The sequence below is a fragment of the Hyperolius riggenbachi genome, chromosome 2 (genome assembly GCF_040937935.1).
Source record: "Hyperolius riggenbachi isolate aHypRig1 chromosome 2, aHypRig1.pri, whole genome shotgun sequence".
NCBI lineage: Eukaryota > Metazoa > Chordata > Amphibia > Anura > Hyperoliidae > Hyperolius > Hyperolius riggenbachi.
In genome coordinates, this window is record NC_090647.1 from 113,870,576 (window position 1) to 113,942,664 (window position 72,089).

Below are 72,089 nucleotides of genomic sequence, written 5' to 3' on the forward strand. Positions count from 1 at the left end.
ATGGAGTGGCTTCATTCGGTCAGCGGGGTTGAAATAGCATTGTGATCGGTAATGCTGGGGCACCGGGGGTTGTTAAAGAACCGACAGGTCAGATCTATAACGACCCCCGATGCCCGAGCAATATCGATTTTTTTTTGCTGCTGTACACACATAACAATGGTCGGCTGAAATAGTCGTTATCGGGGTTCTAGAATCCTTGACAGAAAAGTAACTATTGAGCCAGCAGAGACTAAGGGCTCGTTCCCACTGTTGCGACGCGATTTCGGCCGCATTCCGACGCTTGTAAAAACGCATGCGGATGCGTTTCCACATGCGTTTTTACCCGCGATTTCGCCTGCGATTTCGCATGGCAGGGTGCCATGCGAAATTAACCATGACACTGCCAGGGCTAAATAAAATTGAAAAAGGTGCGAAATCGCACGCGAAATCGCGGGTAAAAACGCATGTAACAAACGCATGCGTTTTTACTATTAAATACATTAGCGGCGATTCGCACGGATTCCCGACGCAGGCGAAATCGTTGGCTCTTTTGTGCGTTTTTTTCACGCTGAAAAAAACGCACCTCAACAACGCTACAGTGGAAACAGGCCCATCCACTTGTATTACATGTGCGGATCTGCATGCGTTGGACGCATGCAGATTCGCGATAGTGGAAACGAGCCCTAAAGGTGCGAATATACACATACACACTCACACACACACGCACACTCCCTCACACACACACACACTCACTCACACATACTGTACACACTCACACACACTCACACACACACTCACTCATACACACATACACTCACACACACACTCACACACATGCACATTCACGCACAAACACACTCACAAAGTTACACTTGTCTGCAGAGATCAAGACTTGACCACAGTGACAAATTGGGTGCGAGTGCTTTGCACAGGTGTTGCATCCAGTTATGGAATGGGGTGAAAGGGCAACGGTGCAACACATGAGGGAGCGACTGATTCGACACTCTGGATTAGTGATCAGCTCATGAGTAATGAGCTATTTGAATCCGTGATTAAAATTAGGCTTGCATGTGTCCTATTGGACGTGTTGCAAGACTCACTACGCCCACGTCCAATAGGACGCGTGCAAGACATTTGAACGCATAGAGGACCGCAGACTTATGGGAAAGTAACCCCCTCTCTCCCGGGTGCACACCTGAGGCAATCAAGCCTCATTTTAATCACAGATTTGAATAGCTCACTACTCGTGAGCTCATCACTACTCTGCATCTCTCAGTACCGCATTACTCCTGCTGTAAACAAATACAAAGCACAGTGCAGAAAAGTTATTTTGTGGAATAAACACTTTTCATTGTGTGCTGTGCAAGAGTTTGGATCTTTTTTAAAGTGGACCTTAGCTCTTGCAAAGATCAGACTGAAAACTGTTCATTCCACCAGGGCTGTGGAGTTGGTACAAAAATCCACCGACTCCGACTCCTTTAATTTGCATATTACAATTTTGTTGATTGAAAGTATGTAACATGAAATGCATCTCTTAACTGCCAGCGCTTAGGGATTTTAAAATACAACTAAAGTGAGAGGGATATAGAGGCTGCCATATTTATTCCCTTTTAAACAATACCAGTTACCTGGCTAGCTGGCTGATCTTCTACTTCTAATACTTTTAGTCATAGACTAAAACTAGTCCTAGGTAAGAGTACTTGTAGAAGACAGGAACAAAGAACATCTATCAGGCCCTAGACAATGTGACTGTGGGTACATATAAGAGTGATGTGCAGGTACTCTGCAGGGGAATACAGAGATTCTTCCTCTATTACACATTCTTCATTTACAATTTGAACCAGGTTTATCGGTGATAGACAACACCTCTGTGTTCAATGTACACAACATTGTTAGTGGATTCCCTGTAGTTCTGTGTGGAGTGCATATATAGAGTATAGTACTGCTGTGTAACAAAGTAAACCTGAGACAGATGAAATTAAAGTTTTATACATACCTGGGGCTTCCTCTAGCCCCCTTCAGGCTAATCAGTCCCTCGCTGTCCTCCTCCGCCACCTGGATCTTCTAATATGAATCCAGGTACTTGAGCCAGTCGGGCGTAGTATGCATGCACACTCTCCGCCAATGGGAGTGTACTACACCTGCGCAGCACAATTGCGCAGGTCAGAATGTTCCTGGTTGTGGGAGTGGCACGTTGCCGGACTGCGCTGACTGGCTGAATTACCAGGACTCATAGCAGAATATCCAGGTGGCGAAGGAGGACAGCGACTGGATTAGCCTGAAGGGGGCTGGAGGAAGCCCCAGGTATGTATAAAACTTTTCTTTTCATCCGTCTCAGGTACCCTTTAGATTGTAGTCACCAAACCAAATTTTAACAACATATCAAATTATTTGATTTTATTTGAGAAATAGAACATTTTATCATATTTTCTATTTTAATCACAGTTTAAATTCATTAGGAGTCAGAGTCGGAGTATTTTCTCCCGACTCAGACTCCAGGTACCCAAAAATTGCCCCGACTCTGACTACACAGCCCTGCATTCCATGTAGAAATTTTCTATGTGAGCTTCCCTACCTGACATGGCAACTAACACTGTCAATACAACAATAACTCCAGATAACCAAGTCTGTTGCTCAAGGGTAATTCACCACGGTCTTTCAAACCTCTCATTAATGTGTTGACCACCTTTTGTAGCCAATTAAAAGCATGTCATACATGTCTACTCCTAAAAAGATGCATCTTTTTCCAAGCAGACTATTGTAACATCCTCCTCTATAACCTGACAGACACCATTTCGATCTATCCTGAACTTTGATGCTCAACTTATTTATCTTTCTTCTTGGTCCTCAGATCGATGCTGCTCCTTTCCTTCAATTCCTCCTCTGGTTGTCCATCAAATGAAGAATACAGTTTACCTAGAAAAGTTCTCCTCAATTTGGCTCCTCCTTACATCACTTCTTCTCTAGAACTTCTGTAAATCAGTTTGTTACTTGCCAACCTTTAAAATCTTCAAACGCAACCCAAAATCTCACCGCCTCAGACACAGGGCCGGTTTAAGCAACAATGGGGCCCCAGGGCAAAATAAACCTGGGGGGGCCCCCCCAACATATACCCCGGAACAAAAATCGGCATTAGGGGACCTTTTTTGCAGCTGGTATAGTCAGGGTGTGAAGTCCCAATCGGTCAGAGCTCCACATTCTGGCTATCCCAGCCTGCATGGGGTACAAGGGTTTACAAAGTTTCAGGAGGGGGGACCCGACATAATTTAAAAAAAAAAAAATTCCCACACTCTAAACATAAAAAAATTTGGGAAAATAGGAAAAAAATACCAGGGATCTTCATACAGCCATATGGCGGCTGTATAGCGATCCCTGGCCAAAGCGCTGCGGCTGCGTATAGACCCCCTGGAAACCCCATCAGGAAATTTATTACTCTTTCATTTGATGCATGTAAAATTACACTACCGTTAGGTTTGCTACTGAAAGTGACATTTACCGCATTTAAAACTATACTTTTTTCCTTCTAAATTTTAAAATTGATTTTCTCAAAAACTATAAGGTCTTTTTGAAAAATAGTTTTTTCCTCTTATTCCTAATGATCTCCTTAACATATCCTGCAAATTTAGGATTTCTAGCATTTAAGGTGGATTTGCTATTAACCATTAAAGTCGGCAGGTTTTTAAATGTGTTTTTTTTCCCTTTGAAACTTTAAAATCGTTTTTCTCAAAAACGATAAGGCCGATTTGCAATTTTTTTTCCTCTTGTAGCCACTGGGGGCCCCTACAAGCTCTGGGGCCCTGGGGCAGCTGCCTGCTTTGCCTTAATGGTAGCGCCGGCCCTGCTCAGACAGGCATATAACTGATCTAGAATTTTAGCTAGTTACTGATCCACTATTGTCTCCACCTAAGCTATGCAAAAACACCTAGTTCCATCTTCGTACACGTTATTGACTCTCCTTACCTCTCATGTCTTCCATGATCCCAAAAAGCCTTGTACACACACAAGAGAGTTTTTAGCTGATTGTGATCATTTTGGTTGTAAGTCTGATATCTATATGGGCTTCCCCAATCTTCTGGATTGGTTAAATCACATTACATACCTCCCAACTTTTTGAGATAAGAGGGTCATGCTGCCAAACTTCTAATCAAACCCCCACCACACCACTAGTCATGCATACCACAACCTATTTATAAGCTAAAGATGTAAATTCATCATTCACTCTTTCAATCAAAAATATATTTTTATTTAAAATAAGAAATATATTTAAAAAGATGGGAATAAAGTTAAGTGCCACCATATTCTGTGGCGCTGTACAAAGTAAGAAACAAACATGGGGTACACAATGGTATACACGCACCTGGTGCCACATGGGGTGATGACACACTGCACAGGCACCGGAGGGGGACATTTTACATTTGGGGTTTTGTTGCTTTCTTTGGTCATCACACTATTGAATGCCATTACCACTGTACATGCGACTGAGCACTTTTAACTGAACTTTCCAGCGTTTCCAATGTACGTATTTGACCGATTTTGGCCCAAAATTGGTCGAATCATTTAGCAGGGATGCTAGTAGCGTCACTGATTTTCATCTGATTCAATAAAATTATTGAATCAGATGGTCGATCAGTCTGCAAAATCCATAGATGTATGGACAGTGACATCTTTACTCATTTTCAACACCTGCACAAATCCAACGACCGGCAGCACACAATGACACGCCAATGTGCCAGTTTTTCTTAGAAACATAGTTGAATTGCTGTGTTTTCTTCACAAGTGCAGGGCAGCAGTTGTTCCCACATCCAGCACCTGGTATACCCAGAATAGCATTGCTGTTGTACTCTTTTTTTCTTTTGGAAATGTAACAGGCAACCAGCCATCAAAGTAAATAGATTGCTTGAAACTTACAGTACTGTATGTTTATTGTTTATTGATACAAAAATAGCTTCCCTTCAGTATAAGGGTACATGCACACTTGGTTCATTGCTGTGTCTTTGCATGTGAACTCACTTCCCATATCATTGCATGGGTATGTTCGCATCTCTGCATTGTAATGGACCGCGTTATCCACTTTCTGAGCACATTGCATAGTACTTCTTTGTGCTATTATTATTATTATTGATTTATAAAGCGCCAACATATTCCATGGCGCTGTACAAAGTAAGAAACGTACATGGGGTACATGATAAAACACATAACAGTGTACACCAATATACAAATTACATAATTAGTGTAAATACAAAACATGATACAGAATACAAAATACAGAATTGGTAATGACAGTGATAAAAGTAACATAATAAATAAAATGTATAATGATTTCCAAGACACAAAAGGGGGAGAGAGCCCTGCCCTTGCGAGCTTACAATCTAGTCAAACATTACATTTAGATAGGTGGATCTGGAAAAATAAGTAATTTATGAGAAGTTTTGTGATCAGACACTAATGCAGCCAAATAGATCAGCAGGGCTGCCAGGCAATTGACATGGATTAAAAGGAAATATGGCCCCCTCCATTTTTTTCTTCAGTTGTCCTTTAACTTATTAATTTATTGATTCCCCCCCCCCCCCACTACCATCTTTCGATAAAGTAGAATATGTGTGTTGTCTTAAAGAGGAACAACAGCTTGAAAATGAGAAATTGCAGTATGGATTATGCTGCAGGTTTTCTTTTTCCTTCACCAAATGCATAAAGCCATCCTATTAACATACATTGTAATGCAATTTTTGAAGAGGAAACGTGCGATTTTTGGTAGGGGTGCTCCGGAACCGTGATTCCCCTGGAAAAAAGAAAAACCCGAATGGCCTAAACAGAGGTCTTCACTACATACAATACAAAATACACACACACCAGAAGGGGTTTCCCAACTTACCTGAGAGACACAACGTTCCCTAGCTCTGCTGGTAAACTTCTGAGCTTATTGGAGGAAAGGTCCAAATAAACCAGATGATGGAGCTTGGCAATATCAGGTGGGATACGGGAGAGGTTGTTATCGCTGAGGTGCAGCACAGTCAGGTGAGTCAGTGTCCAGAGCAATGTACTTAGACTGCGAACTCGACCAGAAAGCTATGAAGAATAACATGCTCCCTATAAGCTTGCAGAGTGTGCAGTGGCATAGCAATAGGCGATGCAGAGGCTGTGGCCGCACCTGGGCCTTTGGACCTCAATCACAGTATTAGCTCTTCAATGGTGCCATGCTGGTAATGATCACTACTAAATATGCTTTGTATAGTGGTAATAATTTAAAACCTGTTCCCCTCCTCTGCTTACATCTCTCATACTGTGGATGTCCTTGTCAGGGTTTTTTGCGCAATATGAGCTGTTATGTATGAAATGCTGGGGGTGGGGGGAGCAATGTAAGACTTACACTGGGACCCAAAGCTCCTTAGCTACACCACTGAGAGTGTGCATTGCGTTATGCCAGCAATTGAGCGCAGGAGTTAGACAGTGTGCATTTAGCCTTAGTAAAGCTATGCACACAGCGCCCCGCCTCTCCTTCCCGTTGATGAAAAGGTGGATCCATTGAGTTGGACCACTAAAGACCAATGCCAATTGTTGTTGTAGGACATTCCTTTGATATTCTATAGCCTGATGCAGCCTATTTATTCTCCCCCTCACCTCTTCATAGAATGGTACAGTCTGCTTGGTTGGGAGTTTAATATCATTTCTGTACAGCAATCATCTGCAAACTATCGCCCAAAATGATCTCTAACCCTTTTATAAGCTGACAATAATTTATAGTGTGTGCATGGCTTTAGTTTATAATATCACTAAAAACCACGGGATAGCAATTAGAAGGGGAGAAGAGTGTAATGAAATACTGTATATAATGCACATTAAGCTAAAATAAAACATAACCTCTCTGTGGTGGATGGCTCATCCACAGGTAACAGGTGCTGCCTGACAGGTGTAGTGCTTGCTCCAGGGCAGGTATGTGATCCATGTGCTGACCACACCCATATTCACTCATACCTCCGGCTCCTTCCGCTCTCTGCCTCAGCTTATCATGGTTATTGCTCCTTACAAGTCCGTAGCCTAAAACAACACATTCTTCTTCACCTAATTATGCTGACAGCCGCATTAGTGTTGTAAAAGTAGATGCCACTTTGAAGATGATTAGTAGTAGGAGTAATAGCAGCATAATAGTAATATAAACGTCTGTCATGTCTGCTGCCTGAAGCGCACTTGCAGCTGAAGATTTTATAGAGAACTGAAATCACTCAACCTAGGCACACACTTCAGATGAGGGTAAACGTGTAGATCAATCTGCTGGTCTCTCTAATGCATAGTACAAACGATGACATTTTCAGTCAGACTGACAGTTGAGGTGACTATTTCTGACAAGTCTGATCTGACTCCCATTCGTTTTTCTGAATGATTTTCTGATCACTTCTATACAAAATAGATCAGAAAACCGGCCTGGAATCAGAACGGACATATCGGATATAATTGCTTTGATCGTCAGTCTGGCAGAAAATTGCATCATGTGTACTAAGCATAAAGGAGCTCATAAGGTGCCCATACACATCAATTTTTCCATCCGATTTCCAGCAGATTCGATCCCTTAAATCGAATCGGATTTAAATCAATTCCCGTAAAAAGCATCAATCGGACAGGATAGAAAATTTGGGTCGATTAGGGGCGGGGCAGTAGAACAATCGGTAGGCCATAGCGTTGCATTGAATCGAAGAGTGTAATACTGTGGTTTGATCGATTTTCAACTGATTCTCTGCTGGAATCTTTTAAAAATTGATGCATTGTGTGTGGTAGGAATTAATCCCTTTTGAAAGGAAACAATTGTTTTGGAACATTGGGGTGGAAATCTATAAGTATATATCCAGCTATTCACTTCGTGACTTTCCCAATTAGATCAGACATTAGCTACTATATAAAGATCAAATTTAATGAAAATCTACTCAAACTATGACATTTATGTGTCAATATTGTGATCAAAATATCAACTATATCTGAAAATAAGTCAATCATTTACCACACCTCCATAAGTGTATGGGTACAATCCCGGGCACAAATCTGCATGCATTATGTTAGTGACCTTTTCTTGGAAGAAATGATAGTGTGGGGAAATCCAAAAATGACTGACCATTAATCCCTAAGCAGTCTCAGGGACAAGATGTCAGGCTGGCCCTGATGATATCAGATTGCTTCCCAGTCTGACCTCAAGCACTTGAATCATGCAGTGATTACCTCCTGTCTACAAGTAGCTGTAAAGCCACATGCACAGAGTACATTTTCCTTGGCCAAAACAATAAGTTGCAATCATGTAAAAATCTAAAGTGTTTACATTTATTGCCCTACGACCCTGGACTCCTCTGTAGCCAGTGTGGGTACTACTATAGGGGCAAACTGGGAAATTGCCCAGCGTCCCAGCGTCGGCTGTATGAGCCCCCAAGTCTCCCCTGTTAATGATGCCCCCTCGCCTTGTTTCAGAGAACTGGCGGCAGCGCATTCTCACCTGCCCCCAGTATAGATAGTAGGATAGCAGCCCCCTGGTAACAGCGATATACATCACTGCTACAGGGAGCTGCTGTCTTGCTTCCTTCCTCTTCACAGCAGCAGCGGGTCAGAGGTCTATGTTGGAGGAGAGGGGGCCGCCCGGGACTATGATAGAGAAAATGGCCACCAGCTCAGAAGGTAACACAAGCAACGGCCCTGGGGAGAATGGAAAAATGCCATTCCTGGGTCAATGCTGCCTAATGAACCTGCTTCACCTGGCGTCATCTGATGCTGCTGATTTTGGGGTTGTGAGGTGAGGACGGAACTTAATACTGCTAATTTGAGGATGGAGGGTATGGGTATTTGGATGGCGCATAATGCTGATTTGAGGTGAAGGTTTTTTTTTTCCCGGCCGCACCTCACACTACTCAATAAAGGGGGGGGGGGGGGGGGGGGGAGCAGGCAGGTCAGGGGGACCCCGATAACTTTTTCCCAGGACCACAATGTATTTAGAGCCGGCCCTGCCTGTAGCAATAATCCAGGATAGATCACTCTTGCCTGATGCCCACTTTTAAAGCAGACCTAAACTCTTGCACAGGAGACAGGAAAGCACAGAGAAATCCACCCTGTGTATGTTTATGGTAAACAGCCTAATTTTCTCTTCTCATCTGAGTTCAGGTACGCTCTAACTGTCTTTAACCCCTTCCCGACCACCTAACGGCGATAGGCGTCGGGAAGGTGGCAGCCCCAGGACCGCCTAATGCCAATTGGTGTCAAGTCCTGGGGCGGGGTTTTACAGGGGATTGCGCGCCGATGCGCACGCATACCCGCTTGAGTGATGGAGCTCCGCTCCACTAACCGCCGTCAATTTACATTTTACAGCGCTGCAATCTACCGCAGCAGCGTTGTATTGGGGATAGGAAAAACAAGTATATGGAAGACGGTATCTCAGGTCTAGGAATGCCTGTACAATGGCCGGTGCCTAGTCTCAGCTGGACTGCCCGTACAGCTCGTATAGCATCAAAAGTAGGAAAGAGACGGCACACCACTGCCACAGAACCACCTGTGAAAAAACATGGGGTTATAACTAGTACGTATACCACTCCACAAACTATAGTTTGTGGAGTGGTATACGTACTAGTTATAACCCCATGTTTTTCACAGATGGTTCTGTGGCAGTCCTTGAAGGGAAGTGCCAGAAAGTACGGTCAGTTCATACCGAGTCTTTTTGGTAGCCAAATTGGAGTGCCATATGACCAGTTTGTTTACACTAGCGGGATAACAGCTCGTTGGAACTATGGACTAATGGGTTAATTGATTTGGGGGTGGAGCTGATAAGGGCGTGGTTGTTCACACCAGATTGTGTATATATATGTGGTTGTACACACTTCACTGTTGTTATACACCTGATGAAGGATCAATGATCCGTAACATGTAGTGTTTTGTTCGCCTAAGGCTCAACACACACCATACAATCTTGGTTGTTCAATCTTACCACTTTCATGTAGTATAAGAGCTTATCCAATCAATCATTCAAGGTATTTTCAATTTGATGGCCCTTATACTACGTAGATTTGGTAAATCTGTACAACCAAGATTGTATGGTGTGTGTTGAGCTTAATACACAGCAAGTTTTGCAGAGCCAGTGGTGTGCCGTCTCTTTCCTACTTTTGATTATATTGGGGATAGCCCTGTCACTTGGCTTTCCCCGGAGAGGCTCCAATCGCGATCCCCTCTCATAGGCTGATGCCTATGAGAGAGGATCGCCCTCACTGGCTGTTGGGCGGAAATAAAAATAAATAAATAAAAAATACACACATTTATAAAAAAAAAAAAAAGACTATTAAATTAATCACTTAATGACAAGCTGACTTATAAAAACGTCCTGCTAGAACCTCTTAATGGCTCCAGGACGTTTTTATAAGTCAGACAGTGCTGCTGCCGCTATGCGCGTGCACGTGCATGCGTGCACATGCGCGCTCCCGCACGTGCATTCCCGTGCACGTGAAAATAGTGAGGGAAAAAAAACCACCATAGAAAAAATACACCTTTATTTCCAAACACTATATTGTCACCATACTTTGTACTAGGGACATAATTAAAATCTTCTGACAACCAGAACAAATAGACAGATACAATGTGTGGGATTTATGCACAGTAGCAGTGTTTATATTAAAACTATAAGGTATGAAATTGGAGAAATATGGTATTTTTTCATTTTTTTCCTTGTTTTTCCCTTTAAAATGCATAGAAAATAAAGTAATTACTTAAAACAAATATTAACCCCAAAAAGCCAAATTGGTGGTGAAAAAAACCAAGATATAGATCATTTCATTGTGATTAGTAGGGATTAAGCTATTGGCAAATGAAAGGGATAAGCACTGAAAGGTGAAAATCGCTCTTGTCCGTTAGGGTAAAAAACGTTTTGGGGTGAAGTGGTTAATTAAAAAAAAATATATATATGGCTCTGCAGCAAGCCATTAAAGCTGCAGAGGACTAAATTGTAAAAAATAGCCTGGTCACTGGGGGGTATAAACCTGTGGTCCTCAAGAGGTTAAAGGAGGTTCCTGTTGTGTGGTGTAGCTTGTAAATCCTCCCCTCTCCATAACACATTTCTTATCCAGTAATAATGTTCATAATTGTATAGCAATTTTCTCCTATGGGACTGAAAGCGTTTGAAAGCTGCAGCCACAGGCATGCTCAGTAGGCCATCCTAGAGTGGGTACCTTGCCCAAAGATTCTTTAGGCTTGGTCCCACTTACAGGGAAAGCGTACTGATTTTCACAGCATAGCAGAACCGAGCAAACAGATCCATAGAGACCTATGGTGGAAACGCATCCGCTCTGAACCAAACGGACAGTCACAAATGGGAACCAACACTTAAGGGGCCCATACACTCAGCCGATTTTCTGGCCGACCGATCGATCCCGATCGATCGATCGATTGCAAATGGGTTGGCCAATCGACCGATCGATGGCCGATTTCGATCGATTTCGATCGATTTCCATCGAACTGGCAAGGTGGAAAATTTAGGTCGATCTGATGAGATTGCTTATCAGTTTGCCTTGGCCTTAATGGAAATCTGATGGCAAAAAAATGCCATCAAATCGAATTTCAATAGATTTCAAACTGAAATCTATTGGAATTCTATCCTGGTAAAAAATGTTCTAAAAACGCATCAGATAGATCATCAGATGCATTTCTTACCTATCTGCTGCCAATCTGACGAGTGCATGGGCACCTTTACTGAATAGGTAACTGGCTCCAGCATTCAAACCCTCATCTTCTACGGCAAAGGTGGTGTATTTAACCAGTGCACTGTCCAAGTAGGCAAACAGCCTGTCTGTACAGAGATCCTTGCAAAACTGCTGGCCAAAATTATCATTTATCAAAGATCCTTTCAGTCAACAAATATTATATGTGTGCGTAGTATAAACAAGCCCAATCCCACAATGATCCCATCAATCAAAATACCAATCAATTTGAGTCAGTCCATTGACTTGTCATACAGCACACACCAGAGCCGGATCATCCACAAGACAATTCTAGGCAGTTGCCTAGGGCGAGAGAGTCTAGGGGCCTGGTGGATGGCAGCCCCCACCAAATCTTACTAAAAAAGCCAGGTGACAATTAGCGGTGTGCAAAAACTGCTATCTTACCTAGGGCCCCATTTCATCTGAATTACTTTCTGGCACACACAGATATCAGCCAAAGCCTGCATAGTTTTGTACTTCTTCGCACTGTTTCAAGTCAAACATCCTGAGCTGTTATTTTATTATTTGTTGGGCTTCAGCAAAATAATTTGCTATGGCCATTATTCAACTCACTTTTTCTCCTAAGTTTTCTCCTAGTACTGAAGATACTTTTTCACCATCTGTTCAAAATAACTTTTTACAGCCCCCAGCACAGATCAAACACCAGGCAGAGCGACCAGATCGCCCCCCTTTTTTCCCCACTAGGGGGATGATGTGCTGGGGGGTCTGATCGCTCCTGCCTGCGTGTGGCTGGCGGGGGGGGGGGGCACCTCAAAGCCCCCTCCACCGCAGGATTCCCCCTCTCCCTCTCCTCCCTCCCTTCCCCGGAGATCGGAGGCTGCACAGGAACGGATCTGTCCTGTGCAGCCTCTAACAGGCTCCGGCCTGTCATGTGACAGCGATCCCCGGCCGCTGATTGGCCGGGGATCGCTGATCCAGTACAACGCTGCTACTGTTAGCAGCGTTGTACAAATGTAAACAAAGCGGATTATTTCCGCTTGTATTTACATTTAGCCTGTGAGCCGCGATCGGCAGCCCGCAGGCTATTCAGGGAGCCCCCCCCCCCCATAAATTGACAGGAAGCAGCCGCTCGCGCGAGCGGCTGTTTCCTGATTAATTAGCCTGCAGCCGGCGACGCAGATGTGCGTCGCTGGTCCTGCAGCTGCCACTTTGCCGACGCGCGTTATGAGTGCGCATTCGGCAAGTGGTTAATGCCCGTTATCGTCGAATACAGTAGAGCATACAAGCAGTGAAAAGCATGCTTCCAAGTTAGTACTGAGCATGTGCAAACAGCCCACCATAGCTAATAACGTGTCTAACGCACAGCATGCAGCACTTTCTAATAATGCTACACGTTACACACAAACGCAACGTGTGCACTGTGAATGTTGCACAGACTTAAGGTGGCCATACACTGGTCGATTTGCCATCAGATTCGACCAACAGATAGATCCCTCTCTGATCGAATCTGATCAGAGAGGGATTGTATGGCTGCCTTTACTGCAAACAGATTGTGAATCGATTTCAGCCTGAAACCGATCACAATCTGCTGAGCTGCCGCTGTCACCCCCCGGGCCCCCACATACATTACCTGAAGCCTGGTCCCGAGCATCTTCTCCGCATTGGCTCCCGGCGGGCATCTTCTCCGCATCAGCTTCCGCATCCCGGCTTCCGGCATAACTTTCTGTCACTGCAGTGACACAGGAAGTTATGCTGGATGCCGGGATGCAGAAGGTGATGCGGAGAAGATGCCCGCCGAGAGGTGATGCGGAGAAGATGCCGGGAGCCAGCTTCAGGTAATGTTTACCTGCGTCGGTTGTATGCCGCTAGCTATGTGCTCCTTACCCGCAGCGATTGACGGTAATTTCCCGCACGGCGCGATCGACGGGACCGATCTATTTCGGGCCGAAATAGATGGAAAATTAGCGTGTTGCGTGAATGATTTGACAGCAGATTCGATCCCAGTGATCGAATCTGCTGTCGATCGGCAGGTAATCGGCCTAGTGTATGGCCAGCTTTAGTGTTGCTGTGAGTTAGTCCACGTTAAACTATTTTCTAACGTGCGACTTTAACATTGCACTGTGAAAGAGGCCTATCCTTTGTAGACTCCTGTGTTGATACTTGTCATTTGTCGTCACTTCCCCCTGTTCCACAAGGTCATAAGGAAGATGTCATTCTGCCACTGCATTCCACAATTATTTGTTTATTTTAGTCCTTTGGGGAATCCTGATTCCTGAAACAGGGAGTAGGCAAATGAACTAAGCTAGATGAGGAAAGGAATTGTTGTGGAAGCAGCATACTAACAAGTGATTTGACTGCACCACCAAAGTCCTGAGTTCATATCCACCAAACTTTGCTCAGTAGTGTACCATCTAAGCAACATACTATCTGTGCTAGAGACTTGTCTCATCCAGCTGTTACCAAAGCAGACACGGGAATGTACAGATTCCCCTTCAATAAGTTCCTTCAGGAATATTGTAAGCTCTGCAGTGTGCCACCTCTAATAAGCATGAGCCCCACCAGTGGTATGTGTACCACAGTTTGGGAAACATTCCCTCAGGAACAGAGAGCCCGTTCTATCAGTTTTTGCTATTTGCTGGATCTTCAGGATGAAGATTTCAGGAGGCTTGAGTTAGGTACAGGTTAGGGTTAGGTTACACATGAAGCTGGGAGTGTTGCTTTAAAGGAATACTGTAGGGCAGGGGTCCCCAACCTTTTTAAGCCCGGGGCCCACTATCCCGACCAAACTTTTCTCTGGGGCCCCCCGGGGGAGGGGGGCGTGGTTAGTGGCGGCGGCAGCCCCCCCTCTTTTCCCTGATTTTGAGTGTAGTATATAGGTAAGTAGTTATCTAGGTAAGTAGGTATCTAGGTATAGTTGCCCCCAGTATAGGTAGCTAACACAGTTGCCCCTGTATAAGGACTATAGTTGCCTCAGTATAGTTAGTTAGGTAGTATAGTTACCCCAATATAGTTAGTATAGTTACCCCAGTATAGTTAGTACAGTTACCCCAGTATAGCAAGTACAGTTACCACACTATAGCAAGTACAGTTACCACAGTATAGCAAGTACAGTTACCACACTATAGCAAGTACAGTTACCACACTATAGCAAGTACAGTTACCACAGTATAGCAAGTACAGTTACCACAGTTACCACAGTATAGCAAGTACAGTTGCCACAGTATAGCAAGTACAGTTACAACAGTATAGCAAGTACAGTTAGCCCAGTATAGCAAGTACAGTTACCACAGTATAGCAAGTACAGTTACCACACTATAGCAAGTACAGTTACCACAGTATAGCTAGTACAGGTACCACAGTATAGCTAGTACAGTTACCACAGTATAGCAAGTACAGTTACCACAGTATAGCAAGTACAGTTAGCCCAGTAAAGCAAGTACAGTTACCACAGTATAGCAAGTACAGTTACCACAGTATAGCAAGTACAGTTAGCCCAGTATAGCAAGTACAGTTACCACAGTATAGCAAGTACAGTTACCACAGTATAGCAAGTACAGTTACCACAGTATAGCTAGTACAGGTACCACAGTATAGCTAGTACAGTTGCCACAGTATAGCAAGTACAGTTGCCACAGTATAGCAAGTACAGTTGCCACAGTATAGCAAGTACAGTTACCACAGTATAGCAAGTACAGTTACCACAGTATAGCAAGTACAGTTACCACAGTATAGCAAGTACAGTTAGCCCAGTATAGCAAGTACAGTTGCCACAGTATAGCAAGTACAGTTAGCCCAGTATAGCTAGTACAGTTGCCACAATATAGCAAGTACAGTTAGCCCAGTATAGCAAGTACAGTTAGCCCAGTATAGCAAGTACAGTTACCACAGTATAGCAAGTACAGTTAGCCCAGTATAGCTAGTACAGTTGCCACAGTATAGCAAGTACAGTTAGCCCAGTATAGCAAGTACAGTTACCACAGTATAGCAAGTACAGTTACCACACTATAGCAAGTACAGTTACCACAGTATAGCTAGTACAGGTACCACAGTATAGCTAGTACAGTTACCACAGTATAGCAAGTACAGTTGCCACAGTATAGCAAGTACAGTTACCACAGTATAGCAAGTACAGTTACCACAGTATAGCAAGTACAGTTACCACAGTATAGCAAGTACAGTTGCCACAGTATAGCAAGTACAGTTGCCCCAGTATAGCAAGTACAGTTACCACAGTATAGCAAGTACAGTTACCACAGTATAGCAAGTACAGTTAGCCCAGTATAGCTAGTACAGTTGCCACAGTATAGCAAGTACAGTTAGCCCAGTATAGCAAGTACAGTTACCACAGTATAGCAAGTACAGTTAGCCCAGTATAGCAAGTACAGTTACCACACTATAGCAAGTACAGTTACCACAGTATAGCTAGTACAGGTACCACAGTATAGCTAGTACAGTTAGCCCAGTATAGCAAGTACAGTTACCACACTATAGCAAGTACAGTTACCACAGTATAGCAAGTACAGTTACCACAGTATAGCAAGTACAGTTACCACAGTATAGCAAGTACAGTTGCCCCAGTATAGGGAGTATAGTTGCCACAGTATAGCAAGTACAGTTAGCCCAGTATAGCAAGTACAGTTACCACAGTATAGCAAGTACAGTTACCACAGTATAGCAAGTACAGTTGCCCCAGTATAGGGAGTATGGTTGCCACAGTATAGCAAGTACAGTTAGCCCAGTATAGCAAGTACAGTTACCACAGTATGGCAAGTACAGTTACCACAGTATAGCAAGTACAGTTGCCCCAGTATAGGGAGTATAGTTGCCACAGTATAGCAAGTACAGTTAGCCCAGTATAGCAAGTACAGTTAGCCCAGTATAGCAAGTACAGTTACCACAGTATAGCAAGTACAGTTGCCCCAGTATAGGGAGTATAGTTGCCACAGTATAGCAAGTAGAGGGAACGAAGAGGAGAGCCGCAGCTGAAAGAATATAAGGAAGGAAGCGGCCGCCCGCTCATAAGGTAACAGGAGCGGTAAGTAGGTATCTAGGTATAGTTGCCCCCAGTATAGGTAGCTAACACAGTTGCCCCTGTATAAGGACTATAGTTGCCTCAGTATAGTTAGTTAGGTAGTATAGTTACCCCAATATAGTTAGTATAGTTACCCCAGTATAGTTAGTACAGTTACCCCAGTATAGCAAGTACAGTTACCACACTATAGCAAGTACAGTTACCACACTATAGCAAGTACAGTTACCACAGTATAGCAAGTACAGTTACCACAGTTACCACAGTATAGCAAGTACAGTTGCCACAGTATAGCAAGTACAGTTACCACAGTATAGCAAGTACAGTTACCACACTATAGCAAGTACAGTTACCACACTATAGCAAGTACAGTTACCACAGTATAGCAAGTACAGTTACCACAGTTACCACAGTATAGCAAGTACAGTTGCCACAGTATAGCAAGTACAGTTACCACAGTATAGCAAGTACAGTTAGCCCAGTATAGCAAGTACAGTTACCACAGTATAGCAAGTACAGTTACCACACTATAGCAAGTACAGTTACCACAGTATGGCTAGTACAGGTACCACAGTATAGCTAGTACAGTTACCACAGTATAGCAAGTACAGTTGCCACAGTATAGCAAGTACAGTTGCCACAGTATAGCAAGTACAGTTACCACAGTATAGCAAGTACAGTTAGCCCAGTATAGCAAGTACAGTTACCACAGTATAGCAAGTACAGTTACCACAGTATAGCAAGTACAGTTAGCCCAGTATAGCAAGTACAGTTACCACAGTATAGCAAGTACAGTTACCACAGTATAGCAAGTACAGTTACCACAGTATAGCTAGTACAGGTACCACAGTATAGCTAGTACAGTTGCCACAGTATAGCAAGTACAGTTGCCACAGTATAGCAAGTACAGTTGCCACAGTATAGCAAGTACAGTTGCCACAGTATAGCAAGTACAGTTACCACAGTATAGCAAGTACAGTTACCACAGTATAGCAAGTACAGTTAGCCCAGTATAGCAAGTACAGTTGCCACAGTATAGCAAGTACAGTTAGCCCAGTATAGCTAGTACAGTTGCCACAGTATAGCAAGTACAGTTAGCCCAGTATAGCAAGTACAGTTAGCCCAGTATAGCAAGTACAGTTACCACAGTATAGCAAGTACAGTTAGCCCAGTATAGCTAGTACAGTTGCCACAGTATAGCAAGTACAGTTAGCCCAGTATAGCAAGTACAGTTACCACAGTATAGCAAGTACAGTTACCACACTATAGCAAGTACAGTTACCACAGTATAGCTAGTACAGGTACCACAGTATAGCTAGTACAGTTACCACAGTATAGCAAGTACAGTTGCCACAGTATAGCAAGTACAGTTACCACAGTATAGCAAGTACAGTTACCACAGTATAGCAAGTACAGTTACCACAGTATAGCAAGTACAGTTGCCACAGTATAGCAAGTACAGTTACCACAGTTTAGCAAGTACAGTTACCACAGTATAGCAAGTACAGTTAGCCCAGTATAGCTAGTACAGTTGCCACAGTATAGCAAGTACAGTTAGCCCAGTATAGCAAGTACAGTTACCACAGTATAGCAAGTACAGTTAGCCCAGTATAGCAAGTACAGTTACCACACTATAGCAAGTACAGTTACCACAGTATAGCAAGTACAGTTACCACAGTATAGCAAGTACAGTTACCACAGTATAGCAAGTACAGTTGCCCCAGTATAGGGAGTATAGTTGCCACAGTATAGCAAGTACAGTTAGCCCAGTATAGCAAGTACAGTTATCACAGTATAGCAAGTACAGTTACCACAGTATAGCAAGTACAGTTGCCCCAGTATAGGGAGTATGGTTGCCACAGTATAGCAAGTACAGTTAGCCCAGTATAGCAAGTATAGTTAGCCCAGTATAGCAAGTACAGTTACCACAGTATGGCAAGTACAGTTACCACAGTATAGCAAGTACAGTTGCCCCAGTATAGGGAGTATAGTTGCCACAGTATAGCAAGTACAGTTAGCCCAGTATAGCAAGTACAGTTAGCCCAGTATAGCAAGTACAGTTAGCCCAGTATAGCAAGTACAGTTACCACAGTATAGCAAGTACAGTTGCCCCAGTATAGGGAGTATAGTTGCCACAGTATAGCAAGTAGAGGGAACGAAGAGGAGAGCCGCAGCTGAAAGAATATAAGGAAGGAAGCGGCCGCCCGCTCATAAGGTAACAGGAGCGGCGGCCGCGGGGGGAGAGGGAGAAGCCGCGGCCCCCCAGAAATCTGCTCAAGGACCCCCAGGGGGCCACGGCCCCCAGGTTGGGGACCCATGCTGTAGGGGGTCGGAGGAAAATGAGTTGAAGTTACCCGGGGCTTCTAATGGTCCCCCGCAGACATCCTGTGCCTGCGCAGCCACTCACCGATGCTCCCGCCCCAACTCCGGTTCACTTCTGGAATTTCAGACTTTAAAGTCAGAAAACCATTGTGCCTGCACGGCCGTGTCCTCGCTCCCGCTGGTGTCACCAGGAGCGTACTGTGCAGGCCCTGTATGGTCTGTGCCCGCGCAGTACACTCCTGGTGACATCAGGGGGAGCGAGGACACGGCAATGCAGGCGCAGTGGTTTTCAGACTTTAAAGTCTGAAATTCCAGAAGTGAACCGGAGGCGGGGCCGGAGCATCAGTGAGTGGCTGCGCAGGCACAGCATGTCTGCGGGGGACCATTAGAAGCCCCGGGTAAGTTCAACTCATTTTCCACCGACCCCCTACAGTATTCCTTTACTGCTTTAATCTGAAGACATGAGGGGTATGGAGGCTGACGTATTTATTTCCTTTTAAACAATGTGGATGGCCTGGCTGTCCTGCTAAGCCTCTACCGCTTATACTTTTAGCCATAGACACTGAACAAGCATGCAGATCAGATGTTTGACTGAAGCCTGACTGGATTAGCTGCATGCTGGTTCCAAGTGTGTGATTCAGACACTACTGATGCATGAAAGATCAGCAGGATAGCCAGGCAACTGGTGTTTATAATGAAATAAATATAGCAGCCTCCATATTGCTCTTAGTTCAGGTGTCCTTTAAGCAAGGCGGAGTAGGGGAAGGACTGGCCCAAGTTCATATTTAGTCACCATTTGCAGGGGTGTTGGGGTGTTAGGCTAAGCATCAAGTGGACTCAAAATGGGGACAAAAGAACATAGAAACCATCAAACAGAAAGTTTCAGTTTGGGCACCAGGCAAGCTTAGGCACTGGGAAAGGGAAGGACTGTCTGGAAGCCACTAGATGGGAAATGGTCACTGCTTGCCAGCTGAAGTATCAGTTTTCACTGGAGTCCCAGTATGCCTTCAGTTTTCTGTTGATTCAAGTGTGCCTTTATACTATCTTTGTAAAGTGCCAAAGTATCTTCTTCACTTCTGCTTTGTAGCTGAGGAGCAAAATATGAAGAGGACGACATTATAAAGCCATGTCTCCCCTCCCCACACTATAAAGCTGAGTATACTATCCTAGTGGTTGTGGGTCAGCATAAGCTATGTGAGTATTCTGGACTTCCTCAGGCATGATGATAGGGAGACTCCCGGGTGCAGCGCCTGGCCAGACACAGACATATATATATATGGGGGGAGTAGGGTTGCCACCCAGCCGGTATTCGGGCGGCAGGGCCGTTTTTTTCATTAGAAAGCCGGTGCCGGAATATTTTTTTTACCGGCAGGGCATTTGCTCAGGATTTGCCGGTAAAAACAAGAGGAGAAACAGAGCATTGCTATATAAAACCTCCCCAAACTGCTGCCAGCCAATGAGAGTGCTTCCACTGGCTGGGCTGGCCCGCCCCTCTCCTGTGCCTACACTAGCTGTTCGTGGCCGAGGTGCAGAAGAGGAAGTGCAATGTATTCTACACGCAGCAAGCAGAGTGTCTGCCCCTCCTCCTCTGCAGTCAGTGCAGTCTTCTGAAACTTTGAAGTCTGCAGCGTCACACAGGTTCTCCATAATTACATTCTATGTTTCTCATGGTCGGCTCAGTTGTCAGTCTGTCACAGTTCTCTTTCAGTGAATTGTTACGAGTGAATAGAGTATATTCCGCTGTACCAGGAGTCCAGGAGAGGCTACCTGTCGTAAAAATTCCTGAGGGACCAGGAGGTGTTAATGACAGGCTGTTACAGCGTCAAACATTTGTGAAGAAGGCTATTACCTAAAGATATGCAGATTAACACTGCAATCAAATGGGGCTTTTGAGCTTGCAAGTTGTCTGAAAAGCAGGAGCCCTGCAGCTACTTCAACCAATTCTTTTTTTCTGAATGGTAGCTATAGACGATAACAGACATTCCCACCTGTAAGGTGCCATGTCCATTTCCATTGGGGCATGTCACCAGTGCTGCTGCGAAGCTGAATCACTATAGTTATATGGTTATAGGGATTCAGGTGTGTGCTTTGGAGAACTGCTGTCCAGATTGGCAAGCGATCTGGACAGCAAGCTATTGTTTGAATCGGCAGTAGTTTCCCATCTGCACATTCAGACTTAATGGAAACAGTCTTTTTGCTTTTACAGGATAAAGACTCATTCACATCATAGGCACTTTGGTGCACATTTTGGCAGCACATATTATGTGCAACACGCAAGAATGGCAGAAGTGCACAGACCGCACTTCTATGCTGCGCTGTACAGTACAGCAGTGTGATGCGCTGTCACACTGCTGCATGCATTTTTCAGGAATCACAGCGCTGATCCCATTCACTGTAATGAATGAGATCAGCAGCGCGCAGATGGCGTGCAATCATATGCATTGTGTCCCAATAGCACGGCCAGTCTGCATCAGTGATGTGACTGAGTCCTTAGGCTACGTTCCCACCTGCTGCCAGATCACAAGCAGTCAGAGGGAGAGGACAGTGTAATGTCCTCTCCAATGGTCCGCTGGGATCTGGCTTTAGCCCAGGGCAGATAAACTCCCCTACAGGCGCAGAATCCTCCAGGACACCGAAGTACGATGAGGGGTGCGGGCACACCCGAGATGCCCATGCACAGAAGCCCGTGACTGCCCAGCAGAACAGAGAGATATAGCGGCAGAACAGAGGGGCCGAGGAGGATGGCGAGGGAGGCCCCGGTGCTCATGGGGCTTGAGGAAGCCCCAGGTAAGTATAAATAGGGGCTAGTGAACCATCTCAGGTTCACTTTAAAGGACAACTGAAGTGAGAGGTCTATGGAGGTGGCCATATTTATTTCATTTTCAGCAATACCGGTTGCCTGGCAGCTCAGCTGATCCTCTGCCTCTAATACTTTTCGATAGAGAGGTTATTGGCATTATTAAGACACTACTGCAGCCAAGCAGACTAGCAGATCCTGCACACAAACTTAGATCCTGCACACAAAAGGCTTCTTAAAGTATCTGCATTAGCAGCATACAGAGCAAGCAGAGGCACACAACATGTTTTGGGCATAGCTCTTCCTCACCTGAGAAAACCTGTCGTGTGCCTCTGCTTGCTCTGTATGCTGCTAATACAGATATTTTAAGAAGCCTTTTGTGTGCAGGATCTAAGTTTGTTCTAGTACATGGTGTTGCAGGAGAGGTGTACCCGCAGGGGGCTTGCACCGGCTTCCAGTTCTAGAGTTAGAGACCAGGGATGCTCAAATCTGACCCAGGAGATAGCCGGATAGTTGCTATCCGGATATCTCCCAGGACGGCTGTGCGGGGGTGTTTGGGGGAGGGGGGGGTGGGCGGTTCAAGCGGTCAAGCTTACCTGTCTGACGTCTTCTAGGTATGTCCCTCAGCGCCTCCCACGATGCGCTCCACACTTCCTCCTTCAACCTGGAAGGAGGAAGTGTTTGTACTACTCACGTGACCGCTGCGTGGAGCGCATCGTGGGAGGCGCCGAGGGACCCACCCCGCACAGCCCTCCTGGGAGATATCCGGATAGCAACTATCCGGCTATCTCCCGAGTCGGATTTGAGCATCCCTGTTAGAGACCTGTAATGGTGGTGAAGTGTGGTTGTTCCAGTAAAGCGGACCAGCAGTGCTGCCGGGCAACTGGTATTGTTTAAAAGGTAATGAATATGGCAGCCTCCATATCCCTCTCACTTCAGTTGCCCTTTAAAGTTAATGTGTGGTATGTCCTGCTACAGCAGGGGCATAACTGTATAACCAAGGGCTCCTTATCAAACTAATCTTAAGGCCTGATGAAACTTGTCCAAGGAGGCTGCTAACAACCACCTCTGCTAAAAAGCGTGTGTACAGCACGGGCGCCACCAGGCACCAAGCAGCCGCTTGGGGCCTCATGTTTTTAGGGGCCTCGGAGGCTCCGTGACGTCATCAAGACGTCACACTGTTGTCTGCGCCGCGGCGTCTAATAGGCAGCCAGCGCAGCCCCGCTCCAGCCTGCAGAGCAGGGTTACGGGAAGATGGCGTCCAAAGTCCTGTACTGGAGACTATTTGTGTCTCCAGTACAGGGCTTCGGGTGCCATCTTCCCGTGGCCCTGCTATTCAGTTCAGTGCGGGAGACTGCAGGAGGATCGTCCGGGGAGCTGCACGCCAGAGGTCGGCAGTGTGAGGGGACTTCTGTCAGGTGAGTAAATTTTTTTTTTTTTTTGCTGAAATGTGGCCCAAATTGTGTTTGTTTTCTGCTAAAATGTGGCCCAAATTGTGTTTGTTTTCTGCTAAAATGTGGCCCAAATTGCGTTTGTTTTCTGCTAAAATGTGGCCAAAATTGCGTTTGTTTTCTGCTAAAATGTGCCCCATATTGCGTTTGTTTTCTGTTAAAATGTGGCCCAAATTGCGTTTATTTTCTGCTGAAATGTGGCCCAAATTGCATTTTTTTTTGCTGAAATGTGGCCCAAATTGTGTTTGTTTTTTGCTGAAATGTGGCCCAAATTGTGTTTGTTTTCTGCTGACATGTTGCCCACATTGGCCTGGTGCACACCAAAAAACGCTAGCAGATCCGCAAAATGCTAGCAGATTTTGAAACGCTTTTTCTTATTTTTCTGTAGCGTTTCAGCTAGCATTTTGCGGTTTTGTGAAGCGTTTTTGGTGTAGTAGATTTCATGTATTGTTACAGTAAAGCTGTTACTGAACAGCTACTGTAACAAAAAACGCCTGGCAAACCGCTCTGAAGTGCCGTTTTTCAGAGCGGTTTGCATTTTTCCTATACTTAACATTGAGGCAGAAACGCCTCCGCAATCCAAAATCTGCAGCAGCCCGGGAGAATGCATTGTTTCCTTCCTAGCAAGCAAGCAACGTGTCTGCACAGCCTTTGCCCTGCAATGTCGCCCGAGGAATTGGGTCCCAATAGCCGTTGAGTGACATTGAGTATATGAACGGGACCTTTAGAGCCTTCTTAGCATTTAAGACTCCATCTTGAATGTTTCTGAAAGTACCCCTGAGCCAGGGTAAAATCTATTGAAGGATGCCCATTGTGGGCTATATTACCTTCATAGAAGTGTCCTGGCACTGCTCGTTATCCTCAGGGTTACCCCTATTAATCCACCAACCCCCCACTACTCTAAACTGCCAGGCGTGGGTTTTGATCAGCACAGTAATAGACAATGCTTGTGAATGAGCACTTGCTTTCTCTGTGTTTGCACCATTTGGAACTTACACCAGCGCAGTTCTGATTCGCACTCCATCGTTAGGCGGAGCCTCCTGGATTTCATATTCAACTGAAGGATTCCGTCAAATATGAAGGGGTATGGGAGACCCCAAGGACAATGAGCAGTACCTCAGTTCAGGGGTACTTTAAATTAAGGAACGACCTTTTTAAGGTAAAATAATCTTCTAATTATGAAAAATATGTCACTGCTATAAAAGCCACTATAAACAGCACCCGACTGACTGCAATAAGTAAAAAAAAAAGTATTGTGATTATTCACTGCAGGACTGAGGCTGTACAAATGCATAACCAGCCTGTAGGCTCGAGATGCGTTTTGTTGCTATGCAGGAGGCCCAGATCCAAACTAAGAATGTCGGGACAAACCACTCCCACTTTTAGGCCACACCCCCAGACCACGCCTACAAGCCAGTATTTTTCCCCCCAAAAGGTGGCAACCCTAGGGGGGAGTCACCCGGCTGTGTGACTATGAGGCACAGCATGTCCCCCAGGCTCCCCCACAAGTCACACGGCTGCTGCTCGGACGTGACTATTCCGGACGGGGCAGATCATTCCCGGAGTGACCCTCTGCCTCCCCCACACCCATATTAACCCCCTGCGTGCCGGAGGGCTGTGGCAGCGGACTTGGTGCCCCCTCTAGTGTCGGCGAGGGGAGTTTGGAACTTGGAAGTAGTGCCCAGAGCTGGCAGGTGGCGCTAGTCCCCGCCCCCTCCTGCCACCCAGCCATTCAGGTGAGAGGTGGCCGCTGCCCCTCCTGCGCCGGGGCTCTCTATCACATATAAAGGCTGCGGGAGGGCGCAGTGACAGTCTGTCCCGCACTCTCCCTGTTCTGTATTACATCTCGCATTGCTCGCCTGCCCGCAGCCAACATGTCCGTCAGATCCTCCAAAGTCACTTACCGCACCTCCAGCAGCAGCAGCGCCGTGCCGCGCTCCGGGGGCTTCAGCAGCTTCTCGTACAGCGGCGGCCCGGTGGCCAGAGCCAGCCAAGCATCCTTCAGCCTGGGCTCCAGCTATGGAGGGGGGTCGCGCTTCGGCAGCGGCTACAGAACGGCGTACGGCGCTGGGCTGGGGGCAGGTGCGGGCTCTGCCGGGATCACCGCCGTCAGCGTCAACCAGAGCCTGCTGGCACCCCTCAACCTGGAGATCGACCCCAACATCCAGAAAGTCAGGACCCAGGAGAAGGAGCAGATCAAGACCCTCAACAACAAGTTCGCCACCTTCATTGACAAGGTAAGTGGCTGGCACCCCCTGGCACAGCTCCTTCTTACTGCTAGCTTGCCTGGCATCTGACTGCCAACTTTGTCATTTAAAGGGATATACTCTACTGGTGACTGTTTGCTACCCACCTGCCATCTTGTGTGTAATCACTTCTTGGGACACTTTGCTACTTTCACTATCGATTAATTAACTTTTATTCAATGAACTGTAGCTCATTCTGTGCCCAATGCAATATTTTCTTCATTTGCGATCATTAAATATGATTTTTACTATCTAAAGTAATCGAATCGGAAGGTAATTATTGATTTGTTGCTACTTTCTCTATCAATTAATTAACGTCTTTTCAATGAACTGTAAGGTGTCCATTCACGGTACAATATTTTCTTCAGATGCGATCAGTCAATACGATTTTTATGATATAACGTAATCGGAAGGTAATTATCGATTTGTTGCTACTTTCACTATCTATCAATTAACTTCTGTTCAGTGAACTGCAAGGTGCTCATTCGTTTCTTTAGATGTGATACTTCAATGCAATTTTTATCGATTTGAAAGTAATTGGGAGGAAAGTGTCGATTGTTTCCATAAACTAGTCGATTAAGGAACCTTCTCTTTTATGATATGATTGCAAAATACAACACTCCAATTGATAAAATGTTCTATTCCAATCAACCAAATAATCATTTTACATCCTATTTCTATACAATTCAATCCCTACAATTGAATGAATGCATCTGAACAAAATATTGTACTGTGAATGTACCACTGATATACAATCTTACCACTTCTATGTAATATGTATAAAGTATCCAATCAAAGTCTGGACACTTGGTATATCCTTCTGTTACATAGATTTGGTAAGATTGTACAATCAAGATTGGATCATCTGTGGGCACTTTCAGGAATGATGCCTGTCACATGATAGTTAGGCTAGCTGTCTTTGAATTTAGGTCCTTGGTATGCATGGCAGAGGATATGGGTAGACGTAATTAAGTTTAAATAGCACAGTTAAATCTAGCTTGCTAGGAGACATCTATAGACTCTAAAAGTCTCTGGAATTCAGAAGAAATTGTCAGCTGCCAGCCGATTCCTGATTGTACCTTTACTCCATTTATCTATGGTATTACTTGCTTTGTCTACAGCGGTAATAAAACTGAACATCAAGTTGTAGTAATGGCTGTAATACTACAGTTATATGACACTCACCTGAATTCATAATGCACCTTTTGTTGTAAGCTTCTATAAATGCTGCTGCCCCACCCCCACTAGCAGACACACCCACCCCTGTGACATGGTACCAGGCGCTGGCTTCCTGGTGGCCATTGACCTCCCAGTAATTTATCATGGACCTACTTCTGATCTCTGGATTTCCTAAGAGATCTGCTTGGTCATCCTTGCCCTTCTAGAACTTCCAAGCTCTGAAATAACTGCTAGATATGAAATGGGAACATAGTTTCATTCAGCTTCCATGACACACACAGTCATTCTTGTGCGAGTCTGATAGCCTACATATTTGGTTACTTGGTTGTTAAAATGGTTTATGGTTAGTCAGCTAGTGATCTATTCCTGTTCACAAAGTAACAGCTGCACAGCCAAGGATATGATATGTGTACAGAGCAAGGAGTACTTCTGCGCTGTAAGACGTCTTAAAGCACACCCAAGAACTAGTAGTGTAGTATATTAGGTATATATTTTATAGCATATGAAATTCAGTTTTACTTGAATTACATTATGATAAACTTATTTTAATTCCTGAGTAAGATAATGGACAGTAATGTTAAGGCAATTAATGTAACCATTTTCACGTCTTAGCAATAAAATGCCTTTCAAGCCTCCAGAAAGAAAACACTGATAATAATTGTGACAGTATCTACTTTTTATTACTTTTCGACCTGAAGAGTGCTGAAAAGTTATTTTAAACCGAAGATGAGAAATATCTCCTAAGAGAAACCGTTAATTGGATCGGGCCCATAGTTTTTAATGCAGTGCAGTGTGCAATTACATGTGCATAGAAGATAACCAGCTACATAGGGATGAATGAGATAAACGTACTACTTTTTGAAACATTTAGGTGTTTACTTAAATGTTTCAAAAAGTAGTACATTTATCTGATTCATCCCTATGTAGCTGGCTATCCTCTATGCACATGTAGTGTATGATGGTTTAGGTTGGTGCCCTACCTACATTGTGAATATGTGCTTTGATGCAAATTATGAGCATGAACTGTCATATTGTTACAAAGTAACAACCGACCATTGCATGTTGTGTGATATACAGTCTCTCGCCATGGAAACTTTCTCCATGGGTGTGCACAATTCCAGACGCCAGTCCTCCCACCTGCTATGTGCAGATAAGCAGACATTCCTTATGGACTGGGTTTCCGGGAGAGCAGGATTTGCTTATATGACTGTGGCTTTGTTGCCTTTTTATTGAAAGTCTCTGCATTGTTACCATAATTAACATTTCAGGTTGGTTACAGTTTAACCTCTAGCATTTGGCAACTGCCTAACCACCGTTTAATAGCAAAGCATCCAAGCAGGCCGCAGACCTGCACTGTACCCTGGAGGTGTGCATATATTGCATTTGGACACCTGCCAGTATTCCAAGACTTCTTTTGGGGTCCTACAGTAACAGATCAGCAGTGATGGGGAAGTCTAGAATAATAGCAAAAAGACACTAGAGTAATATCCAATGCTACAGCTACACTTAGCACTGATGACTGCATAGGCTGCCTGAAACAGCTGCTTGCAGGTGGAAGCTGTAGTTGTGCTGTAAACCAGCAATTCTATATGTAGGGCCTGCCTTACAAGGACATAAAGGAATTGTTTAGTCCACCTATGGAGTCCAAACACCTGTTATGAACTGTTTTTTTTTTCATTCGAGAAGGCTGAAACTTCTTGGGTTTTGACCACTGTCTCTGTCCACATTGAAATGACACTTCCTGTCCATTGGACTTTCATGGATTTCCATGACTATTAGAAGCTTTGGTTGTCTTGGGAACAGCAGTAACAATCTGATAGAGATTGTTGTCCCAGTTCCTCCAGGACAGGAAGTCAGGGGCACAGACAGAAATAAAAGCCTCCAGAGTTTACAAAATGTACATTCTTGCTGAAATCTGATCAGACTTGTGGGTGACCACCACTTCCTGTTAGTTATTGTTGAGTATTGGATGTTAGCAGTATCTGTGTGGCCAGTGTTGGGTATGTTCACATGGGAGGTAAGTGCAACGTTTTCAGTGAAAGCGTTGTTCGAAAGGGATCTATCACCACTTCATTCAAATGAATGGAAGCAGTTTTAAACAACGCTAAGGTTGTGGTAGATCCCCTTGTCTCGTCTTGGTAGCTATGTGTAGCATCGGGCGTTGGCTGCGATCACATGGTTCTATGTCCGTCCTAGGGGCTCAAAACATGACAATGGAACAACGGGAACCAAGGCCGAATGCTTTTCTGCCCCATAGCAGAAAAACATTTGGCATCGGCTAAACTAGCCCCCTCCAGCCACCGTTGTGAAGCTTTACAGGCAACAAAAACTTTCACTAGATTGACCCGATTGTCATCTGCCTGCCTCTTTGAGTTCCCTGGCAGAAGACCTCACACTGCACGTCAGCATGTACGTTATACCTGACTGCCATCTTTGGCAAACAGCGGTACTGGAGTAATTATTCAATAAAGTGCCTGCTGGCAATAGTCTCAGGAACGCACACATACATGGATGTAGAGCAGAAATTGCATCTTACAAATACTTCACACATTTTTCATCTACAGCAGCATAGAATGCGGAAAGTTGATTGGTCAAAATACTAATATAGTATAAATACTTCCAAATTCTGGGATATAAGTGCATTTAGGATTAAAGCTTGTACACACACTAGATGGTTCCTGGCCAAAGCAACCAGTCTGGGTCATGCCTGCTAAGAATCTACTAAATGTATAGCTTCTTCTATGCATCACCAAGTAATCTTGGGCAATAGCATTGTTTTTCACCTTACCCCTCCCTGCTTTGTTTTGTGCCGAACCGTCATGCCTCCTCCCACCTCCATAGCAACAGAAAAGCCTTGTAACATGTCTGTACAGCATTTGGCCCAAAATTGTCACCCAAGGGATCAATCAAAACTGAATGCCTGCAGGTGACATTCGTTGTGTGTATGCACCTGCTGTAGGATATGTTTTATTTTAGTTTTGGGATAGTATGAAGAGCTATGCTTGTGGCTTTTATTGCTCCGTGTCAACATTTTCTTCATATCCTGTACTGAGAGGAAATGGACAAATCTCTCCAATAGGAACAAGGACATTAGCCATCAATCATCTTTGTGTTAAGTGGAGAGAGTGAAAGCTTCCATCAAGGTTTTTATTGCTGTCTCTCATCTTGTGTCATTGGGACTATCAGGGATATAGGGGGTTTTCAGGGACAGAAAGTGATGTAAAAATTCTCCACTAATGATACATCAGTAAAAACCAACAAAAGATTCCAATCCACTTCCACGACATTCAGAACAAAAATAGAACTTTGTCTGAATTTTGGAGAGATAGGGTTTGATGTCGTCCTAAGGGAACCCGATTGATGTCGTCCGATGGGACCCGATCCCTCAAGACACATCGCTGGGCCAAGGCTGTACAGATGCAGAGTCAGCCTACTGGTCTATGACGCATTCTGTTGCAAAGCTAGGGGACGGAGGGATGACTGGCGAATTGGGTCAGACATGATGGCAGACAGGACTAGCGGCAAGAACAAAGCTATTGCTCTTCACTTGGCTCAGTTGATTTGCCTGGCCGATCACTGTTCAGGCAGGAATCTGGTCTGCTGTACACACGTCAGACTATCAATGGAGGCGGTTGTTGTTGACCGCCTTAGCCGACTTTTATCTGACGAGTGTACAGGCCTCGAGTCAAAATCTTTAATAAAGCCTCACCACACACACACATGCACACACCATGCCCAGTCAACAAACTTTTGATTAATTTTGAGCACTTTACCCATCCATCATATTAGTAGGACTCGTTGGAAAATTTAAACAGATGGGGGTGGAGCTTCAGAGGATCAATGCATGCATAACCGTTTCTTGTGCAGAACTAATCATTCCCCAATTGGTTCCTTAATGTGGACCTCCAGACTTATTCACTAAATCCTGCAGCCTTGCTTTAAAAAAAAAAGGTTCTAATTACCTGCAGTGTCTAGTCCCCCAAAGCCTCGCCTTCCTGCCTGGCCTGGCCTCCCCTCTCTCCCTGGTGAAAAAACTCCAGGCTATTTATTAGTAAATTAGCCTGGAGGTCCACTTTAATAGGCTGCTATTGCTCCTTTGACCCATGTATGGGTTTCTATGAGAAAAGGACAGAGTACCAGAGTACCTGACATAATCCTTAAACTAATACTTTGCTAGTGCCACATAATCCTTACATGACTACACCTGAGAATGGGTAGCCATGTTACTCCACCTGGGAATGGCTGGATATCTGGGCCAGCGTAAATACTCTCCTTTCCTGTGAGTTTCAGAAGGGATGGGCAGTCAGGGTGTGAATTTACCTGCAGACATTACCTTATAGGGCAATGCGAACTGTCTGTACTTTGCTCTAACCGGCTCATTATCCAATGCAAACAGAAGGAAGTCTGATGTCACAAAGTACACAAACGCACTCTGCAGGGAAATATCACCAGGAAGACTGAAACCGTGTGCTATTTCTGCCTCATATCTCCATATCAGAGTTCTGTAATCCACACGCTTTGTATTTTCTTCATGCCAGAAGTCCATAAGCCACTGCATACGTGCTATGTGTGGTCATTGCCCCAGTTCTGCAAGTCACGGCTTACATGTGCTATGTCTGCTTCATAGCAGAGCTGTACAAGTCGCAGCACACACGTGTTACTGCTTCATGGCCACGTTCCTTAAGGCCCGGTTCACATTAGCGGTCGCCGTCCGGAATCGCCGTGCCGGAGCCGGACCGCATGCAGAACGGACGGAACGGACGCACGGCATAGCAATGAAAGCCTATGCGTCCGTTCACATGCGTCCGTTTCGTCCGGACCGGATCCGGACTCCGGCATAAGACCCAACATGCGCTATTTTTTGGTCCGGCTCCTCCGGCAGCCGTATCAGGAGCGGAGCCGGACTGCACCATCCGGCCAATACAAACCAATGAGAACCGGAGAGCGCACAACACACTGGCTAAAAATCCGGATGTTCTACCCCACTTCCTATGCGTATTGTAGCGGCGATTTTGGATGCGGACACATGGGCAAGCATTTTGGAGTGGAGCAGCAGTGACTTTAAACGTGCTGGAGATGTTGGCAGTATGTCGGAGGTGGAGGTGAGTGCTAAACAGCGGAGGGCCTGATTCCACAGGTCCACCTTCTGCTGACCTCCCAGACCCCACCATTTTTATTCGGTTTCTACTATCTTTTGCCAAACGGATATGGATCGCATCCTGATGAACACCTGATGCAACCTGACCGGATCCGGATCGGATCCGGATCAGAACCGTACGGTTCCGATCTGGATCCGGTCCGGATCCGGTCAGGTCATCCGGTCCGTTTGGCAGGGAACCGCAAGTGTGAACCGGCCCTAAGGCACATCACACATGTTCTATATCTGCTTCATATTGGAATTCCATAACACACACGTGCTCTTTGTGCTTTACACCATAGGCCCATAAGCCAATGCACATATATGCAGTCTGGTTCATACTATACACCCATAACCAACACACACGGCAACTCTGCTTCACAATGTACTTTATAGCTACTCTACCCCTGCTCAGATGCTTGTTAACACAAGTAGCTAATCAGCCAATCACATGGCAGCAACTCGCTGCATTTGGGCATCTAGAGGAGAAGAGAAGTTGGCTGAAGTTCAAACAGAGCATCAGAATTGAGAAAAAAATGGGATTTAAGTGGCTTTGAACGTATCGTGGTTGTTGGTGCCAGGCTTAGAAGAGCTGGTCTGAGTAGTTCAGAAACTGTTGATCTCTTTGAATTTCTTGCACAACCATCTCTAGGGTTTACAATAGTCCTATAAAAGAAAGCTTCAGTGAATGGCAGTTGTGTGGACAAAAAAGCCTTGTTGATGTCAGAGGTCAAAGGAGAATGAACAGACTAGTTCCAGAAGAGCTAAAAGCAATAGTAGCTTAAATAACCACTCGTTACAACCAAGGTATGCAGAATACCATCTGTGAACATGCAACACTTTAGACCTTGAAGCAGATGGGCTACAGCAGCAGGAGACCACACCAGGTGTCACTCCTGCCAGCTAGGAACAGGAAAATAAGACTTCAGTTTGCATAGAGGCACATTAAAATTGGACAATATAAGATGTTGCCTGGTTTAAGTCAACATAGTCAGATATTAGGGTCAGCTATCAGTTCTATTTCTGCAGCATACTAAAGTTCTATAAGCTTCTGCACATGTGCTATCTCTGCTCCATAGCAGAGGTTCATAAGCCACTTGGCACATTTGCTAGCTCAACTTCACACTTGTGAAAAAGTTTTAGGGCTCAGACACACTACATGCGCTTTTCTGGGTGTTTTTTGGCCATCAGAGCTATCTGAGAGCTGTTTAAAAACTCTCCCATTGACTTACATTAAAATTGCTGTAAAATCGCGATTTTAATGTAAGTCAATAGGAGCGTTTTTTTAAAAAAGCTCTCTGAAAGCTCTGATGGCCAAAAAGCTTTCAGAAAAGCCCTTATAGTGTGTCTGAGCCCTTATAGGCCATAGAGGAACATGGACGTTACCTTGCACATCAGTCGTTCTGTCAGTTGTAACTGAAAGCAACTAACGCAGTGTAAACGGAGCCTTGGTCCTTTTACACTGCGTCCATTGTTTTCAGTTATAACTGAAAGGACAACTGATGTGTATGGCGACGTCCATGTTTCCATATGGCCTCTTTCACACTTTCTACTATGGAACATATTGATCAGTTAAAACGCTTCAGTTTCTTTGAGCATTTAGTATAAAAGAGGCCTCAGGTTACTTTCAAACTTTTGCGTTAAGTTGTTAACGCAATGCAATTACATTGTAATATTTTTTATTGCCCCGACTCCACAGCCCTGGTACTGTTCACATTAGCAGTGTGGTGCAACAGATCCGTTGGTAATAGCGTTATGTATGTAGTAAACCGTAGCAGTGAAGCATACTTTATGCTTCACTGTATGCATTGCAGACTTTACACCTCCATTGCACTCCTTTCTGTCTAGGGAATGCAATCCAGTGTGAAAGTAGCCTAAGGACTCTACAAAGCACTACAAGAGGTGTCGATGCTGTATAAATAAATTATTTGTGTGATAAGACAGAATCTAGGCATATTTACATTTGTTACATTACAGTTAGAGAGCAGGCTAAACAGGTTCAGGATGGAAAGTTTCAGGTGCACAAACAGGGAACCAGAAAAACCTGTAGTCCCTATAATGTAGTATGAAATAGAATATCATCTGTTGGTGGCATTTTGTAAACTTAGATGTTCCAGCAAAGTAAGCAGCGAGTAGCACCTAATTTCATGTACTTTCTGCATTCTATTTTTCGTAACAAACTCTCCATACGGTGCAAGGGAGGGAGATCGGAACTCAGGCTTTTGGCTTCCTACCATGGCGAAGAGTGCAGTGCAGATCGATTTTCAAATGGGGGGGGGTGTGGGGGTGTTGCAAAGCCAAGAACTGCACAGAGGCAATCATGAGCCTCATTGTAGGGTAATGAGAAGATCTGATTAATAACATGCTTATGTTCTGAGTTAGGGCCCGTTTCCGCTACTGCCGGATTCAGCACAAATCTGCAGCATTTCCCCATCTTTTCAATGGCTTTGCCGTATAAATCACACTGCTGTGCAAATGTGGACGACATGCTGCAGCACGCACCCAAATCCCTATAGCCGCGGTTTAGCGGTCCAGACTGCGTCTTCACAGCACAACAGGAATGGCGGCTGAATTGTAAACGGCCATGGACCCTAGTGGAAACCGGCCCTTAATGATCGTGTACTTGCAAAGTGGAGTTGCGCCATTCAAATGCATTTGCTGCCAATTTAGAAACCCGAAATTCCAAGATGCATGAAATTTGCATCAACTCGGAAAATAAGCATCTTGTTAAACGTCTAGCAGTGACCACCACATGCCAAGGCAAATTTACATATAGGCATACAAAGTGACCCTGTCATATTTTCCCTATGAATGCATGCCACGCCCCTGATATAGCAACTGTTTAGTGTGCATTTGTTTCATATTACTCCTTGAGAATGCAACTAATTATAATATTCCCAACCAGGATCTAATGGCAGCAGTACCCTTTACAGGAAACCCCAGAGTGAGACTACTTCCATCCACCATGCAGCCAACTAATTGTCCTCATAAAAGTAAATACAGATAGCGAAAGAGAAACAAGGAGATGGGAGGGTGGCATAATTAGGAAAAGGGGATTGCAGATTGAGGTAGGTGGAGCCAGCTACAAAAAAAACAACACACAAATACGGTACTTCAAGGAAACACGAGGTGAAAATAAACTGAGATTAACAATTGAATATATCCTCCTTCTCATAAAAATATTTTTTTTGTAGATATGCCACAATTTTATTTTATTTTTAATTCTACTTTTTAAGTTTTTACTGTTTTATTGTCTCTGCTCAATGACACATGCGGTAAAGTATACTAGAGCTAAAATCTATAAACTATAGACCATTTTATTTCTTTCCTGCTCTCAGAAGCCATTTTCTGCCAGGAAAGTGTTTTATGGCTGTAATTCCGTATCGGTGCTTATTATGCTACAGACAGAAATGGTCACTTGAATACCTGAATTTTAACTTTTTCAGGCAGAGAGGGTAAACGAGGAACACAGCATAGTTATCTCTGTGCTTGTCTGTTTATCTCATCACGTCACGTCAGCGTGTATCCTTTACAGAGCAGCAGACATGGCTGCAGTGTTAGTGGCATATGGCAGGAATAAATATGTTGTATATTTGTGGAGCGGTGGGCAGACACTGGACAAGTAATGCTACCTACCTCTAGGCAAGATTTTCCAACACTGGAGCACATAGGCAAATGCCTACTTTGCCAAATGGAATAATAGCTTTGGCTGCAGGTGACTCATGAGACACTGGCCAGGCAACACCCTATGGGGTATGTACTTTCTAAGTCAATGGTGTGAATGAGTAAATCCATTTCCTACATAATACAGATACAAGCAAACATTTTATGCTTTATTCTAATGCACAAGATTTTATGTTTATGTATTTGTGGCACAAAATACTACTTGCAGGAATCTAGCAGCTACATTTACTTACAGTAAGTGATTATGATCTTGTCTCTCCCTCTAGTTTTCCAGCAGAGTGTCCCTATAACAATGTGCCCTGTTTGGCAGCCTGTATTCAGATGCTAAATGTATACATTACTCCTGGTCCGTTACAGGTACGTTTCTTAGAACAACAGAACAAGATGCTGGAGACAAAATGGGGTCTCCTCCAGAACCAGAAGACAACCCGCAGCAACATTGACGGCATGTTTGAGGCCTACATCAACAACCTGCGCCGCCAGCTGGACACACTGGGTCAGGAGAAGATGCGCCTGGAGTCTGAGCTTGGAAACATGCAGGGTCTGGTGGAGGACTTCAAAAACAAGTGAGTCTCTGCTTGTTTTGTATGTAAACGAAACTGACACTTGTTGCCTCTGTAAAAGAAACCAGTGATACTGCTGAGGCTGCTGATAATAATGCAATGGATGGGGGATGGGCTGAAACTTCAGACCAAGTTATTTTGTTAGTTTCAGTCAGTTTGTGTGGAAAAAGTATCATTTCTAGTGGGATATTTCTGCTGTCTCTTTCCCCATAGAGACTATTTCCCTTCACTTCCTGTCCCTGGGACCTACACAACTCCGATGGGATTATAGGTAACGGAAGTGAAGGGATGACAGGGGTTCTAACTCTCTTTCTCTCTCTCTCTCTCTCTCTCTCTCTCTCTCTCTAACCCCCCCCCCCCCCCCCCCCCACACACACACACACACACACACTCAAAAACAAGTTTTATTTCTATATTTGCCCCATTCCATAAACCTGGTTTACCAACATTTGTGAGAAGTAAGGGTAATTCTTCCAGAAGTGGTTCCAGACAGCAATAAAATACTATGTAAACTTTTATAACGCAGTAGGAGAGAACATAAACGGAATATGAAAGCAAAACCCATGTCAGTCGATTCTGCCTGTAAAATGGGCAGGTCTTCAAATCTGTCCATAACTGGCTGGACAGGTCTCCTAATCCTTCCATAACTGGCTGGACAGGTCTCCTAATCCTTCAATAACTGGTTGGACAGGTCTCCTAATCCTTCCATAACTGCATGGACAGGTCTCCTAATCCTTCCATAACTGGATGGGCAGGTCTCCTAATCCTTCCATACTGGATGGACAGGTATCCTGATACGTCCATAAGTGGATGGGCAGGTCTCCTTATCTTTCCATAACTGGATGGGCAGGTCTCCTAATCCTTCCATTACTAGATGGGCAGGTCTCCTAATCCTCCCATAACTCGATGGACAGGTCTCCTAATCCTTCCATATCTGGATGGGCATGTGTACCAATCTTTCCATAAATGGATGGGCAGGTCTCCTAATTCTTCCATTACTGGATGGAAAGGTATCCTAATACTTCCATAAGTGGATGGGCAGGTCTCCTTATCTTTCCATAACTAGACATCTACCATTTATATATAAAATGTGGGATATAATTGACTTGTATATTGCTTTCAGTTATAGAACAACCTTCTCCTGTCTCCATACACAGAACACAGTTGAGCGCTCCTGTTTATTGCAGTGTTGGGTAAAGCATCAGTTAGATGGGCCTCTACGTACCCTCATGTTTCAGGAGTTTGAATCCCAAGAGGGTGCCCCAGTTTTGCTAAGGGGCCCTTTGTGGGTTGTTGTTGTGCCCCTGCTCAAACTGACAAGGTTTCAACCAGAAATGCTGTCACTGGTGGGCTCCTTTGCATGGGAAGGGCAATGTGCTGTCATTCTTTTGCTGTAATCATGCACATTTGACGCTCTTGGGTGGGTCATATAAAATGGCAATACAAATTTGTGGGAGAGCTAGCGGGCACTCGGGCAAAGCTGCTGTTGGCTGGCACTTACAGGAACCAAACACCCAGACAAACCATGTGCTCAAGACCCAAACAGTAGGAAAGTCCTTGAAATGGCAACAAAGAAATGGAATGGTCTGGCACTATGGTTTAATAGTAGGCAACAATAACAAACACAAGATCTTCATGTGGTGAAGAACATGACACAATAAAGCAATCACAGCGTAGATGTGTAAAATGTGTCATACCATGGTGGTTTGGTGGTGTCCGGGTGTGGTGGGGAGGCAGCAGGTGTGGGTGCCAGTAGGGTGCACGGCCTGACGACCGTTTCGTGTGGCAAACGCCAAACTTCTTCTGAGGCAAAGATGTGCAACAGGTGTGGAGGGCATAACGCGGTGTATAAGGGAGCGCGTGATGACGCGCTTCCGTGCTGCCGCTTAAGACCCACCCCTTCCGGAATTCCGTAATCACCCTGCTTCATACCAAAGAGAGGCTGGTGGAATGCATGGCCATTGTAGCGGTGACGCGTATACGCGTCATACAATAAGGACATGTGGAGTTCCTGTTGTGTACGGAGCAGCTAAACAAGCGCTCGCTGTACACCACACTGGTTGCCATAGCAACCTCAGTCCTCCCCTGTCCGGCATACGGGCAAAGGAGGGCAGAGACAGAGAGACAGGCAAACCTGTAGAGAAAAGCACGCAGGTGTATGGTGTGCTTGAAACAGGATATGAATGCAAACATTTTCGCATACATTAAAGCTTATTAGCTTTTTAAATAGCAGCCAGCTAACAAAGTTTGAGAGGAGCAGGGGGAGGAACAAAGAAGGTCAGAATGGGGTGGGAAAAGGGGAGAGGTCGTGTACCAAAAAGTGTGCGAACAGGTGGGGTGAAAGAGTGGAGAGGAAGAAAAAAGAGAGAAAAAGGAAAAAAGGGGGAAGGACCAAGGAAATTTGGTACACACATAGTGAGAGTGTAAAGTGTGGGAGCTTCAGGACTATCCCAAAAAGGAGAGACACATACTCATCCCCAGCATGGCATATCTCCTAAGGGCATGTAATGGACAAGGTTTATGTTTAAAAACTATACATTTATTATAAACATATTAAAAAATATATATAATGGAGATAAAAAATTGCCATGGTGGGGACGGGTGGGCAACAGAGGGCGGCACAGGGGTAAAAACAGGAGTACCAAGAGACAATGAATAATCAAGGATCAAGAAAACAAGCAAGATCAACATAGTCGTTCAGACCCAAAGGGCCCATGGCATCAGTGCGTAAAATCCAATACGCTTCTTTTCTAAGTAAAAGCTTCTTCTTATCCTCACCTCTATGGGGGGTTTTGCACAAATCTATGCAAGCAAAAGAGAGAAGGTTTGGATTATTATGATGAGAACTTGACATATGTTCAAGAATTCTGGGACAGCCTTTGTTCTTAGGGAGCAAACGGAAGTGCCATGCGTTCCACCAGCCTCTCTTTGGTATGAAGCAGGGTGATTACGGAATTCCGGAAGGGGTGGGTCTTAAGCGGCAACACGGAAGCGCGTCATCACGCGCTCCCTTATACACCGCCTTATGCCCTCCACACCTGTTGCACATCTTTGCCTCAGAAGAAGTTTGGCGTTTGCCACACGAAACGGTCGTCAGGCCGTGCACCCTACTGGCACCCACACCTGCTGCCTCCCCACCACACCCGGACACCACCAAACCACCATGGTATGACACATTTTACACATCTACGCTGTGATTGCTTTATTGTGTCATGTTCTTCACCACATGAAGATCTTGTGTTTGTTATTATTGCCTACTATTAAACCATAGTGCCAGACCATTCCATTTCTTTGTTGCCATATAAAATGGCAATGCAGGCCTCAAGTTTGAGTTATCGGGACTTGTCTAGATTGAAAGTATAAGGTGCTCTTACCTGTTGTGCACACAGCAGCCCCCACAGACATTAACTAGCAATATTGCAGAAACACTGCTAACATTTACATTTACTTTGGCTGAGCTTACTATGTAACAGAACAGAAGTTTTCTTTCTTAAAACAGAAGGTATTTGCAATTATTCAGGTTGGAGTGAGCAAATAATGTTTCCCACAATGCATCACTGCTGAATATGCAAATCATCCTTGGTTGTCCCTAATAGCTAACCACACCCCCAGAGCCGCTGGAATGCAATGATATGTCCGTTTGTTAAAATCACAGAGCATCCAGCAGTTCTGGAGGTGTGTTTAGCTATCAGGGACAACAGGGATGATTTGCATATTCAGCAGTGATGCATTGTGGGGCACCTCAGAGCTCACTCCAACTTGAATACTCGCAAATACCTTCTGTTTTTATGAAGGTCAAAAAGGCTTTTTGATCTCTTTCAGTCCCTTATGCTGGGCATAGACGGTACGTTTATGCGGCGGAATCGAGCCAGCAGCTCGATGCCGGTGCATCACCGCTTGTGCGATCGATTCCCGCTCGTCCCCGCGGGCACTTCCTTATCAGCGCTTCCTTTTTGCCCATTGTACGCCCGCAGGGATCAAGCCGGGAATCGATCCACGCGGTGATCGGACACGTCGGAAATTATCAATCGAGCCATCAGCGGCTCCATTGATAAGAAAAAACATACCGTCTATGCCCAGCATTACACACTCCTAGGAGTTGTGGTTCACCATGAGCTTGCTGGGTAATCTGTAATACTATGCAACAGGACGGTGAATAATTTTATAGCAACATACTGTTCATTCAAGTTCCTCCAGGGAACAGTTGCAGAATGTTTGTACTATAAGTCAAGCAATCAGGGCTCCTTCACACTAGGGGCGTTTTAAGCGCATGCGATTTTTAAAATCGCTCACAAAACGCTTGTGCAATGAATCTCTATGAGAAGGTTCATATCAGTGCGGTTCGTGTGCTGTGCGTTCAGCAAAGCTGTTCCTGTACCATTTGTGAGGCGATTTTGCCTCAATAGAAGGGATAGGAAAACGCAAAAGCTCAGAATATCGTTTTGTGCAGCGATTGCGCTCGCGTTTTTAAGAATAAATAAATTGTATTTATTCTATTCTGGTTCAAAGAGTTCACTTCCTGACTTATGTCAGGGTGTGAATTACAAAACCGCTCTGAAAAAGCTCTTAGAAAAGCGCTTTTACCAGAAACGCAGCGCGCAGTGGAGCACCGGGAGAGGGAAACGCATGCGTTTGTGTGTCCGATTTTAGGTGTGAATGAGGCCTCACTGTGTATTCCACCTCTGGGATCATCAGCAGCATGTTTTTTATAAGGAATGTTGCTGATTAGGAGCTGTGTGTGGGGGGTCTGCCGTCAGGACTCTGGGTAACAGTGGCTTGATTGGCGTTTTGCTTTGGGTCAGTGCAACCTGTCTTTTTAAGGATCTGATGCTACGTAACCTGATAGAATGAATCTCTGTTCTCCATCCCCGCATATGGAGACGTCGCCTTAATCTGCCTTCATATCATGTGTGCATATGAGAAAATATTGTGCCTGGATTTAAATTCCAAACAAGACGGATGGAGTTTCTGGAGAAGGCTTGATGAAATTAAGAAGTTTTATAACCATAAATGGGAAGCGGGAAGCTGGTGCAGAGGAAAGCACGTCTGGAGACCTCATATTAGAGAAATTCTGCCAACTTTTGTGCAATGGAACATTTTATTTTATCTTAAAGTGACAATCTCCTCTAAGCAGCACCCCCTCCCCCCTTTGCTTTCTTCCAGGTCTTATAAGTCTGTCATATATGTTTCACAAACAATAAGAATTCAGATTTTTTTTTTTAAATCATGTCACTGTCTCACTGTATAGCCTGAACCGCTCGCATTATTATTTTTCTGCAGATATGAAGATGAAATCAACAAACGTACTGAAATGGAGAACGAGTTCGTGCTTTTGAAGAAGGTAGGAGAAATCCTAATGTTTTTAATGCTTTTTTAATTCTTAAAGCGGACCTGAACTCAAAACTTCCTTTCTGCTGTCAAAAGATATACAACAGCATAATAACCTTAAAAGAAAAACATTTCACTAATTTTGTTACAGCAGATACAAACCCTGCAGTAAATCTGCAGTGTGTATAATTCCTGCTTTCATGGAAGCAGGCATAGGGTTAAAATCCTGTTTCCTGATTAGTCGCTGATGAGCAAGGGTGCTGCTATTGATTTTGTGGCCCTTCCCTCCTCAGTCAGAGGCCCGTTTTCCCATAATAATTGGTAGCCAAAGACGTCCCCCTGTATAGGTAGCTACCCCCGGTATAGGTAGCCAAATGTGTCCCTAGTATAGGGCATAGGTGTCAGTGGGGTTATATAGTTTCCTGCTGTCTCCCCATCCTCAAACCTCACAAGAAAGAATTGACCAATGACCTCACTTCCGCATTTGCAGTGAACTCCATGATCACTGCTCCACTGTCCCCTCTGTTCTCATTGTTATTGATCTGAGGTCTGTGTGTGAGTTATGATGTGGCAGCGACATCCAGTCAAGCATAGACAGGGTGACCCTGGCAGTATGGGAAATCCCTGCCGTGTGTGAGGCCCCAAGCAGCTGCTTGATTTGCCTGGGCCAAGCTGCACCCCTGCAGATGAGGCAGAATTAAAGAGGCTAAACTCTCAAAATTCATACAGGGTGCATTTCTCTTACGTTTTCCTTCTGTCCTGTGCAAGAGTTCAGGTCTACTTTAGGATATCTGAATACTGTTTTGTGTGCTGTGCCATAAATAACACTGGGAACTCTCCCCTGCAGGATGTGGATGAGGCTTACATGAACAAAGTACAGCTGGAGGCCAAACTGGAAAGCCTGACAGATGAAATTAACTTCCTGCGTCACCTGTATGAGGAGGTGAGTGAGACGTGGCTAATTACAGTCTATTATGTGTGATTATGAGCTTTACTTTTTCTCTATCTCGGTTACAAATCTGATCTAAAAACTTGGTGTACGGAAAGTCCTTTCCTTCTCCCAGTCCATAAAGCTAATAGGGTATAGTATAGTTAAGATAAAAACAGGTCTAAGTTATATTTTGTTGTCTAAAAATCACATTTACATGATCTCAGAAGAGTTCAGGAAAGGTTTGCGTGGGAGTATTCCCTCTCTCTCTGTCCCTGTACCACATGCTCAAAGGACTTGTGACTGATACAGAGAAAAGGCAGGGAAATTGTTTAGATCAACGGGTTGAATTGATAATTTCTGGCATGTCTGATCTGCTCCTGATCGGGAATGGGATTGTTTTTCAGTTCACTACTCCACAAAATCAATCCAGTTCTCGGTTGGGAGCAGATCTCATTTGGGCAACCTCCCTCTCAGTGGCCTCGCATTAGTTAATGGGACATCTTATCACAGGGGTGCCATGTTAGAGCCTCTAAAAAGGAAAGGAAACCGTCCCTAGTGGTTGCATGTCTATACTATACTTGACATAGGTGGAGTTAGTTTAGCAACTTGTGCTCAGTTTAGTTGGGCTTGGAATTCATTTTTAACCCCTTGTGGACCCGCAGAGAAGTCTGTGCCCTTCTACGGGCTGTGATTGGCTCACAGCAATCATGGGGTCAGGAGCCAATGAAATTGGCTCCTGACTGAGATACAGAAGCTCTGCTGTCAGTGTGAGCAGCATCGCGGACAGTGAGAGATCTCCTCAAGGTCCGGAAGAGGTTAAATAGTTGAAATTGACATAAGACATTAAAAATGGGCCTCTAGTGATGATTGTACCCTTCTTTTGTCATCTCACAGGGAGTTTCCCAGTACCCAAATTAGTGGCAGTCAGCTCAGCTTGCAGCTCATACATAGCAGTTGTGACTCCTCTCTCTCCTGCCGCAATCAATGCATATGCGCTGCTGATTACAATGACAGGTTAGGATCTGAGGGGTTGAGAGGCCTGCCAGAACTATGATCTGCAGTCCATCGTTTGTCTATTGATTGTATCATGTTGGTGATTAAGGAGGGGTGGTCTGAATTCAGTATCTTATGTAGTGGCAGGAAATGACTACCTTTTTTTTTGCTTAGGAATATTACTTCTCTAAGGAACAAAACCTGACCTTAAACTGACTGAAACTTAAATTGTCTGAAACCTTTATTTTTCTTTTTTACAGTATATTGATTCTTTAAGCAAACTTCAGCTCCAGATATAATGTGGTCTTTACCATGTCTGATGAAACCTTGTGTGATTGTGTTTTGGTCTGTGCAGGAACTTCGTGAGCTGCAATCCCAGATCTCAGACACCTCAGTTGTCCTGTCTATGGACAACAATCGCAGCCTTGACCTGGACGGCATCATTGCTGAAGTAAAGGCTCAGTATGAAGACATTGCTAACAAGAGCCGTGCTGAGGTGGAGAACATGTACCAGATAAAGGTGAGAATGAAAACAAAGCATAGAAAAACATTCCATTTCCTGTGACGCGATCAGCTGATGTCAATAGGCCCATCCATGGCAGCTTACCAGCTGGAAAACTCTACAGTACAGTGATAAACACAAAAATATGTCTGGGCTACAGTGAGGAAATGAACAACAACCTGAAAGGGAGTTCACTAAAATACTGGAATGTTTTGGTCTGTGATATGTTCTGTCCTGGACATGGTATATTACAATGTTGAAGCGGTAAAGAGAAAGTATTTCCTGCATAGTTTCACGTTTAAATTAACCAACTAAATGTTTTCTTCAGGAGCAGGGCCTGCTTCAATAACCTATATTTTGTAAATATTTCATACATCAGTGCTTTGTAATCTTACAGTTAATTACATGGTTCTGTGTGTACTCAGTTATATCATTGTTGTGTCTTACAGTACCAGGAACTTCAAGCATCAGCTGGGCGTCACGGTGATGACCTGAAGAACACCAAAACAGAGATCAGCGAACTCAATCGGTACATCACACGGCTGCAGTCTGAGATCGATGCCCTGAAAGCACAGGTAGGTCACAGTAATCATTCATAAAAGTTTAAAGAAGAAAATATCCAAGGGTTTAATGTGGTGATCATGTCTGTCATGTCTAGGAGAACTCATGGAGAAGCATGTGATCAGTTTGGTCAGGTGATAGATATGTAAATCTCCAATTTGCTAGTCATTATCATGTGCCAAAGCAGGATGTTATCCCAGCAAATCAGGGCTTTGGAATTCTGTCAGCTGATCAAACAAATCACATGCTGCTCCATGAGTTCTCCTAGACTTGACCATTTTTTTATTTATTTTTTTTTGTTCCTCAAAGCAACTCTTCTCTTTGGATTAGCATGCCAAGCTATCTGTTTCTCTGGTTACCTCTCAAACACTGGTTCGCATGACAGCCAGGGGCCCCAGTCTCTCTCACTGGCTGGGGGCCCCTAAACCACCATGCGATACCTAGAGGGAAATGCGGGCGAGCCCTGGAACTCTCACTACCAGGGACTTCACACCCATTGCTTCTAAACTGAATGCTAACTGCAACACACACAATTGCTCTCTGGTTATCTCTCCAACTAATTCCCAGGCACTAGTCGGATTTCCAACCAGAGTCACTTTTGCTGTTGATAATTATAAGGACATGACTTACTGACTTTCAAGAGAGCTGCTGTCTGTAAAGGTAGCCATACACTGGTCGATTTGCCATCAGATTCAACCAACAGATAGATCCCTCTCTGATCGAATCTGATCAGAGAGGGATCGTATGGCTGCCTTTACTGCAAACAGATTGTGAATCGATTTCAGCCTGAAACCAATCACAATCTGCTGAGCTGCCGCTGTCGCCCCCCGGGCCCCCGCATACAATTACCTGAAGCCTGGTCCCGGGCATCTTCTCCGCATTGGCTCCCGGGGGGCATCTTCTCCGCATCAGCTTCTGCATCCCGGCATCCAGCATAACTTTCTGTCTCTCCAGTGACAGCGGAAGTTCAAATAGAACGCCCTCTATTTGTACTTCCGCTGTCACTGCAGTGACACAGGAAGTTATGCTGGATGCCGGGATGCAGAAGCTGATGCGGAGTAGATGCCAGCCGGGAGGTGATGCGGAGAAGATGCCCGGGACCAGGCTTCAGGTAATGTATACCTGCGTCGGTCGTACGCCGCTAGCGATGCGCTCCTTACCCGCGGCGATTGACTGTAATTTTCCGCACGGCGCGATCGACGGGACCGATCTATTTCTGGCCGAAATAGATCGAAAATTAGCATGTTGCGTGAGCGATTTGACAGCAGATTCGATCCCAGTGATCGAATCTGCTGTCGATCGGCGGGTAATCGGCCTAGTGTATGGCCAGCTTAAGGTCTTAGCTGGTTGAGGCTTGATGGGAGGGGAAAGCAGTCAAGCCGGTTGTAAAATCTTTTCTCAATGTCATGTTTCCATACCTGATAAGCATCAGCTGTCTCCCACATCAGCAGTCTCCCACACAAAGAGAGAGCCCCCCCCCCTCCATAGAAACAGTATTGCAAAGGCTACATTCTAAAGTTTTGCCACTATCTAAAGTTCTCTATGGGTGGCCAGATTGTGCCTGCTTGTCTGACCAATCTAAGCTTGTGTGCAATTCTGTAATACTGATTAATGCAGTGTAAAAATAGCCAGCCTTCCGATTAGTATACTGTCTGCATAGAGTTTGCATATCCTGTTTTGTTTATGTGGATTTCTTCTGGGTGCTCAGTTTCCACATATATCCTAAAAAAATACTAGCAATTTCTTCACCTGCCCAACACAAAACACCAAAGGCATTGTATGTCTGTACACAGACTTCCTGTGTGTACAAGGACTTCCTGTGTGACTTTGTAATCTATTCTTGCAGCGTGCAAACCTTGAAGCACAGATCGCAGAGGCTGAGGAACGTGGAGAACTGGCACTGAAGGATGCCCGGTCTAAACTAAATGAGCTGGAGGGTGCTCTGCAGAAGGCCAAGCAGGACATGGCTCGCCAACTGAGAGAGTACCAGGAACTGATGAATGTCAAACTTGCCCTGGATATTGAAATCGCCACCTACAGGAAGCTGCTGGAAGGAGAGGAGAGCAGGTAAAAAAAAAAAACAGAACAGTATATATGGTGATACTTCATATTAAAACAAAACAAGATTTTCTCTAATAAATAAAACAGATCGGTGTCTTATAGTATTTTTTGTTTATTCTACAGACTGGAATCAGGCGTTCAGAACCTCAGTATCTCCACCAAGACTACTGGTTATTCAGGTAATTTTTTTAATAACAGGAACACAATAGATAGGTTCAGTTTTGTGGCTCATGACTCTGAGAAAAAACAAAGATGCTGGGTCTCCACCTGGATTTAAGGCCTGCTTGGCTGGCAGGCCTTAAAACCAGGTGGAGACCCAGCATCTTTGTTTTCTCTATGGAAGTTACCCTATGGTGGATAAGCTGGTTGACTCCTTGGTGTTTCAATTATTGGGTTGTAGTGTTGGGACCTCTATATTACTTCATTACTCTGAGATTCATCAAGAAAGACAAAAACTGCCAATATGAATCTGAAAGATGACCTATACAGCGGCATAAACACCTTTGTAGCACCTATGCAGCATCAAATGCTATTAATAATAGTTTCACAGATGTCAATGAAGTATTTTTCCGAGATGATAAGCAGGAGGATTAAGACCTTGGCCCATCATTGCTGCTACATCTTCATCATCTCCCCTGATGCCCTGTTGGGAATTTCAAGAGCTACTACATGGCTTATACTGTTATTTACACCTCCATGATGTTGAGGCAAAATACACATCAGTTATGTTTTCATTTAACAAATTCTTTATAAGTAACACCTTGGGGCTCTAATGGAACCAGAACTTAGCATGATATGGAGGCAGCAATTGCTAACTTTTGTATGAAAATGCTACTGGCCTGGGTATTACGATCCTTTGTTTCTTATATTTTGAGTCACTAACCCAGAACCAGTATGCAGCTCAGATGCCTCAACTAGCATGTCTGTTAAAGATGCCTGATTCTCATGATTTATAAACTAGTAAGGCTAGAAGACCAGAGTAGCAGCCAGGCCTGGTATTTCTCAAAGGAAATCCAGATCACAGACTGCATACTCTCAGGTTTCCTTTCAAAAAGATCCGATTCACAATCTGGTCCTGGTTTAGATATTTTGGCATTGGAACTATGTAACTGTATCATGCAAGAGTGAATGCTGCAGCTGTCCTCTTGCATGATTCAGTGATGGGTTCCTGAGTCTTCTGACACAGAAGGTCTGCCCTTCTACTTCCTGAATGTACGATGCTGAGGCCAGCTATTTTGGGACAAACATGCAGTAGTATCTTCGTAGTATCTTCTTATTTGGAATCTAGAGTCATTGCATTATCCAACATGATTTGTAGATGCACAATTTGCTGGCTGAATATGGAGCTGCATTCTTAACATTCCTTCATACCTTGTTACATGATTACCTAGACACGCAACTCCAACAGCCCTTACCGGAAATAACTATATAAAGATGGAGCAGGTGCAGCTGTCTTCAGAATGGTTCAATAGGTGGTAGCTGTCTTTACGCAGCTATTTAACTTTTGATCAATGTGAGCCCTTTTGGACATTCCAGCAACAGATCAGCCAATATACCCTATTGTGCCTCTTCTCCAATGATGAACACCATAGTCTGGGAAAAGCCCTTTCTGCAGGTCAGAAAAATAACCTCACTGTTCCATTATGTGGAGCCTGATTGGCTCACTGTGTAGCCCTGCCCCTCACAGACGCTGATAGCAAACTGTGCAATGATTCCATCAGCTGATATCTAGACAGTGAGTGACTGGCTAAATGTAAATATTCAAATCATTAGTTTCCAAGTACATGCTTGGAATAAATGGTGATATGGGCCTGAAACGGTGTATTTGTTTTTTTTTTTAGAAGTCCAGAGTTTCACTAAATGGAAATAAGAAATGATGTGTAGGAAAGTGGTTAAAGGACAACTGAAGCATGAAGAATATGGAAGCTGCCATATTTATTTCCCTTTAAGAAATACCAGTTGCCTGCCTACCCTGCTGATCCTCTGCCTCTAATACTTTTAGCCTGAACAAGCATGCAGGTGTTTCTGACATTATTGTCAGATCTGACAAGATTAGCTACATGCTTGTTTCTGGTGTTATTTAGATATTACTGCAGCCAAATAGAGCAGCAGTATTGCCAGGCAACTGGTATTGTTTAAAAGGAAAATAAATATGGCAGCTTCCATATTTTTCTCACTTCAGTTGTCCTTTAACTTTCATTGTTATGTTAGACAAAATCCTGAGTTTGCTGATTATATGATCTTCATAATTGTTTGTTTAGTTTTGGCTGGCAAAGGCTGGAGACTTAAGAGATTTTGTATCCTCCTTTTCTGCAGGAGTTAGCAGTGGCTACAGTGGTGGATTACAGAGCGCATACAGTGGTGGATTACAGAGCGCATACAGTGGTGGATTTGGAGGTGGATACGGAAGTGGATATGGAAGTGGAATCGGAGGAGGACTGGGTGGTGGCAGCTATGCTTATTCCAGCAACGTAAGCTCCTCCCCCCTGGAGACATCCAGAACCAAACGCAGCATTGTAGTGAAGACAGTGGAGACCAAAGATGGAAGAGTGCTGTCTGAGTCCTCAGATGTCTTCTCAAAACCATGAGTGCCTTTTTTTGCTGACACACCAAGCTGTCCCACAGCCAGGACTGATTACAGATGAGCCTTCTTAAAGGCAGAGATCAGGACTGTTGGGGTAGATGTCCTAAAATCTTCCTTAATTTCCCTTGGACATTTAAACCTGGATGAAGCTGCCCCAGCATGTACCATTAAACTGGTACCAGAGCTAGTGACATTAAATGGTGCTCTCCCAATTTAGAGATTATTATTGTTTACCGGTATGCAAAAGCGAGATGATAGGAGGAGCTAGAGAACTAAAAAAGGAGTGGCTTACACTGCAACCACACCCCCAGCATCCTGTACTGATTCTCTCCCAGCAGGCTCAACTTGAGGCAGGCTTGGCTTACAGTGGGCTCAGCTGTGCTGTCTTTTCTTCCTTCCTTTCTTTGCTTTCTGTGCCGTTCTCACCACAAAAAGCTTCAGAGCTAGGCAAGACCTCTCGCAATGTGCCTTATTGTCCGTCCTTGCTGGGTGGATACTGGAAGTGCTTATCTTGTCTTGGACCTTCCAATAAATCTTAATAAAATCTTATTTGTTTTTAAAAAAAATGTGTCAAATTTTTCACAGTACTTGGCTAGTTGATGGCCAAAAGAACCAAAAATCCTCCTAACAGAATGCATGGAAAAAGTATATCTCTGAAAGCAGACCTAAATTCATTTCATAGGTGTCCAAGGACAAAGTTATATCAGCTATTACAAATGCAACACTTTTAACCTGGCTGATCAAATCCGCTCTGGAAGATAACTTCTATATGCTTTTTCTGCCTCTGAAAACTTACACACAGGTTCACCCAGGCAGAGTCTGTCATTTATGACTCTTATATATGTCAGTCAGAGAAAGAGACAATCCCTCCATTATCGCCAAGCACGACTGGGTCGTACCTGGAATTGGGTTCGGCAACACAGGGCACCATGACAGTAATAACAGAAGTAGACAGTATTAAAGACAGTAACATTTGACAGTGCATCAGACAGCTATGACCTAAGGAGGATGGGGGGAGGGGTGTGCAGAAATTAGGAGTCTAACAGCTGCAGGGAAAAAAGTGGTCATTCCCCTTGTGGTTTTGGCAGGGATTGCCCGAAACCTCTTGCCTGATTTGAGCCATCTAAAGATGCTATGGCTTGGGTGGGGGTGGTCATCAATTTTCATTGCCCGAGAGTGCAGAGTGGTGTTAAAGATGAGGTCTAAAGATGGAGAGGTTTCCCAATAATTATCTCTGCTGAGCTAATGAGCCTCTGAATTTTGTATCTATTGCTGGCTGAAGAGCCGGCATACCAGATCAGAATAGTCGAGCAAAGGATGATTCAATGGTGGCAGAGTAGAGTGTCCCCAGAAGTTCCTGGACCATGCCAAACTTCTTAAGTTGGCAAAGGAATTAGAGCCTTTGCTGCGCCTTCTTCTGGGTCTGTGGTGTTTGCCCGCCAGGTCAAGTCATTGGAGATGTTAACACCCAGGAGGCAGACCCTGGGTACCCGTGCAACCTCCTTCCCATTGATGGGAGGTGGGGTAGTGGTGTGCTTCCTGAAGCCAATGACCATCGACGGTTTTGTTTGTGTTTAGGACCAACCTGTTCTCTCTGCACCAATTACGGACTCTGCCAACCTCCTAGCGGGAAGCCTGCTTATCGTTATTGCTAACGAGGCCGAGCAATGCATCATATAGTTGGATCACAACAGTGTCTATTTAATCTCCTTTTAAAAAATGCTGTGTTGAAATTAATACTAAGGCCATATTCACAGTGGTGCTGTTTAACGGCCAATTTGTAACACCGCAAATGCGTTGCGGTAAAACAGGTTGCAGAATGCGTCACTGCTACTCACGTGTGTTATCAGGTACAGTGGAATATACTTTGCATTGACTGTTTGCTTCACTGTATGCGACGCAACGCGGCCATAACGTGCAGTGCGACTGTTCCGTTGTGTTCCTGTTATACAGGGAACAAAACACAATGCCCCTCTGTGAACGTGGCCAGAGCATGGTCAGACAAGCAGGCACAATTTGGCCGCCCATAAGTGATGACTACAAGATGTAGCCATCCATTACTGCGTTGTGGTAATAACAGGTTGCAGTGAGTTACCACTAAATGCGCGCATTAACCGTAAAGGTGAAGCACACTTTTCATTAACTGTATGCTTCACTGTTCCTGACGCAATGCGTGGATAACGCGAAGCGCCACTGTCTCAGTCCGTTGCACTGCCTTCCTGCTGTCACAGGGAACACAGCGTAATAGCTACTGTGAACGTGGTCTCTATTTTCCGCTAATACATAGAATAAAATTACAAGAGATACGTGACTGAGGTTTATGAATGAATGGTTGTCTCACTATTGCCTATTACATGTTGTCTCCTTTTACTGCTGAAGGTTGAGAAGATGAATCTCTTGCCAACACAAGCAGTATTTTGATAAATGTGGTCAAACATTATTAAACAGAGGCGCTTATGGTGACCTTGAGACTGTACTGCGTATATTCCTATTTGTTATTGCCTGAGGAAGCGGGAATATACCTGTGAAACGCGTTGCATGGTTGTCTGGAGTATATAAATACACCTGTTGTTAAACAACTGACAGTATCTTGTCTACTTCAAGGAGGCGAGTCCACCACCACCTCCTGAGGTATTTTAAACTTTTTAGTACCTTTTATCCTGCTGGCGCCTCTGTTCACTCTTTTTTATATTACCAATATCCACCCCTGGTGAAGCGGTCGATCCCCATCTCTTTTTTTTCCTGATACTGAGAGCGACTTTTAATCCTGAGTGAGGACAGGTCTAATCTTCTCACCTGCCTGTACAGTGGTTACCTAGGAGGTAACCCTCTGTTGTGAATATATACACTATATACTTTTCAATTCCAATCTATTGTTTTGCTTACTACACTATATTTGGCTCTCGGTGTCCCCACTGTTGTTTATCGTGGCCAAACATTAGCTACAGTTATTTGAGCTTACGTTACTGGGTGGAGTTGAAGATCTTGTCCTAGCGTTAAAACTTACCCCTCTCTCTCCATAATTATATAATACCTTTTTTAAGCAATTGGCAATGTTTGCGAATTTAAATTGGGTTAGCATCTTCTGCAGTGCTTCATATATCTCATTAAGGCCGGGAACCCACTACAAATTGCAATCGCTAGAGTTTTTAAAGAGTATTTTGTAAGCAATTTCATGAGCGTTTTCTGGTGATTTTGTTAGCAATTTTAAAAAGTGTAAGCTTTTTTGCCAGCGATTGTGTAGCGATTTGCGGTTAGCGATTTTAATTCTGATTGGTCCTTTTAATTCATTTTTTCTTTTTTTTTTAGTGTGCTGTAATTTAAAACGCTAGAAAATGACTCTGTGTAGGTTTTGACAAGCAATTACGCCAGCGTTTATATACTTTACATTGCAGAAACGCTATTGCTCAAAAATGCATGCTTGGCCTGCGTTTGCGATTTCGGTAATGGAAATCGCTCCAGTGGAATTTGGGCCATCCATTAACATTAGCTTAGCGTTTAGGGAAATCGCTAGTGTTAGTGGGTTCCAGCTCTAAATCATGTCACTAATCCTTATTATATAGTCTGATTTACCTTCCATAGTCTTACTAACTTATCAGTCTCAAATCTGGGAGGATAAACCATAAGATAGGTCATATTTGTATTATTGTGTATTTATATAACATCTTCCACAGCACTTTGCAGAGTGTAGTTACATCACTATTTGTTGTTTCTCAGAGAAAAACAAACGTTTGCCTTTTTAAAACAGTAAGTATTTGTGATAATTTAGGTTGAAGTGAGCATATGTCTCCCATGATGCATCACTGCTGAATATGCAAATTATCCTTTGTTGTCCCTGTAAGCTAGCCACACCTCCAGAATGATGTGTCAGCTTGTTAATTGTACAGAGCCACAATAATCCAACATGCATACAGATTGGATAATTTGCATATTCAGCAGTGATGCATTGTGGGAACCATCATATGCTCACTTTAACCTGGATTATTACAAATACCTTCTGTTTTAAGAAGTCAAACGTTTTGTTTTTTTTTAGTAGGAGGGCTTTTTTGGTCCTTTGTAGCCCCTTACACACTCCTATGAGATCTGGTTTACCATGATCTTGCTGGGTAGTCTGTTCCTCAGAGAAGTACACAATGTAAACTACCAAACCTAGAAAATTAATGGAACCTGAAGTTACAGTCATTTTAAGGAATTGACATATAGCTGCAAATGAAAATGCAAAGATCATTTTTAATTACATAAATTGTAAAAATATTTGTGAGGCACTAATACTGTATGTAGTCGGAGAGATTTGAATACTGACATATTTCTTTTCTTTCAAACAATACTTGTTGTCTGGTGTCCTTTCATGCATCAGTAGTGTCTGGATCACCCACCTGCAAATCCAGTCAAACTTATGGGCCAGTTCACACTTGTTATGCCTGTATACACCATAGAATTTCCCCTCAGATAGATGTTCGAATAGATAATTTCCGACAGGTTCAATCTGATTTTCGATCGTTTTTTGATCACTTCTATACAAAATCGATCATAAAAACGGTGCATGTTGTGTACCAGGCATTAAGGTGGATCCGTTTTTGTTTTAATACTCTAATTACCTATAAACTAAACAAGCCTCGCCCACAGCTTTTTCACAGAGCCCTGGCACTGTAGCAAGGGCTTGTGGGAGATCAGTTGGGCAGGAGGAGGAGGAGGAGGTTACTAGCCAGAGATTTCAGAGGCAGAAGGGAGGAGGGAGGAGGAGAGGAGAGTGAATTTGTCACAGGCAGAGAGCTGGAGATGCTATCAGCTTTGCCTGTGTTTAATGTGACAAACAGAACATGGCTGCTCTCATTGGGCTTGATTCACAAAGCGGTGCTAACTGTTAGCACGCCTGTGAAAACCCCCTTAGCACGTCTAAACGAGCTTTTCGCGCGCAAAACTTTATGCGCGTAAAACATTACGCGCACACTGCACAGGGCGCTCCGCGCGAAGTGCCCATTAAAGCCTATGGGACTTAGCACGCATAGGACTTTGCGCGCGTAAAACTTTGCGCGCAAAACTTTGTGCGTGATCTGATTGAGAAATCCGGTGCTAACCTACTTAGCACTCTGGTTAGCACGTCTAAAGACTTTAGACGTGCTAAGTAGGTTAGCACCGCTTTGTGAATCAAGCCCATTGTATCACAGGAATAAATAATCATAAACTGTTGAAGCTGCTTGCAACTAGATTTGCTGTGTAAACCATCTAAACTTCAGATAAGATATATTGACAAGTTACTTGTCATAGTTAGTTTTTCATCTCGGATCTACTTTAAAGGAACTTACCCTTTAGGAATATGAGAGTGCAGGGAGATTCTATACACCATTGCTACTACACATACAATTAATTATCTCGTACATTTCTTAAGGTGGCCACACACAATACAATAAAATGATGTGATCTTACGGCAATTCAATAAAAACGATCAGATTTTTTTAAAAAAATCTAAAGTTTTTTTTTTTTTTATTCGAGCAAGAAATCCGATCAGATATCTCGGTTGACTGGGGCTGCTGGATTTTTCTGATCAGTTTTTATGAAAATTAAAAGGTGTGTGGAAGATTGTCAATTTCCTTATACTGTATATGTTACAGGCAAAGTTTGAAAGCAGGCATTCTATAGAATTATAGAATGCCTAGGCAATGTATACAATGCCTGAAGTGTTTAGGCAAGGTATGAAATAGCTGTGTTGTTACATACATTTTCTAGACATTCTATACAATGCCAGAAGGTAAACCGGCAGAGTATAGAATACGGTAGTCTTGTTAGTGATTGCCTTGGCATTCTATAGAATTCATGGTGAACAAAACCAAAATGTCCATGACGACATGAATATTGAAGAGTCTTCCTTTTTTTCTGCCACATGTTGTGTCTGTTTAAAGGAAAGCAGGGGTGCCCATGCATGCAGAGAGTGTGGGCGGATCATTCACGCTATCTGTGGGCTTGCTACTAAAGACGATGGAGGTGAGGAAATGGAAGGTTATGGGGTTCATGTTTTGTGCAACATTTGCTTCAACATTGAGAATGCTGTCGAAGGTAGAAGACAATCAACATCGAATCTGGAAGTACAGGCCAAAAGAATGAAAATGAACTCACTCCTGCATGTTTGGGAGACAGTGTGCGAGTTCCCATCTCTGATTTCGACAAGGGATGCGGCAACTCGCGCAATCTGTTGGCATTGTTATGAATGTGACAGAAGATGGCTTTTACCGATTTGGAACAGCACAAGGAATTTTAAAGCAACTACAGTATATGCAAGATCACAATTCACAGTTTGTCCAAAGAGCTTACTGAGAGCTGAAGATGTTCCTGACCACAAAATACCTCTTCGATCTGTTGCTACCGCTCAGTCCATAGGAATCGGCCAAGGGTTTCTGAGGTGTATGTACAAGACTAAGTGCCAAAGTATAAGTAGTAGAAAAGATCGGTTAGCACTCCTGCTTCTCAATGAGCATAGTTTATTTTCCAATCACATGTCAAAACTACGGTTAACAATTGTTTTGGGGCCACTCAGGTCCCCTTCTTCAGAACAGTGCAGTCTGCACTGTTCTGAAGAAGGGGATCCTGAGTGGCCCCAAAACAATTGTTAACCGTAGTGTTGACGCGATTGGAAAATAAACTATGCTCATTGAGAAGCTGGAGTGCTAACTGATCTTCTCTACTACTTGGAATTTGCAGGGATGTTGCTTAGCATCCAAGGTTATGCACCCGAAGTAAACCTGGAAAAGTGTGCCTTTCCGCATCTCTCTACTTTCCTAAGTGCCAAAGTATGAAATGCCTTTGTGTAAAGGAGAAAATTAAGTGCAATTCAAAATTCATTCTCGCAAACGTTTTTTTTTTTTTTAATTCTCTTTCATTCTCATGCATTTTGTTGGGGGAAAATACCTCTCCGATATCCCTTGCAGGTGTACAGAGGCGCCGGGAGTATAAAAATGGCTAAAATGTTTAAAATGTTTAGGTTGCGGTGGTGGACCGGCTAACCACAAACTGACAACAAGGCTGTTGATTTTTCAAAAATAAATATACATAATTTATTCGATTGCTCCCAATAAAGTCGCAACGCGTTTCACGGGCAAAGAGACCCGCTTCTTCAGGCAATAAAGACAGGAGCAACAACACAGCGTCTGGTCTGGTTGATGCTTGGCACCTCTGTGAATAAATTATGTATATTTATTTTTGAAAAATCAACAGCCTTGTTGTCAGTTTGTGGTTAGCCGTTCCACCACCGCAACCTAAACATTTTAAACATTTTAGCCATTTTTATACTCCCGGCGCCTCTGTACACCTGCAAGCATTCAGAAGTCCACCCTTGGTGGAAGGGTGACCCACCCTATAAATTCTCTATCCGCAGAGAGCGACGTTTTACTCCTGAGTGGGGACAGGCTTGTTCTCCCCACCTGCCTTTACAGTGGTTGCTTTCTTGGCAACCCTGGTTTGTGAGTATAATTCTTACAAGTCATTTATACCTCCAATCTTACTTAAACATATTACACTATATTGGGCTCTCGGTCTTCTATCTTTTCTCTCCGATATCCCATTTCACTTTGCCAAATGAGTACTTGTCATTCTTTAGAATGCTTAGGAAATGTATGTTACAACACAGCTTTTTCATACCTTGCCAACAAAACTCCAGGCATTGTATATATTGCCTAGCCCTAGGCATTCTATAGAATGCCTGCTTTTCGCACATTTGCCTGTAACATATATACTCCCAAGCAATTTTCTCAGTTTTCAATAATTTTTTTCATAATTAGGTAAAAATTGAACACACGTGTGTGGTACATTGGTCAGATTTTTGAAATGTTACAATCAGTCAAAAAATTGATTGCAATTCTTGAATTACAAAGATATTTAAAATTGTATGGTGTGCGACTACCTTAATTCTCATTATCGAAGTTTGCTTTCACTGTGTGTGCAATAGCTTCTGTTAGAAATCGTGATAAAACTGTGCATCAAGGCTATTAAGTGAAAGGGATGTTACAAAAGTTGAAATTAAGTAAACTTGTGTGAATGAAAAATGTAACATTAGACCTGACAAGACAAATAACATTTATATTGCGCTTTTCTCCTGGCGGACTCAAAGCGCCAGAGCTGCAGCCACTAGGACGCGCTCTATAGACAGTAGCAGTGTTAGGGAGACTTGCCTAAGGTCTCCTACTGAATAGGTGCTGGCTTACTGAACAGGCAGAGCCGAGATTCGAACCCTGGTCTCCTGCGTCAGAGGCAGAGCCCTTAACCAGTACACCATCCAGCCACCCCCAAAATCTTTTTTTTTTTTTTTTTTGCGTTTAGGGAGCGCTTTAAATCACTAGCTATTTCCCTAAACGCGCTGCTAATGTAAGTAAATGTAACAAGTTCCACAGTAGTGATTGCGATTAGCAAAATCACAATCGCAGACCATGCAGCATTTAGGGAGCGTTTGCGCTTCAATGTAAATTATTGACATGCTGGCAAATCGCTCTGATTTTAAATTACTGCAAACTGTAAAAAGAAATCATAATATTTTGAAGGGACAAATCAGAATTAAAATCGCTAATCGCAAATCGCTATCACAATTGCTGCCAAAAAGCGTACAATTTTTAAAATCGCTACCAAAATCGCCGGAAAACGATCATTAAATCGATTACATAACGAAAACGCTAGCAATTGCACTAGCAATTTGCGATTGGTAGTGGGTTCCAGGCCTTACATGTAGTAGAATGCCCTAGCTAGACTTATGCTACATACATACTTGCGAGTGACTATAGTTGATTCTAACAGCAGCTTAATGATCGGTCTGCCAACAATCGGGTAAAGAAGTTTACCAAACGATCAATAAGTACAACAACGAACGAACGATATCGGCACGATGGAAAAAACAGGACGGATCATATTGAACGACAATCGTTACAAAACTATAGTGTGTACAGTTATCTGTTGAGCAGGATCGTTACAAGGGCCAATGCTCATGCGTTGGATTTTGGCTAGCTTCCGTACTTCCTGTGTAGCACGGCCCGTTACGATTGTTACATTACAAATTTTACATAACCTGTTTTCAAGTTAACTATCATATATTTCTATCTATTGTAACCTCATGTTTGTGTGTGTGTTTTTTTTTTAAAGTTTATATAAATATTCAACTTTCCCTCTTATCGTTTTTTTCTTTGAGAACGGTCATTAATATGTGTATGATGATTGCTGTATCCCATCGTTGCATTCCAATTGTTCCAATATTGTTCATCTGGTAATTATCGTTCCTTGCAAACGATCGTAATCGCAAGTGTGTACGTAGCATTATCCTTTTGCTTTGGAAGCTGCTATACAAATTTTTGGGCTGCAAGATATTTTGTATGCACAGTTTTCCAGTCACAGCTTATTCCAGCCTTGTGTCTGGTCAGCATGAGAAGACGTACCGTAATGTCTTATGTGAAAACGTACTGGTCTTCAGCTGCTTCTCCGAGACAGTCTACAAATAAGCCGGCTATCCACCAACCCCCCTTGAGTTTCTGTAGCATGTTTAAGGATTGTGCTTTTAATATTCCTACTCACAGATATCCAGTTTCACAGACATAGATTGCACATGGCCCTTTGTAAAGATTACGTTTTGACTAGTTTTGCTTTACGTGCACAGCTGCCTTGCCAAGATGCCATGTGGACAAATGACCAAAAATAGTCTACAAACTACCGGAGATAATTTCAGTAAAAGTTAATCACGTATGCTGGGTACACACGATGCGTTGTTTTTTTTTGGTTGATTTACCGTTCAATTGATTTTCGATTTGTTTTTCCGCTCGATTTCCCGCTCGATTCTCTTACCTTTTCTTATCAATTTCCATTCACTTCTACGAGAAATCGAGCGGTAAAATGATCAAAAGTAATGTCGAATATGTCGGAAATTATCAATTGAACGCATCTATCAACCGCAAAAATGCAACGTGTGTACCTGGCATTAGGGATGGATTGGGGAGCACTTATCTGATGCAATGTGGATATTCTGATTCTGTCATGGGTGCAACTACGAACTATTAGGCCTCCCAAGTAAACTTTGAAGGGGCTTACCAACATTTACACCCCTTTCCCTTGTGGTGATGACCCTCAAAACCAGGAGGCCATTTGCCAGGCATGCCATATAACAATCCCACATAAGGCTGCGCAAAGCGTCACTCCTCCTTAAAGGACAGGCCGATACTCCACTTCAGTGAGAAACCACCACCACACCCCAAGCAGTGGTCACTCGCCGTTATGTTAGACCCTCAGTTAGATGGGTCCTCAGCGCTTGCGGGGTCATCTGGCCGCCCCCTGCCGCCTGGGGAAAAATCCAGATGGTTTCCTCGCACCAGGCGACTCCTCAGAAGTGGCTTCTGAGGAGTCGCCTGGTGCGACGAAACCGGTCAAGTAAACACGGCCTACACTACTATCTGAGGGGACAGACGTGGACGCAGAGGGATAGGTGAATGCACAGCGCTCTACAGCCAACCCGGCAGCCAATGTTTGGGGTGGAGCCCACAAAAACTCTATGCCCATATACCCTGGACTTGTTTGTAAGTGCAATATCTTTTTAGCATTAAACTTTTTATGCAATTTTACGTTAAGGGAGCTCTGGTGTATGTTTTTTTGAGGAGAAAAGACCCAGCAACAGTAGCAGTCAGTGGTGAGGACATGATTTTTCTCCAGACGGCAGGGAGCAGCCAGATGACCCCACAAGCGCTGAGGACCCATCTAACTGAGGGTCTAACATAACGGTGAGTGGCCACTGCTTTGGGTGTGGTGGTGGTTTCTCACTGAAGTGGAGTATCGGCCTGTCCTTGAAGGAGGAGTGACGCTTACCACTTGGAGTGTGGAACACTGATTGCTAGAGCCTTAGTGCGCAGCCTTATTGTGGGATTGTAACTTTTGGAGTACTTGACAGCAGCGCACCACCGAAATATTGTCACCCATTTGTAGATATCAGCGCAGTATTTGGTGCACAATGCCATATAACAAGTGTGGCCACCATGGCACCACAACTTCGCCACAACAACATCTATTTTGGAGTAGTCTTCATAGATGGGGAGCTCCATAGCCCGGAGCTCCCCTGCATGTGCAGGGGATGTTTCCCCTATAGTTAAACCTTTGGTCAGGGTGTTGATAGTATGCTTTGCAGGCAGGCACTGCTGCCCATTATTTGTCTGTTCCCTGACACATATCACAATCCACAATCCTGTAATTTCATAAAATCACATTTAAAGGCATTACCATCGCAGTGACATCACATCCTGTCATGTACCTTGGAACGTCACTTGCAGTTCCTTGTCAAAAACCATACAATTCAGGATTCTTTATATTAGCGATGATCTGATATCTCTTATGATATGATTATTACTGGTGAGATAGTTTACTTGTTTATACAGTACAGTAGAGTCCCAGTTATCCGTAACTCAACTACCAGAAGTGTCAACCAACTAGAACAAATTGCTGTTAGTAGTCACGGTGGTGAAGAGCAACTTCTTAGGCTTTTTTTGCGCACCGATCGCTCCCACGCCACTGTCCTCCGCTGCCTGCAGCTCTGGTACCGGGTCCTGCAACTTCCTCCAGTTGCAGCCATTCTGCCCAAGAGAAAGTGTGCTCTTTACGTATCTCTCCAGTGGCTGCTATACTGCAACAAAGATTGGACTTTTACTTCACCACCGGTGCAGCGGGATTCCTTCTTTGGATTGGTATGTTATGGCTTGTTGTTTTCCTGCTCCCGATGGTATGAAAATGTGGTGGTTGTAGTGACTCATTCTTTGTCTAATCATAATTCTAGGCAGTTGCCTTGGACCTGCGGAGTCTAGGGGCCTGGCGGATGCTAGCCCACACCAAATCTAACTAAAGAAGCCGGGTGACCATCAGCAGTGAGCAAAAAAGTGCTATCTTGCCTATGGCCCCATTTCATCTTAATCCTTTTCTGCCAGGGAGGGAAAATGTCTAATTGGGCAGAATTTTGACATACTTGCCATTTTATTTGCCAACGATTTAGACATTAAGCCCCTTGGCAGTCTGATTCTTTCCGGATTTTAGGGTCTAAAAGCAGTGCAATTTTTTAGCATGATTTTAAACCCAAAAGACTGGAAAAAAAAATCACACTACAGAGAGATCTGTAGCAGCCCCTCTACTTACTCACCTCCTTGGGATCCAGCACTGCAGTTCTCCCTCCGTCCTTCTGGTGGCACTGCAACCCTATAGTGAGATTGCCGGCTGTCGTCATGACAACAGACGGCGATCTCACCGGGGGGAAGCAGAGCCTCGTAGGAGAGGAATAAGAATGGCGGCTGACGTCGGGATCCCCCAGGAGGTGAGTGATAAACACCCGTTGCGCACATTGCTCTGCATAGACCTCCCGCCAGCTACCACGAGTTCAGCTCGGGATAACTGCTCCTAGCTTGTTTTTTTAACACCCCGAGCTGGACTTGTGATAACCGCTAAGGAGGTTAATGGTTGTACGTTGAGTTATTTTGATGGGACAGCAAATTACCACTGGTATACAAACTGTACAATAACTACCTGTATCTAAGTGTCATATCTTCAGAGGTGTCCCATGAAAAGATATAATAAAATATTTACTAAAATGCTAGAAGTGTACTCACTTTTGTAAGATACTCTACTTATATACATACCAAGTTAAGTCCTGATTAATCGGAACTCAGACATCCGGCAGTTATAACTAACCACTAACTGGCATGCCTGGCGGTGGAAAATGGGGGGAGTTCCTATCAAAGTTGTACAGCGCAGTGGAAATTACTTACAAATCCTCAGAGCGCTGGTCTTTTTCAGTCCCGCAGCTCCCAGCTGGTTTACTGTGTCCTGGTACGGCTCCCTGTCATGTCACCTGACCCGCATCAGGTCATGTGTCGCATTGGAGCAGTGCACAGAAGATGCAAAACACTGAAGAAGACCAGGTCATTTTTGCTGCGCTGTACTCTAATCATCTACATCTAATGCTGGGTACACATGATGCGTTCTCCCGCTCAATCCGCGGGATCGATCGATTATTTCTGACATGTTCGATCGGGTTTCGCTGATTAATTGTCTTATCAAGCAGCCGACAAGAACATATATCCGTCATCAGACAATCCCCGCCGTATAAATTAGACTCTACTGTATACATACTGTATATATAGCTTGTCACAGTACAAGAATGCAAATGAAGACAAAGAAAGATGTCAGTAAAGACAGATCTGCGTTGCTTGTGTTTGTACATGGCACATTCATCTGCCTTATTTTCTGAGCTAAAACAAAGGCGATATTCATCCAATGTGTCCTGAGAGAGATTATGCTGCATCCACATAGAAGAAGGTTTCATTGTGCTTCTAAAAGCTGGAGACAGACATCACAATATGCCAGCACACTGTAAAGCAATCAACAAAATAATTGCATTGTGATTTGATAGTTCGTATTACAATAACTGTAGGCAAAGTGATCAGTAGTAATCATTTTGGGTGACAGTTTTAGACATCTAGCTCTACTGACAAGCTACTCGCCTGTGTACTGAGAAAACTGTTAAGGTGGCCATACATCTGCCGATTTTGCAGCTCTTTGACCTTCTGATTTGATCATTATTATCGAATTGGATGAAAGTCAGATTCACAACAAGCACGCACAATTGAAGATTTCACTGATTTCAGAAATCGGACAAAAGTACTGATTGGACATGCTGGGAAATCTCAGGCCGAAGTGGTTGGTCGGATGCGCAGCAGTAACGGTGTGCGATATCGTGACTAACTAATGCAACGGAAACCTTGGCCGCTGCCTCTCCCAAATGTTATATGCTCCCCCCAATCACATGGGACGTGAATATGGAAGAAGAGTAGGTGGACTCACAGTGGCAGTGGACAGGTGAGTTATTTTAAATGGGCACTATGGTGAAAAATTGTAAAATTTAAAATATGTGCAAACATATACAAATAAGAAGTACATTTTTTTTCCCAGAGTAAAATGAGCCATAAATTACTTTTCTCCTATGTTGCTGTCACTTACAGTAGGTAGTAGAAATCTGACAAAAGCGACAGGTTTTGGACTAGTCCACCTCTTCATAGGGGATTCTCAGGGATTTATTTATTCAGGGATATATTTATTTTCAACAGCACTTAGTGAATGGCAGTTGCTCTGCCCAACTGCCTATAAACTGTGTAGTGAGCAGGTGAGCTGGCCAGCAACATTGTTTAAATCCTTTTTAGGGAATATCTTTATAAAGAATAAAAGCCTTGCTGAAACTCCCCTATGAAGAGATGGACTAGTCCAAAACCTGTTGCTTCTGTCAGATTTCTACTACCTACTGTAAGTGACAGCAACATAGGAGAAATGTAATTTATGGCTCATTTTACTCTGGAAAAAACATACTTCTTATTTGTTTATGTTTGCACATATTTTAAATTTTAAAATTTTTCGCCATAGTGCCCCTTTAATGCGCGGGCATTGGGGGGCACATGTAAAATTTGGGGCTACAGCGGCCAAGAGCGGCATCACAAGGCCAATTCCTGAAAGAGTTTATGATGAAATCGATTGGTAATCAGCCTGTGCTGTATGGGCAGCCAACAGATCTCTCTCAGATCACATTCGATCAGAGAGAGATCTGTCTCTTGGTCAATCTGCCCATACATCGTTAGATGTATAGACACCTTTATATTATATATAGAGAAGAGAATGAGCAGAAGATGTCCCATTGTGGGGACAACAAAAGAAAAACAATAGTGTCAGTCGTGATGTATCAGTACAGATCACTTTTAGTGTTTGGAGACTCCTGTATGCTCCCCAGGTTTTCACACAAGATCATATTAAGTGATAATTTTGAGCGAAGAAGAAGAATAACAATGACAGGTGGATTTGATTCCAAAATAGTTACTGTTTCTCCAAAAAAGGTATGTCTGGGAGCTACGCTGCAGCCGTCCAATCCCTGAGCACTACACTCCATTACTCATACTGTACAACACAGTGTAGCCCACAGCTTCACATTATTTACAGCCAGCTGACAGACTCATGTAGGGGAGACGTTAAATACGCTTGTGTGATGTGACAGATGGTTTGTGACGCACTCAATGGTAAAACTATAGACACAGCAGACTATGAGGCTCAGCATTGTTTGGCTATATGGTAGTAGTTGCCATTGGCATGTAAATGAGCAAAAAAACTATTGGGAACCTATTTTTGGTTTCGTTGATAGTATTTAGTGTCCCACACTGTAATATTTATTACTGTACAAACCAGTAAAAAAAACTCATAAAAGAGGTTACTTTTAGTGAAAACTGCATGCCAAAATGATGAGTAGTTTATCAGATAAACGCAGGCGCGGTTCTTCCATGAAGCTGCATGAATCATGCTTCAGGGCGGCAACAATTAGGGGGTGGTAAGAGGTGGCTCCCCCTCCTCGTACTCCCTGTCTCTCCCTCCCTAGATGCGAAGTGCCGCTTCACTCACCTGCTTTTCAGGGTCTTGTATCCATGGCTACAGCTGTGGCTCATGTGACCTGCTATGGGCTGCCGGGTTACATGAGGTGCTGCTGTTGTTAGAGAGGAAGCAGGACTTCACGTGTGGCTGGTGATCCCATCACTAATCTGCTGAGAGTGGGTGAGCAATGCACTGCCGCTGCAGCACATATCTGGCACCCTGGGGATCAGATGCTGTGGGCCAGCAGGGAGGAGATGCTGTCTTGAAGGTAGCAGAGGGAGGTAAGCGTAGTGCCAGTGCCTGCAATGTACAGCCCGATGTGTCTCTCCTCTCCAGTTAAGATCCGTGTATGAAATAGGACAGTATTCTTTTTCACATGGCCGAGATTAAATCCTGTCACTGTTTAAAAAAGTTTTTTTCATTTTCCATTTTTAATCTTCTAAAAGATGTCATCTCTCTGACACAAACCAATCTCTGACACACAATTTCTGTTATTGCTCCATTACAAAATCCCAGGCCAGAGAAATGCATTGCTGCCTTACCGTTTTCTCCAGACATCAATGAGCTCTTCATGGATGGCGTGATTAGTTCTCATGTCAATTGCCAGTTCACTGCCATCCCTTGCAGCATCACATATATATTTCCTGCAACGTGCAGCTGGAGGACTGTGGACCAGTTATAGTACTGTGGGATCCATTGAAAAGGACGCCTGAGCTGCCTGTATGAAAAGGGCGCCTCCATAGACATCAATGTTATTTCTGCAAATATGGGCTACAAGGTGGTGAAAAGGGCGCCCGAGTTTTGATATAGGCTACCAGCGGGCGCCCCTTTGTAGCCCATATTTTTTCGGCTACAGTAGGGCGCCCCTTTGTAGACGATATTTTTTGGGCTACAAGGTTTTCGGCTACAGTAGGACTCCCCTTTGTAGCCCATATTTTTTGGGGCTACAAGGTTTTCGGCTACAGTAGGACTCCCCTTTGTAGCCCATATTTTTTCCAGCTACAAGGTTTTTGATTCTGCTACAAAACGGCGTCCCTTTGTAGCCCATATTTTTCATTCACCTACAGGGTTTTCGGCTACAAGGTTTTTTATTCTGCTAAAAAGGGGCACCCTTTTATAGCCTAGATTTTTGATTTGGGAGTGCAGGGGGGGTGGGGGGGTTAGGATTAGGCATCACAAGCGGGGGGGGGGGGGGCTAAGGGTTAGGCACCACTAGGGGGGGTTTAGGGTTAGGCACCACCAGGGGAGTCTTAGGGTTAGGCACCACCTGGGGGGTCTTAAGGTTAGGCACCACCTGGGGGGTCTTAGGGTTAGGCACTACCTGGGGGGTCTTAGGGTTAGGCACCACCTGGGGGGTCTTAGGGTTAGGCACTACCTGGGGGGTCTTAGGGTTAGGCACCACCTGGGGGGGTCTTCGGGTTAGGCACCACCTAGGGGAGGGTTTTTTGTGAGAGTAGGGAGAAGTTAGGTCATACTAATCACCAGGGGCTGTCTTAGGGTAAGGCACTACCAGAGAGGTGTTAGGGTTAGGCACCATCAGGGTAGGGTTCTGTGTGAGAGTAGGGAGAAGTTAGGTCATAGTAATCACTTTTCTCAGCTATATCTAGAGCCCTTTTATAGCCCAACAAATTGTGCCTATAACAGGATCCTCTTTATATACTAAAACTATATGGCATATATGGGCTACAACAAGCACCCTTTGTAGCCGAATTTGACATATATATGGGCTACACCAGGTGCCCTTTGTAGCCAAATTTGGCATGTATGGGCTACACTAGGCGCCCTTTGTAGCCTAATTTGGCATATATGGGCTACACCAGGCGCCCTTTGCAGACGAATTTGGCATATATGGGCTACACTAGGCGCCCTTTGTATTAGAAGTGTGAACTCCACTGCACCCGTCGGTCAGCATTTCAGACAGTACCATGGTGATAGCTGCAGTGGTCTGAGAGTTGTGGGACTGGACCGCATACATGGGTCAATTAGAGGCGGCAACCAGGATAGACTACTTAAGCAAAGGGAGTGTCGGTGGATTTTTGATCTGAAAGCAACAGTCCCTCCTGGGCTGAATGAGATGGAGGGCTTTGTTTCTTTCTTACCTGCCTAACCGTAATATCCATATTGGAATGTTCGGCGGGTATTTTCTGCCCTCCTTCCCTGTGACTTTGCCTCCTTATACCGTCTTGGCTGCCGACTGTCCCAATTGTCTGTGGCTCTCCTGACACTATGATTGGACATTCTGTTTTATATTTTGGATTTTTTATGATGATTTAGGCGTAAGTTTAGCTGTCCTAGCTGCCACATATATTTTGTGCCTAGCAGTCTAGGTGATCTATGATAGCGTAGCTATTTATATAATATAACTATATTGCTGGGTTCATATTGGATAAAATGAATGTTGAATATTATTGTGTACCTTGATGGGATTTATCTGTACGCCGCTAGGCGGATTGGTGTGCGTACGCGGAGTTCCGTCCTGTCCTGGGATTCTGGATGGCGGACTCCGTGTTGCGCTAGGCGGTTGATGCGCGTCTTCCCCCTCCGCTTCCCTGAACGCTGGTTTGCTGCGGCGGGGAGTGGATGTGTGTGGTGGTTGGTGCGCGTCATCGCCGAGGGGTTGGTGGGCGTGGCTGGGCTGCTCCGCCTCTCGGCTGTGTGATTGGATTGACTGGCCCATTTAGTTCTTCGCTGATGACAGAGCGGTGAGCCACACCCCCTAAGGAAACGAGCAGGAAGCTCGTGAAACATGTCGGGGCTCTAGCTGGCGTCACCGCGTGTTGCCCCGCTCTCCTACTGCCCTCACTACTGGACCTCTCTCCATGCGCAACTGACTCACATGATCCTGGGGGACTGGATATGGCATGATTGCTTTATTGCCTGGAGACACGTTGGAGCCTGGAGATCAATATAGCACACAACAATCATTACAATCATTATTGGGGAGCCACTGCAAAGGTATCTTCTGCTGAGAGACTGTTGTTTGTTGGCTGAAGGCATGTATGCCTGCACTTAGTGTACTCAGCCAGCACTTATTTGCACACTGACAGCGTGATGCTAATGCCACCTGCCATTCATTGACTGCTTGCTGTGCGCTCATTTCTTGGAGGAAACTCATGTGCCTTATGTGCTGCATCTAACTAAACTGAAGCTTATATAACCACTGCTGTGATTAATGCTGCTTTGATGCTAGCCTGTGACGACTCTTTGGCCTCTCCTTTGCTACTTTTGCAACTTTTGCTACTTCTGCTTGCCATACAGCTACTGGTTGGAATTGGACTGCCATTACTCAGCAACTGTTAGAGAGGTGGAGACAATATCTGAATATCATGATCCAATGCGCTTTATGACCTGCATTCAGTCATCTGCCAGTGTATATAGGTGGAGGAACTCTCATTTCTTTACCAGTATATGATTCATTGTGCTGTATACACCTCAGTGTACGTGATCAAGGGGCCTTGCTGCATGGTATGTGTGGTTGAATGGATGGAGGGAGCTCCCAACTAGTAGGTAGAGGGTAGCTAGGTATTGAGGTGTGGGCAACTTTTAACACATTTTTATGTTTTGATACTAATAAAGTTTACATTATTTGACAATAATATATATATTTGTTGTATGTGAATTTTTTGGCATGTATCATCCACCCTGTGATTCCTTCCTATAAAGTTTTGTCCCCCTTTGTAGCCTAATTTGGCATATATGGGCTAGACCAGGCACCCTTTGTAGCTGAAGTTGGTATATGGGCTACACCAGGTGCCCTTTTTAGCCGAAGTTGGTATATGGGCTACACCAGGCACCCTTTTTTCCAGGCGCCCCTGTTGTTGAAAAGAATGGGAGTACGAATGTCATGGTGGAGAAAGGCAAGTGTAGTGTCTATAGAATAGTCCCACAGATGACATGCAGCATCTACTATTTGATATGCAAAAAGTGGAAAAAAATAAATCAATACATTACAAAGTGAGACCTTAACCACTTGCCGACCGCCCACTGTAGATTGGCGGCTGCAAAGTGGCAGCCCCAGGACCACGTAACGCAGAATGGCGTCGGGTCCTGGGACACTGTTTTGCCGGGGATCGTATAAGCTCCGCCCACCCGCGACGTCAACCCGCCGGCCAATCGGAAGCGCCGGCGGGTTGTTAACCCGATGATCGCCGCATAGGAAGCGTATAATACGCTTTGTAATGTTTAAAAAGTGTATTATACAGGCTGTCTCCTGCCCTGGTGGTCCCAGTGTCCGAGGGACCACCAGGGCAGATGTTAAAGAAATAACTTACAACATGTACAAATTTGTGCCAATGAAAATGAAATCTTTATTTACTCAGCTGAGGACCTTTTCATGTACCAGCATTTAAAGGAACCACAGCTAACTGCAGCTTGGCTAGTCAGAAAAGGTGGATACTTCCTTCCTCTGTTGATCTTTATACCCCAGTTAACATGCTAATATATTCCTCCCTCCAAGCAGTCTGTCATCCCATGAGTCCAATGAGCAATGTCCAAAGGAGACTGGACTTCTTCTTTGGGCGGGTTTTTCCTGTGTCCTTCAAGAAACTTCCTGTAACTTTAGCTTTCACTTTCATGCTGTTCTTTGGAATGACCTCAGAAGTACTTGAGTTTCGTTTCTCCAAAATGATCTCAAGGGTAACCCTGCCTCCAGAGTCCGGTTCAAACTGGCTCTTCTTTGTCTCCTGAGACTGAAATTCCACTGCAAAAGCATAATAAGCTGTGCACAGTAAATGAGCTCAAAAATATACATTTATTCTAGGGGTGGGACGACGAATCCGGCGAATCCACGAATCCCTCGAATATTAGGAAATATTCGAGATTCGTGGATTCGAATCCCGACGCCATTTTCCACTATACGAATCCGCCGAATCCCGACGCCGCATCGCCGCGCATCCGCCGCTCGCACTCGTCCTCCTCCGACCTCCTCCGACCCCCCGCGCCTCCTCCGCTCGCCCCCCCTGCCCGCATCCACTCACCTATCCATAGTGGAGCGCAGAGCGGCAGACCTCTCGCCGACTTCCTGGTTCCCCCTAGTGACCGGCTCTTACAATGACGTCATTAGTAAGAGCCGGTCCGGCCACTAGAGGGAACAGGGAAGTAACGAAGAGGTCTGCCGCTCTGCGCTCCACGGGAAAGGTGAGTAGATTATGCAGGGGTGAGCGGAGGAGGCACGGGGGACGGAGGGGGCCGTGGGGGTGTTGGCGGGGGAGGGGGGTTCTATCTACCTACCGACCTACCTACCACTATCCCTACCTACCTACAGGCCGCTATACCTACCTACCTACAGGCCCCTATACCTACCTAAAGGCCCCCTATACGCACCTACCTGCCTACCTAAAGGCCCCTATACCTACCTAAAGGCCCCTATACCTACCTACCTAAAGGCCCCTATACCTACCTACCTACCTAATGGCCCCTATACCTACCTACCTACAGGCCACTATACCTACCTACAGGCCTCAATACCTACCTACCTACCCACCTACCTACAGGCCCCCTATACATACCTACCTACCTAAAGGCACCTATACCTACCTACCTACCTACCGGACACTATACCTACCTACAGGCAACTATACCTACCTACAGGCCACTATACCTACCTACCTACCGGCCACTATCCTTACCTACCTACAGGCTGCTATACCTACCTACCTACCTACAGGCTGCTATACCTACCTACCTACCTACAGGCCACTATACCTACCTACCTACCTACCGGCCACTATCCTTACCTACCTACAGGCTGCTATACCTACCTACCTACCTACAGGCCGCTATACCCACCTACCTAAAGGCCCCCTATACCTACCTAAAGGCCCCCTATACGTACCTACCTACCTACCTAAAGGCCCCTATACCTACCTACCTAAAGGCCCCTATACCTACCTACAGGCCACTATACCTACCTACAGGCCTCAATACCTACCTACCTACCTACCTACAGGCCCCCTATACGTACCTACCTACCTAAAGGCACCTATACCTGCCTACCTACATACTTACCTATACTTAAGGCCCTATACCCTGCTACCTATACTGAAGGTCCCTTTACCTACCTACCTAAAGGCCCCTATACCTACCTACCTACATACCTGCCTACCTATACTTAAGGCCCTATACCCTGCTACCTATACTGAAGGTCCCTTTACCTACCTACCTACACTGAAGGCACATGTACCTTACTACCTATACTGAAGGCCCCTATACCTAGCTACCTTCCTATACTGAAGGCACATATACCCTGCTACCTATACTGAAGGCACATATACCCTGCTACCTATACTGAAGGCCCCTATACCTAGTTACCTACCAATACTGAAAGCACATGTACTGTGCTATCTATACTGAAGGCCCCTATACCTTGCTACCGATACTGAAGGCACATGTACCCTGCTACCTATACTGAAGGCCCATATACCCTGCTACCTATACTGAAGGCCCATATACCCTGCTACCTATACTGAAGGCCCATATACCCTGCTACCTATACTGAAGGCCCATATACCCTGCTACCTATACTGAAGGCCCATATACCCTGCTACCTATACTGAAGGTCCATATACCCTGCTACCTATACTGAAGGCCCATATACCCTGCTACCTATACTGAAGGTCCATATACCCTGCTACCTATACTGAAGGCCCATATACCCTGCTACCTATACTGAAGGCCCATATACCCTGCTACCTATACTGAAGGCCCATATACCCTGCTACCTATACTGAAGGCCCATATACCCTGCTACCTATACTGAAGGCCCATAAACCCTGCTACCTATACTGAAGGCCCCTATACCTTGCTACCTATACTGAAGGCCCCTATACCTTGCTACCTATACTGAAGGCCCCTATACCTTGCTACCTATACTGAAGGCACCTTTACCTCGCTACCTATGCCTGGGTACCTATACTGCGGGCAACTATACCACGGATCGCACAATTTTTATGTGCAGGATTCGTTAGATTCGGGATTCGAAAGGTTCGAGATATTCGAGAACCTTTTTAGATTCGGATCCGGATTCGGATTCGAAGAAATTGTGGATTCGTCCCATCCCTAATTTATTCAGTAATATTGTGATAACTCTTAAGGCAATATTTATGATCATATTATTTAAAGTGTCACTCTAGCACACTGGTCTGATTACATGAATGTGGTGCTTATAGCCACGTGGGAATATAAAGGATATACATAAGATTAATTATAAATCTTTATAAGTTCTTTCCACATTTCCCTCCTGTTTATAATTAATACTGTGGTTCAATTATATATATGAAAATATTTACATTCACATTTCTGTGCTTATGCTTGCTTAAGTCTCGGTTATCTGCAAATGTGTCTCCACTACAGGGATTGGAGACTCAAGCAAACACAGCCTTCTATTCCCCTTTACTGCAAATGGGTATGCACTACAGCAAGTCAGGGCATAGAAGTGAAATGACCAAAAAGAATATCAGGCTCTGACCGTGAACTGGAATAATTGTCTCACATGTTGGCCTGGCCATCCCCCTCCAGCATGCCATCATAATCTCCTCCCTGATCACCATATGATTCTTCATCATGCTGTGCTAAGGCTGCATACATAGTAGTACTCATATGGTTATCCATCAATCTTGCAAAAAATGTTCTCAACATTGGGAAAATACAGCAGGCTAACAGGAACAGAACCATAAG

The 72,089-nt window shown here is 44.4% G+C and overlaps 1 protein-coding gene across 1 annotated transcript; it reads left to right on the top strand.

The window, feature by feature from the left end:
* The first annotated feature begins 25,044 nt into the window (after window positions 1-25,044).
* LOC137545706 (keratin, type II cytoskeletal 8-like) lies at window positions 25,045-49,582 on the top strand. The gene is made up of 9 exons (XM_068267240.1): window positions 25,045-25,484; window positions 35,851-36,059; window positions 41,337-41,397; window positions 42,232-42,327; window positions 43,664-43,828; window positions 44,260-44,385; window positions 46,218-46,438; window positions 46,556-46,611; window positions 48,749-49,582. Exons 1-9 carry the CDS (start codon window positions 25,122-25,124, stop codon window positions 49,018-49,020), a joined length of 1,569 nt encoding a protein of 522 aa, XP_068123341.1. The 5' UTR covers window positions 25,045-25,121; the 3' UTR covers window positions 49,021-49,582.
* Window positions 49,583-72,089: the final 22,507 nt, after the last annotated feature.

Excerpts from the sequence above, each read along its gene's own strand:
- LOC137545706 (XM_068267240.1), top strand. The coding sequence starts at position 25,122 with ATGTCCGTCAGATCCTCCAAAGTCACTTACCGCACCTCCAGCAGCAGC. Across the intron at positions 36,060-41,336 it reads GTGGAGGACTTCAAAAACAA|ATATGAAGATGAAATCAACA; the intron begins GTGAGTCTCTGC and ends ATTTTTCTGCAG. Across the intron at positions 44,386-46,217 it reads TCGATGCCCTGAAAGCACAG|CGTGCAAACCTTGAAGCACA; the intron begins GTAGGTCACAGT and ends CTATTCTTGCAG.